The following is a 72,089-nucleotide window of genomic DNA, read 5'->3' as shown; positions in this document are numbered from 1 at the left end:
TTTGTACATCAAGCCTATGATAAAGCACAAGGAGTTGTGGATCAGATAAAGATCCTAGAGGAGAGAGTAGTGGATGAGCAAGGTTCATGTGAAGAGCCAAGAAAGCAAGCAGAGAAGCCTATGAAGGTGAATCAAGAGCAATCGGGGTATGAAGATGATAGGACAGTGAAGATGGTGATAGGTGGGCCACAAAAGGAAGAGGCTCAAAAAGATGAAAAGATAGGGATAGAGGTGAATATTTTAGAAGATGCTGAGGTAATGAGTGAATGTATGGGTGGAGATATCCAAGTTGGGACAGTCATGTGTCCCTTATATGCTGCTATGAAAAACATAGAAGACAGGGCTATTAAACAAGCCATAGATGATATGTTTGAGTGCCAAGAAGGATGGCATAGGGAAGATAAATTGAAGGACATCTCAAGGATGACAGGGACCTTAAGGGATGAAGAATTTAGACTCTTGGAAACAAAGATGGTGAAGAATGCCACAAGTTGGCACATGAAGATGACAAGAAAGATTGTTTGGCCCATTAAGAGGCTAACTAAGAAGAGGAAGTTGCTGAGGGAACCTACTGAGATAAAGGTTCTAGAGGATGATTATGAGGTAAAACATTGTGTTGAAGATGGTGGAGCAGCAAGTCTACAAGGACTTGATAAAGAGACAGATTTGTGGGATGAGATGAATGCCATAGTTGAGGAATGGCAAGAGAAAGGTGGAGTGATGAGAGAATGCCTACAACAGGGGCATGAAGAGGTAGAAGTATATGGTCATGAAGAGACCTTAGAGTCAGGGTTGTCTACAGGGACAAGGAACTCACAAGAAGTTTGGGAGAAGACAGGGGAAGTGCTGAAAGTAATAGATGAAGGAGCGCAACACCAAGCCTTTGATTGGGAGCATATGAAGGATTTGTTTGATTTTCTATCTAACATATTTCTGACAAGTTTGTAGGAGATCTATATTGTTCATCACACAAGTAATGATATTGTAGATATCTATGATATGAAGAATGAAAGAATGGGTCCTTGGCACATGATGATTATTTGCAGGTATAGTAGGTACATTTGTATGGTAGGTCCTCAAAAAGAAGTGGATAGAGATTGGAGGAAACAAAAGAAACTCCCAATCCAAGGGACTTGGATTGATTTGATCCTTGGGAGTATGGTGCAGGGCACCCTGACAAAGTCATGGAAAAACTTTGAAGTCCTAAAGTCTAGAAAGTTATTTAAATAAGTTTTAAAATTTAAATATTTGAAAAGTAATGGTCAAATGTGTTTTAGCAAGAAATTACCAAATAAGGCTTAGTTGCTTTGTTAGAGGATCCAACTACTTTGGATCAGTTAAGGGAGTTATTTTAAGTATATGTAAGCCTCAAAAGGCATGGGGGTACAGGGGTGGAACTTGGAGTTTTAGATTGTATAGACTGTGTCCATATTGGAATTAATAACAATTGCTTTCTTACAAATTTGAAGTCTTTTGATGTTGTATTGACCTATTGATTTGGAGATAGATGTGTAATGATTTTTTTTAATTCCATTAAATCTAGTTCCAAGCAATTTTTAATACTGATTCAATCATTAAGATTGACTGTTTTGTAGAAATCTCTAAATTTTGTTTTAGTGCCAATCTGGATTCATGAGATCCATCCCCTTTCTGTATACATTGTTTCTTGGGGATGGATCCACACTTGTAATACAATTTCCTAACAATGATTATGAAGGAATGAACTACATTTGCAGGAGAATAAGAGAAGTTGGTCATGTTGGAGGGTAGAAAAGTGACTGGACAGTCACAGGAGGAAGGAATGCTTGTCTCAATAAATTGCAGTTCAGTGCAGGGGTCATTTCTCAAAAGTTAACTGTTGGATCTTGCCAAATTTTGGATATGTTAGAGAGAGACAAATGGTGCCAAATATCAAAAGTTGGATTGAGAAAATAAGGTCTGGTTCAAAAGTTATGAATGATTGTTTTCAGGTCTATCTAAGGGGCAGTGACATGACGGTTTGTGATGAATTTTCCCATGAATGTGTTAAGGGAGTTTTATGAAAGGATTAGATGTTGTACAGGGATCTTTAGAGAGTCCTAATTTGTGATAAGGAATAGTGGGTCCATTGATATTGACCCTAGTGGATAGGTCTTTGGAAGAAGTTGAATCAATAGTATTCTGAGGACAGTCACAATACATACGATCAAATATGCATTATTGCATGAGAGGAAGATTTCCAACAGTATAGACATTAGTATGTGGAGTCTAGTGGAGTCTAAACTGTTCAGGGTTGACCTTTGATAGGTCTATAGAGCGGAGTGGGTCCAAGAGTGATCAGTGATTGGAGAAGGGGAAAGTTTCTATCAAACAAAGAAGGAAAGAAGTTATTAAACTAAGAAGGAATCATAACATTCCACTAGCCTCTGCATTAATATGTCAAACAAAACTCTCATATATTGATATCTAGGAATAGCTTGCAAATGTTCAGATATTATCACAGCCCATTGACATTCATGGTAAAACAAATAAAATTGACAAAGCACTAGTAGAAATAATTATAACACATAAACTATAAATATTATAAGATATTAATGAATAGAAGCCTGCTAACTTAGCCCATTCTCAAAACATCATTACCAGAAACATGCTTTGGTTCTACTACAAATCTAAATGACTTTCAAGAGGTGGATGGGCAGTTGTGACTTACACATGTCATTTCAGCAATAGGAGAACACATTGAACTGCAGAGAAGATATGATTAAAAGCTAGCAGTTAGAAATCAATATGGTCATACGAGCAACAATTAGAATACTCAGATAAAACAGTGAGAAAGGATGTACCTTAAAAAGATGCAAGCAAAGTGACCTAATAAGGCATGGCTATAAAAATTGATAGAGACTATAAGTTACAAAGGGCTTGCAAAACGTTATTTGTTAACACAGATAATTTTGTGATGATTTATTGAAATTCAATTATGTATTTTGGTGCAAAACCAAATCAATTTGAAAAATTAAAAATGAGACTAGAAAAAAATTGCCATGAAAACAATTTTGGGATAGAAGCAAGGTATATAAGTAGTCCTTTGTTGAGTTTGTAGGCATATCAACTCTCATGATTAGATCAAAGAGCAATCATTCAATATTGGCAATGATTCATTGCTTTCTCCTGAATTCTAGCTACTACTGCTATCATTCTCTATAATTTGAAAAGGACTGCAAATAAATTGACTAACTAGGGATTGAAAACATGGGAGTTCTGTATCTAGTATTAAGTACAAAGGGAGGTTTTTTCTTAAACCTCCACTTGTTCCTCCCCATACGAATGTCACAACACTCTCAAAGCATGTGCCCTTGTAAGTTGCTTAGTTCCAAATCTTTTAAGACATTTGTCATTTATATGATTTTCTTTAATTTCTCAGTAGAGAAAATAAAAATACCACTAGAAAAAAAGCACTTAGCCAATGAAAAAATACAAATAAAACAATGAAAATCCACTTTAATAGGAAAGTGTAGAAGAAACTTAGATTAAATGGTTGATGCTCAATTTCCAAAACCTAAACTAATACATAAGATGCAATCAAAAATTTAAGTATCATGCCTTACGGTAGGGACTAATAATATTTTATAAATTTTTATAATACTTATTTTTCAAAAATTTAATGATAATATCAAATATTTTATTGTGAATAAATAAGAATAAAAATATTTACATAGCATTAAAAAAATCTATCAAATAACGTATGACTTACTAAAAATAAAACTTAAGTAATATAATCATCACATCTAAGTTAATCAATCTCTATAAATAAATGAACCATTGCGAAATAATTCCTAGCTAACAGATAGTCACTATGGAAAGTTTAATTCAATATTCCTAGTTTATTCATACAAACTAATGGTGAAGTGTCACTTACTAATTCCATGTGTGATGTGCAAAAATCAAACCCTTGGAAGTTGTAAAAAAAATTCTACGAGTTGAAGGTGAATAGGCTACGTAGAAACAACTGTTTCGCAACGTGACACAAGTTTTGCCCATTGAAACAAGCAACGACAGTAAGTTGTCGCATTTTTTGGTAACATAGGCTCCAAGTTGGTAAAATCCATGACAAATGACTAAAGAACATGCTATAACATACAATATATGTTCAAGTATAAACGTGTATGAGATGGATTGTTTTGTGAAACAATGTAGAACTTCAAATGATGGAAAATAAGAAAGAAAATTTGGTAACTTCGATATTGTATTCAATGTCGAGGTGAACTTGTTATTATTATTATTATTATCAATGCATGAAGATGTTTAGTAATTAGATGAATTTAATTTATCTTTTTATTGAATGTTCTAATAAATTGTATAGAAAACAAATTTTTTAGTTAAAGAAGTTTGTATTAAGAAAGTATCAAGTAATTGATATGGGATCTAATAATTGTGATCTTTTTGTCATACTGTAACTAACCCCTCAATTACTAATATTAAAGGAGTCTCAAAATTATCAGACATGTCTTAATAGCCCATCACACATGCCTTTTAGGTTGGTACCCAGTTCATTTGTACATCATTATTGAGACATTTTGTAATGACTATGGGGACACGTGACCACAAGTACTCTCATTTTTTAACCAACACTATTTATGCAAGACCATAGTAATATGAAATAATAAGTATTTGTGTTCAAAAAATATTTCTGATTACGGATACATTAGAAACCTAGCTTGAAGTAGTTAGCCACCATAATTAATCACAAAAATAAATAAATGTAAAAGTAGAATGTGCATGTAATAGACATGTTTGAGATGACTTAAACATTTCACACTAAACTTCATTTTAAGACTAAAAATGTTAATAGTCAAAAGTTGACTTATTTTTTGAAAACTTAATTTCCCCCATGCGATGTGTAAAATAAGATAATGTGATATTCTCAGGATGTTTCACGATTTCCGATTAATGCTCAAGATTATGAAATTTACAACACCGAAGCTCCTTTCCCTAAACAGAGCGATGCGGAAAAGAGCAGATGTCAAGCGAGCGAGAGGTGTTCAAACTTTCGGGACGTTGGGACCTTCGTACATTTTCCTTCTCTAAGCGCCCTTGTTTTGTAAGGTCTGATCCAGGTCACAGGAGTAACCGCGCAGGAAAGGGAAAGACGAGGAGGCAGGAGGAACGGGGCGGAAGTGTGGTGGAGCTTCTTCAATTTCAAGCTTCTCCGCCCTCTCTTCGATCAAGTCGACGGCTCAATCTTCGGCGCCGTTTACAAATGGAGCAAAAGGGCGGCGCGCGTGCGGTTTCGGCCATCGGGAGTGCCGAGAATAGTAGTTGCCCTGCGAGGAACGCTAGTAAAAGCGGGGACTGTGGCGACAGATCTCCGGCTGGACCTCACCATTCTCACCAACGAACTCCATAGAAGCCACCGTTTTCACCACGCACTGGACGCCGTCAAAGTAAGCGTTCGCAAGCACGGAAGTGAGGGCGTGTGGATCGCCGGCCATTCTCTCGGCGCCGCCATGGGAATGTTAGCCGGCCAAAAAATGGCGGAGGAAAGGCAGCAGTTTTTAGAGGCCCATCTCTTCAATCCGCCCTTCGTTTCGCCACCGGTGGAAAGCATTCAGAATCAGAAAATAAAGCGGGGGTTTCACATTGCGCGAAGCCTGGTGACGGCCGGATTGTCAATGACGTTGCAGGACAAGAGTACCCGAGCTAAATCTCAAAGAACGTTCTCCGTGCTGAGATTTTGGGTTCCTTGTTTGTACGTAAATCGAAAGGACATCGTGAGCTCTGGTTATGTGGGCTATTTTTCGAACCAGCAGGTGATGCAGCAAATGGGGGCCGGCGGTATCGCTAAACTGGCGGCGCGGCATTCGATCAGTGACATTGTTTTATCGGCATTGGGAAGGAAGTCCAAGGCTGGGCATTTGATACCTTGTGCGAACCTTATTATTAACGTGAGCGCTTCAGCGAGTGTTATGACTGCACACGGTATCGATCAGTGGTGGGCAGCTGATATCAGAATTGAGTGCACACAGTACAGGCTTGTTTCGACACAAGCTGGGAAAACCGAAACCGCTCTTCGTTTGCGGGCACATATCTGACGGTGGTGGATTTCTTCGTGCACATCTTCACCGGTATTATTTTTTTTCCAATCTAATTGTGAATCGCCATTTGTTCTTCCAGATTCAGTGCATAGGATGGGCCCCGCCTGAAGGGTGGGCTGGGCAAATGTCAGTGTAGATAGTGGAAGACTGGAGTTATATAAATTATTTTTTGTGAGATTCAAGACTGTGGATTGAATTTTTTGCCATCACGCTCCATCCATCGTATAATAGAATTCTCTTCTTCTTTCGTTGCAAACGTTTTATTTAAAATTGTAGATGCCATTTGCAATCGTCCAAACAGTGGCACTAATTTTACTTTATTTTTAATCTGGCTCTCTAGGATTGAATTTTAGATTATATTGTTAGTATCATAACATCTAATAAATTAATCAATATTCTACATTTAGTGTTTTTTTATTAATTATAGTATTATTCTTCTTCTTATAAAATTGTAGCAAAAATCCATTTTCATATACTTGTATGAAAATCCACTTTCATAATCATGCGACCCTGTCTGCAAACTATGTTCCATATTGGGTGACGTGTAAAATAAAGCTGCCAAATCTCAGCTAAAGTTAATAGTCCTCACTTCCCAGATCAAGACCTTTGTTCTTTACGCAGGCATCGTGATGGGCGTCAAAATACAGCTACACCGGCACTTTCCGGTCTTTAAAACTCAGACGAATCGAATAGTGTTATTATATTTTCTACTTCGATTCACTGAATCTGCCAACGCCGAGTAGATAGCGACAGAACTCTGTCTCAACAAAAGTTCGCCGGATAACGACGGAAACACAGAGAGAGTCGTCTTCCTGAGAAACAGAGATAATGTTTTCCTCACTTTATGCACAATGATCAAAGAGCGAGCTTTATCCACGGCATCTAAAATATCCACTCTGTTACAGTTGGAGCATTTAAATCCATTTACATAAATATTAGCGCCAATGCTCTAAACTATCTACGCTCTTACAGCTGGAACTTGTTAGTTAAATCGTTTTGCAATGCGCCAATGGTCTCCGGGCCTTCTTGATTCCATTGCCCTCATAATGGATCCACCTTCTGAGATCAATATTAAACAAGACAAGAGCTCTGCTTGAGCTGGAGTCTCTGTCTCTCGAAGAATTGTAAGAAGATTGTGAAAGAAAAATAGATTTATAGATTGATCTAAATATGAACAGGTAAGTTGATTTGATTAAAAAAAAAAATTAAACCTTAATACAACTAATTAAATCAAATTTCTATATATATTTTTGATTAATATCATAAAAGGAGTTCATTTGAGATAAATATTGAAATATATATGGTATGATTTTTTATACAAAAATAATAATTTATAATACAATTTTTTTTTTCAAAGGGAAAATATGTAAGCACACAGACTTTATTTTATTAAATCATTTTAAATGTAAACTTATAGTTAAAATTATCATTTAGAAAGTAAAATATTAAAATACTTAAATTAAAAATATAATAGTCAAAAACCTATTTTTTTATTCGTTATTTTCTTTTACTATTAGTAAATTAGTTTCCCGCTAACAAATATCACTACCGTCTCCATAAAACAATCTTTGATTTGTAACTATTAAATCAAGTACATATTGATTTTGAATTCACTATTTTGTAATGTTTGTATATCGATGTTCCAGAAACATCTACAAAAACCAGATAATCTAATTTTTTTGGTATGCGTGAACCCCAATTTCCACATGGATGTTGTTGTTCCACATGGCCAATGTATCGTTGTTCTCTGTGTCTAGGCTATGGGCGCCTAGAATTTTGGGGGCAAAATCGCCCTAAAATTTTATGTTATGGGCTATCTAGAATAATTGTCCCTCAACATATTATTCAGATCCCATCATTTTATGGGCTATGGGCCTGCAGGGGTTTGACTTTAATGCAATGCAGTCCATCCCACTTGGCTTTAATGCAAAATTATATATAAGGGTGACGTAGTCCATACTACGTACGAAATGGAGTGGTTAATGTAGTGATGAAGAATTTTTTATGGCTCAATCCGATCCCTTAAAATAGTGGGAATGGGAAGGTTTGATCAGTTCTGACTAGAGCAGCAGGAGAGCTACCTTGAATTGATTCTCCTACTATTTTATGGGCTAGCTGACTGCCCATGTGTTTGATCCACAAATTCTTCAATGAGATTGGCTCAAAATATCATAATTTTGTTGTGCAAATTCTTCTCTAAGCAATGAATAGGTGGTGCCAAGAAGTAGTGTATATTGGGCTATGAAATCTCTGAAATGAGGGAGATATCATGTTGGTTGAGGCCCCATTAATTTGGTGGTATGAGGAAGAGGGGGAAGAATGTTGCAGCTAAATGCAAAATTGGGGATTATGAGGGTGGAGAGAATGGTGTCTTTTCCAAGATTGCTTTGGACTGAGGTCTGGTCTGCCAATAAGTAGAAGAATTGGTGGAGGCCATTTGCGTTACAAATTAGGGAAGAGAAGAGGATTGGGGCATAGGTCGAGGAGAGAAGCAGGTTCAAATATAAGGATTGGGTTCACTGTAGCCATGGGAGATGGTTTCCTGTGTCAAGGTCCATTTTTTTGGGGTCTATGGTGGGCTAAGCATATGGATATTTTCCATTAGATTTAGGTTTTATTGGATGGGAACTTCATGAGTAATATGGGTGGGAGAGAGGAAAGTGGGGTTGATTGGAGTGGTGGGGCAATGCCATTACTAGATTGGAGATGGTTGTTTTAAGGTTCAGAGGATTTGCATGGAGTGTGGGATGAATACAAAGGAGGAGAACAAAGTGAGATAGAGAATTGAAATTAGGTGAGGCATTGTTTGAGAGTGGAGAGAGTTGGAGGAGTGTAGAGTTGATTATTATGTATGGAAATGGAATCGTTATTGGTTGTAGCTTTTGCTTCTAGAATGTTTGTTTTTTGTTAAGATTTATAAGTAAATTTTGCTTAAGACTGGCATTTTTTTTATCATGCCTAGACATTGCTGCTGCAGAGCATGTGGATTTAAATAATTACTTTTTAAAAAAAATTCCTTCAGCAAGAATGCAATACTGAGTAGAGCCTCCATATCAATTTTCTGGGCAAATCACATATATAGTGGAAGGATGAATTGTAATTTTGTGATATGAAATGAAGATTTTGAACCAGCAATCCTATTACAACTGATACAACTACTACAACTGATCAGGCGACCCTTCCTTCCTATTGATTTTTGTTTGGAAACCTTGACTGAAGACCAATAATACATAACCAAATTCAGCAATGAAGGGACACTTAAGGATAAGTTTAACTTTGGTCAGGCACTTTGGTTTTGAGGCAGGCATTGTGGTTTTGAGGCAGTGATAATGAGGCAATCATTCTAAAGAAGCTTCTAGAATACAATTTCCGATAATTTTTGGAGTCAATAAATTAATATTACCTGAGAAAAATAGGGATGAACCAATAAAAAATTAAGAATTAATGTATAAAAATTAATTTAAAAATAAATATTTTTTGAAACATTAGCAATAAGGTGATTACGGCTATAAAAATTATTTATGGACCACATCTAGGAACATTAGTTCCCTGCTACCTTATAGATAAGTCAAGGACTAATAATTCAAGGCTAGTCAACTAATATAAGATGAAACATCTTATGGTATCCAGCTACCTAAAATTATTTAAACTAAATAAATGAATTGTAGACAACTATCCTGTCATTGTTCTTGACGCATTATTACTAAAAGTTGTAACCAGATGCATCTCTTCTAAAGTAGTTTTCGAAGACATCATTAGTAAAAGAAATTTTAATCAATTTGGGTTACAAAAGCTAGAATTAACATAAAATTCTCTATGCACCAATGTCCAATGGAGAATTAAAAAAACTTTAGTTCTTAGCATGAAACCCTAGATAGAAAAGCAAAGTAGAAGAGGAAAAATTGGGATGATAGTCATCGGTGTAAAAAATGTTGTGATGGCCATTACTCAAACCATTCTCACACAATGACATGAGGGAGAGTTCAATCTAGCACTAGTCAAGCACAATTTCCTCTTTTGATTTGATTATTACTTTTTTTCTTTGTTAGTTTGTGTTTTTTTCAAACTCCTGCATATGTACATGGTTTCACAATCCAAGCAGGATAGTTGTTGGACATTCAATAGAAGTTCCCATTGTTGGACATTTTGGTTGTAGCCCTTTTCTATTTTATTGATTTTGGCTATAAATTTTTGTGAGCAAACACAATAGAGCCATCATCTCCCCATGTGTTTCTTGAATACCACCAATACACTTCCTGCAACAAATCTCCACTCTAAAATAAGGATACAACATATACTAGGTTAACTGATAAAGAAGAATACAGATTTGAGCAAGAGAGGGAAAAAAATGATGAGCATTGTGGATTCACTGACCTTGATCATTCTGAGGCGTGGAAGGATTTACCCATGTTGAGCTATAGTACAACACCATGCATTTAATGCTTTATTATCTTTTCATGACTCTCCAACTAAGTATATTTAATCACTCCCTATCCTCATTAAATGTCTCTGCATCCATGTGTCCATTCATACAATTTTTTCCTTATTTTAATTACATCAAAAAAGTCCCAAAACCCTAGCAAAATTACTAGCAACCAATGAAAGAATAAGAAGAACACTAGCAAAATTACCAACAGCCAATGAAAAAATAAGATGAACAGTTCCAAAAATAATTTTAAAATAATCACATCTTAGACCTTAGGCTTTTAGCTTTATGTAATGCCCAAAATTAATGCAATTGTGCATCCGAGAACATTAGTTCTAATAATTATCATGGTGGAATATTTCACTTGTCAAATTTGGATAGTCCATTTTGGTCCACTAATTTGTCACGATTATCTGGTTAATGATGTATGGTCCATACAAATCTCTTATAAGATGCTCTTATGTCATAATTATCTATTTAATCCCATCGTGAGGAACAAAGTTTAATCTAACATTTTAGAACTTGTCTATTTAAAAGACGAGCCTGTTATGTCACAACCCAATTTCCACTTGATTGAGTAAACTAGTCTTCTCTTTATCATTTGGAATTTTAAATTTTAATAGCTGTAGACCACTTTGAAAAATTAATTTTTCATTGTGCTTATTAGTACTTGTCGGAAGGCTAAGTACTATTGTATCACTTTGGTTTTTACTCATTTTAACTAGTTATTGAATGAATCACAATTGACCAATTAAAATGAGTTATACTAGCAGTTGCACTTAATTTTTAAAATAGAAATCCTATAGGTTAATATATTCTTTATACTTTTAAAGTTATTTAAACAATATTTTGGTTCCATTCAAATCAATTTAAATTTATGGATTAATTATTTTTTCATTTTTTAGTTACTTTAATTATTGATTTTAATAGATCTTTTCTATACTTTTTTTACATATCTAAAAACATAAAATTGGAAAATAGAAAATAGAAATAGTAAGAGATTTATAAATAGATATATAGTATTTAAAAATGTATGTTTAAATAATAATTATCATCAAGCTTAAAAAATAAAATGTGTCACCATAAAAATTAAGATTATAATATGATCTTTCTTTACTTTTATACATATTAAAATCTTTCTATTTTTTTACAAATTTGAATATTTATATTTATATAATTTTTTAAAAAATTATTGACTTTAATTCTAATCTAGATTTTAATAGAATCTATACTTCTTTACATGTTTTTAGAAGCATCTGTATTCTTTTTGAATTTAAATTACTAAATAAAAAATAGAAAAATTAATAATTTACTAGACATCCACCAAAGCTAAAGTAAAAGTTATGCAAGGAAGAATAGTGTTATTATATTTTCTACTTCAATTCACTGAATCTGCCAATGCTAAGTAGATAGTGACAGAAATCTGTCTCAACAAAAGTTCACTGGATTTGTCTGTCTTGCTAATTTCTCCAAGCTCTAGGCCATTCTGACCATACTCAGGTCATGAATTTCAATTGAGGTCACTCACCTGGTTGGGTGTTGTCTCGTGTGATTCTTGCATTCCAATCAACGACTTTCACCTTCATGTGGCAGTTGCCCCTCCTATGTTTTTCCACCAGACCGACAGCCTTTGTTGGTGGGTTGGTTCTTCATCATAAAGTTAATTTTGATTTGTCTATGGCTTTTCCTAACTTCAAGCTAGTTGAGGAATTGGATGACTGCACTGTGGCTCCCATGGAATTTTTTAAATATTTATATTATTTCCCTAGAATTTCTAAATGTAATTCTATATAATTTATTTAAAAAAATATTTTTTTACCAAATAGAATTTTTTTTGAGGGTATGTGCAAGATCATGGTCAACCAAACTATGGCCTTAAGTGGTAGTGAAAAATCAACAAATTCGGGTTATGTTAACTTGACACATAATTTTTAAGCGGTTTTGGGCTTTATATCAAAAATTTATAAGAAAATAATCTATAAGAAATTGAATCTAGTTTCTAAACTACTAGGACTTATTTGGAGAAAGAATTATTTGATTGGCCAAAAGTTTGGATTTTAATGTAGTACTACAAAAATTTTAGGGCAAAAATAAAAAGTAGGTGTATGTCTGACCACCTTAACCAAAATCAAATGATAATATTTTTTAATATAATTATAGATATAAAAAGTAGACTCATGCGCGGATGTGACGCATATTTTTGAGAATTTTTATTCCAAATAATTAATTAATTATGAATTTTCTACTATACTATTTTCAGAATTAAAAAACTCTCGTGTCTAACCACCTTAACTAGTTCAAAAAAATTCAAATTTTTTTTTTCTTATACTAGTCAAAGCATAGAATGTTAAGAAGTCGTTAGCTACATCGTCAAAGTCAAAAACACACAACACACCAAAAACATGTTTTTGGGACATTTTTGGCATTGACCATGGAGGGTTGGCATTCAAAGAAAAACCAAGCCTAATCGAGTACCCGTTCCAAAAGTGGGTATGCATTCCCAAATTGGATACCTATTCTCAAATCAGATATGTGTTTTTTTTTTTTTTTTTTTTTTTTTTTTTAAATTTAATTTTTTTGAAATTCTTTTATAAGAGTATAACCCCTTTTTAGGATACTTAATATGTTTTTTAAAGGCTTTAGGACCCTTAACCATACATATAATAGTTCCATAGGATCAAAAGCGATCATAGGGTACCTTTTGACACATTCTAACCCATTCAATCACAATATGTGTGCTTATGGTTCCTAGGACCCCTAACCACATAAATGATGTGATCTAATGACTCAAAATGGCCTTCGAATATCCTAAGACCCTTTTTGACCCATTGGATGGCATGAAGTGTGATTAGGGATCATAAGATACTCTATTACCCCTTTTGACTCATTCGTACACATAATATATATTCCTTGGTCCCCTAGGAATGTATTTTCTTATTTAATAAGGGGTCATAGGGAACCTTATAATCCCATTTAACCCATTCAAACACATAATGTATGTCCCTAGGGGTCCTAGGACCATTAGGAAGATATGTGGTCCTATGCCTTTGGACCCATATAAATGATTATAATATGTCCCTAGGAGTCATAGGACACCTAGAGGCATATATTGTCATGAAATGTGTTGGAAGGGGTCATAGGTTATCCTATGACCCCTTTCAACTCATATAAATGATTATAATATGTTCTTAGGGGTCCTAGGATCCCTAAAGACATATGTTATGATGCAATATGTCAAAAGAGGTCATAAGTTATCCTGTGATCCCTTTTGACCCATATAAACAATTAGAATATGTCCCTAGGCATCCTAGGACCCCTAGAAACATATTAGTAATGAAATGTGTTGAAAAGGGTCATAGGTTATCATATGACCCCTTTCGACCCATATAAATAGTTATAGTATATCCCTAGGGGTCTTGGGAACCTTAGAGACATATTTTGTAATGAGAAGTGTAGAAAGGGTTCATAGGTTATCCTATGACCCCTTTCAATCTAGATAAATGATTATAATATGTCCCTAGAGGTTCTTTGACCCCTAGCGACATATCTTATAATGAAATGTGTCAAAAGGGGTCATTGGTTATCCTATGACCCCTTTTGACCAATATAAATGATTATAATATGTCACTAGGGGTCTTAGGACTACTAGAGACATATGTTGTCATGAGATGTGTCGAAGTAGGTCACCAGTTATTCTATGAACCCTTTAGACCCATATAAAATATTATAATATGTTCCTAAGGTCTTACGACCCTTAGAGACATATTTGTCATAAAATTTGTCGAAAGGGGTCATAGGTTATTCTATGACCCCTTTATATAAATGATTATAATATGTCCCTAGTAGTCCTAAGACCCCTAGAGACATATGTTGTAATGAAATATGTCAAAAGGGGTCATAAGTTTTCCTATGATACCTTTTGACCCATATAAATGATTATAATACGTTCCTAGGAGTCCTAGGACCCCTAGGGACATATGTTGTAATGAAACATGTTGAAAGGGGTCATAAGGTTATCCTATGACTCCTTTTGACCCATATAAATGATTATAATATGTCCCTAGGAGTCATAGGACCTCTAGAGACATATGTTGTAATGAAATGTGTTGAAAGAGGTCATAAGTTATCCTATGATCCCTTTTGACCCATATAAACAAATATAATATGTCCCTAGAGGTCCTCAGACCCCTAAAGATATATGTTGTAATGAAATGTGTCGAAAGGGGTCATAGGACATCCTATGGCCCATTTTGACCCATATAAATGATTATAATATGTCCCTAGGGGTCCTACAACACCTAGAGACATTTTATAATGAAATATGTCAAAAGAGGTCATAGGTTATCCTATGACCTCTTTCAACCCATATAATCAATTATAATATGTCCCTAAAGTTCGTGGGACCCCTAGAGACATGTTGTAATGAAATGTGTCGAAAGAGGTCATAAGTTATCCTATGACCCCTTTCGACCTATATAAATGATTATAATATGTCCCTAGGGGACTTAAAACCCCTAGAGACATTTGTTGTTATGAGATGTGTTGAAAGGGGTCATAGGTTATCCTATGACCCCTTTCCACCCATATAAATGATTACAATATGTTCTTAGGATCCTGGGACCCCTAAAAACATATGTCGTCATGAAATGTGTCAAAAGGGGTCATAGGTTACCTATAACCCCTTTTGACCATATAAATGATTATAATATGTTCTTAGGGGTCCTGGGACCCCTACAGACATATGTTTTAATGAAACGTGTTGAAAGTGATCATAGATTATTCTATGACCCCTTTTCAACCCATATGAACGATTATAATATGGCCCTAGGGGTCCTAGGACCCTTAGAGACACATATTGTAATGAAATGTGTCAAAAAGGGTCATTAGTCATTCTATGGCCCCTTTCGACTCATATAAATGATTATTATATATTCCTAGGGTCTTGGAAGCTCTAGAGACATATGTTGTCATGAAATCCTTCGAAAGAGGTTATCCTATGACGCCTTTTGACCCATATAAACAATTATAATATGTCTCTAGGGGTCCTGGGACCCTTAGAGACATATGTTGCAATGAAATGTGTTGAAAAGGGTCATAGGTTTTTCGATGACCCCTTTCGACCTATATATATGATTATAATATGTCCCTAGGGGTCCTAGGATCCCTAGAGACATATATTGTCATGAAATGTATCAAAAGGGGTTACAGGTTATCCTATGACCCCTTTTGACCCATATAAATGATTATAATATGTCTCTAGTTGTCTTGGGACACCTGAAAATATATGTTGTAATGAAATGTGTCGAAAGGGGTTAGAGGTTATCTTATCACCCCTTTCGACCTTTATAAATGGTTCTAATATGTCCCTAGGGGTCCTGTGACCCTTAGAGACATATGTTGTCATGAGATGTGTCGAAAGGGGTCATAAGTTATCCTATGACAACTTTCAACCCATATAAATGATTATAATCTGTTCTTAGGGTCCTAATAGCCCTGGAGACATGTGTTGTCTTGAAATATGTCGAAAGGGGTCATAGGTCATCCTATGAACCCTTTTGACCCATATAAGCGCTTATAATATGTCCTTAGGGGTCCTAGGACCCCTAGAGTCATATGTTGTGATGAAATATGTTGAAAGGGGTCATAGGTTTTCCTATGACCCCTTTTGACCCATATAAATAATTATAATATGTCTGTAGCGGTCCTAGGACCCCTAGAAGCATATGTTGTAAAGATATGTGTCGAAAGGGGTCATAGGTTATCCCATGACCCCTTTCAACCAATATAAATGGTTATAATATGTTCCTAGGAGTCCTAGGAACCCTTGGAACATTTGGTGTCGTGAAGCATTTTTAAAGGGGTCATAAGGTTATCCTATAACTCCTTTTGTCCCATATAAATGATTATAATATGTCCATAGGGGTCCTAAGACCCCTAGAGACATATGTTGTAATAAAATGTGTCAAAAGGGGTCATAGGTTATACTATGACCCATTTCAAACATAGAAATGATTATAATATGCCCCTACGGGTCCCATGACCCCTAGAGACATATGTTGTAATGAAATATGTTGAAAGGGCTCATAGGTTATCCTATGATCCCTTTTGACTCATATAAAAGATTCTAATACGTCGCTATGGGTCCTGAGACTGTTAGAGACATATGTTGTCATGAAATGTGTTGAAAGGTGTCATAGGATATCGTATGACCCCTTTCAACCCTTATAAATGGTTATAATATGTTCTTAAGAGTCATAGGACCCGTAGAGACATATGTTGTGATGAAATGTGTCAAAAGGGGTCATAAGTTATCTTATGACCCGTTTCAATCCATATAATCAATTATAATATGTCCCTAGGGGTCCTAGGACCCCTAGAGACATATGTTGTAATGAAAGGTGTTGAAAGGGGTCATAGGACGTCCTATGGCCCATTTCGATACATATAAATGATTATAATATGACTTTAGGTGTCCTATGACTCCTGAAGACATATGTTGTAATGAAATGTGTCAAAAGGGGTCATACGTTATACTGTGACCCCTTTGAACCCACATAAATGATTATAATATGTCCTTAGGGTCTTGGGACCCCTTGAGACATATGTTGTCATGAAATGTGTCAAGAGGGGTCATAGGTTATCTTATGACCCCTTTCCACTCAAATAAATGATTCTAATATGTCCCTAGGGATCCTGGGACCCCTTATGACATACGTTGTCATAAAATGTGTCGAGAGGGGTCATAGGTTATCCTATGAACCATTTTGACACATATAAATGATTATAATATGTTCTTAGGAGTCTTAGGACCCCCAGAGACATATGTTGTCATGAAACATGTCGAAAGGGGTCATAAGGTTATCCTATGACTCCTTTCAACCCATATAAATGATTATAATATGTCCCTATGGGTCTTAAGACCCCTACAGACATATGTTGTAATAAAATGTGTTGAAAGGGGTCATAGGTTATACTATGACCCCTCTCAAACATAAAAATGATTATAATATGTCCCTATGGGTCATATGACCCCTAGAGACATATGTTGTAATGAAATATGTTGAAAGGGTTCATAGGTTATGCTATGACCCCTTTCAACCCATATAAATTATTCTAATATGTCCCTAGGGGTACTAGGACCCCTAGAGACATATATTTTCATGAAATGTGATGAAAGAGGTCATAGGTTATCTTATGAGCACTTTCAACACATATAAATGATTATAATATTTCCCTCCCTAGAGACATATGTTGTGATGAAATGTGTTGAAATGGTTCATAGGTCATCATATGGCCCCGTTTGACTCATATAAATTATTATTATATGTTCCTAGGGTCTTAGGACCCCTTGAGACATATGTTGTCATGAAATGTGTCGAAAGGGGTCATAGGTTATCTTATGATCCTTTTTGACCTATATAAACAATTATAAAATATCTTTATGAGTTTTGAGACCCCTAAAGACATGTTTTAATGAAATGTGTCGAAAGGGGTCATAGCTTTTTTGATGACCCTTTTGGACCCATATAAATAATTATAATAAGTTTCTAGGGTTCCTAGGACCCCTTTAGATATATGTTGTCATGAAATGTGTCGAAGGGGGGTTATAGGTTATCTGATGACCCCTTTTGACCTTTTTAAACTATTATAATATGTCCCTAGGGGTCCTAGGACCCCTAGAGACATATATGATGTAATGAAATGTGTCAAAAGAAGTTATAGGTTATCCTATGATCCCTTTCAACCCATATAAATGATTATAATATGTCCCTAGGGATCTTAGGACCCTAGGGAAATATGTCCTCATGAAACATGTCGCAAGGGGTCATAAGTTTATACTATGACTCCTTTCAACCCATATAAATGATTATAATGTGTCCCTAAGGATTCTAAGACCCTTACAGACATATGTTGTAATGAAATGTGTCGAAAAGGGTCATAGGTTATACTATGACTTCTTTCAAACCATAGAAATGATTATAATATGTCCCTAGGGATCCTATGATCACTAAAGACATATGTTGTAATTAAAAATGTTGAAAGGGGTCATGGGTTATCTTATGATACCTTTTGACCCATATAAATGTTTCTAATATGTCCCTAGGGGTTTTAGGACCCCTAGAGACATATGTTGTAATGAAATGTGTTGAAAGGGGTCATAGGTTATCTTATGACCTCTTTCCACCCATATAAATGGTTATAATATGTCCCTAAGGGTCCTAGGACCCTTAGAGACATATGTTATAATAAAATGTGTCAAAAAGGGTCATAGGTCATCCTATGGCCTCTTTTGACCCATATAAATGATATCTTGGGACCCCTAGAGACATTTGTTATCATGAAATGTGTTGATATTGTTCATAGGTTATACTCTGACCCCCTTTGACCCATATAAACGATTATAATATGTCCCAAGGGGTCTTGGGACCCTTAGAGACATATGTTGCAATGAAATGTGTCAAAAGGGAAGATAGGTTTTTCGATGACCCCTTTCGACCCGTATAAATTATTATAATATGTCCCTAGGGGTCTTGGGACCCCTAGAGACACATGTTGTAATAAAATGTGTCAAAAGGTGTCATAGGTTACCCTATGATGCCTTTCAACCCATATAAATTATTATAATATGTCTCTAGGGGTCCTAATGTCCCTAGGGGTCTTAGGACCGCTAGAGACATATGTTGTCATGAGATGTGTCGAAAGGGGTCATAGGTTAGCCTATGACCCATTTCAACCCATATAAATGATTATAATATTGTCCAAGGGTCCTAGGACCCTTAGAGACATATGTTGTAATCAAATGTGTCGATAACCTATGACCCCTTTTGACCTATATAAACAATTATAATATGTCCCTAGGGGTCTTCAGACCCCTAGAGACATATTTTGTAATAAAATGTGTCGAAAGAGGTCATAGGTTTTCGTATGACCCATTTCAACTCATATAAATGATTATAATATATCCCTAGGGGTCGTGGGACTCCAAGAAACATATGTTGTAATGAAATGTATTGAAAAGGGGTCATATGTTATCTTATGACCCCTTTCAACCCATATAAATAATTATAATATTTTTCTAAGAGTCCTAGGACCCTTAGGGACATATATTATCATGAAAAATGTTGAAAGGGGTCATAAGGTTATCCTATGACTCCTTTCAACCCATATAAATGATTGTAATATGTCTATAGGGGTTCTAAGGCCCCTAGAGACATGTTGTAATGAAATGTGTTGATAGGGGTCATAGGTTATACTATGGCCCCTTTCAAACCATAGAAATGATTATAATATGTCCCTAGGTGTCCTGTGACCCCTAAAGACATATGTTGTAATGAAATATGTCGAAAGGGGCCTATGACCCCTTTCAACCCATATAAGTGATTATAATATGCCTCTAGGGGTCTTGGGACCACTAGAGACATATGTTGTAATGAAATGTGTCGAAAGGTGTTATAGGTTATGCTATGATCCCTTTCGACCCATATAAATGATTATAATATGTCCCTTTGGGTCCTAGGACCCCTAGAGACATTTTTTGTATGAAATTTGTCAAAAGGGGTCATAGGTCATCCTATGGCCCTTTTTTACCCATAGAATTGATTACATTATGTTCCTAGGGTGTTGGGACACCTAGAGACATGTTGTCATGAAATGTGTTGAAAGGGATCACAGGTTATCCTACGACCCCTTTTGACCCATATAAACAATTATAATATGTCCCTAGGGGTTCTGGGACCCTTAGAGACATATATTGAAATGAAATGTGTCGAAAGGGGTCATAGGTTTTCTAATGACCCTTTTCAACCCATAAAAATGATTATAATATGTCCCAATAGGACCCCTAGAGACATATGTTGTCATGAAATGTGTCAAAAGGGTCATAGGTTAGGGGTCCTATGACCCTTAGAGACATATGTTGTTATGAAATGTGTCGAAAGGGTCATAGAATAGACCTCTTTTGACCCATATAAACAATTATAATATGTCCCTAGGGGTCTTGGGACCCTTGGAGACATATGTTGTAATGAAATGTGTTGAAAGGGTTAATGGGTTATCCTATGTCCCCTTTCGACCCATATAAATGATTATAATATGTCCCTAGGGGTGCTAAGACCCCTAGAGACATGTTTTCATGAGATGTGGCAAAAGGGTCCATAGGTTATCTTATGACCCCTTTTGACCCATATAAATGATTATAATATGTTCTTAGGGTCCTGGGACCCCTAAAGACATATGTTTTCATGAAATGTGTCGAAAGGGGTCATAGGTTATCCTATGACCCCTTTTGACTCATATAAACGATTATAATATGTCCTTAGGGTTCCTGAGACCCCTAAAGACATATATTGTAATAAAATGTGTCAAAAGGGATCACAGGTTATCCTATGACCCCTTTGGACCCTATAACCAATTATAATATATCCCTAGGGGTTCTGGGACCCCTAAAGACATATGTTGTAATGAAATGTGTCAAAAGGGGTCATAGGTTATACAATGACCCCCTTCAAACCATATAAATGATTGTAATATGTCCGTAGGGGTCTTATGACCCCTAGAGACATTTTGCAATGAAATATGTTGAAAGGGGTCATAGGTTATCATATGACCCCTTTCGACCCATATACATGATTATAATATGTCCCCTAGAGACATGTTGTAATGAAATGTGTCAAAAGGGGTGATAAGTTATCCTATGACCCCTTTCGACCCATATAAATTATTATAATATGTTCCTAGGGGTCCTAGAACCCCTAGAGACATATTTTGTCTTTTAATTTGTTAAAATAGGTCATAGGTTACCCTATGACCCTTTTCAATCCATTTAAACACATGATTTGTGTCCCTAGGACCCTACAAACATATATTGTCATATAATGTATCAATAGGGGTCATGGGGTACTCTATGACCCCTTTTGAGTCATTTGAACACACGATATATTATAGGACCCCTATTAACATATGTTATCATTTAATGGGTCAAAAAGAGTCATAGGGAACCCTATGACCCCTTTCAGCCCATTCAAACACATGATGTATGTTCCTAGAGGACCTAGGACCCCTAGGGATATAGATGATGTGTTATAATGGGTAAAAAGAGGTCATAGGGCATGCCATGACATATTTCAACCTATTACATGACAAAATACATTCATATGGTTTGTAGGACTCCTAGGGACATACATGTTGTGTTCTAATGGGTTGAATTGGGTTAAATGATATCCTATGACCTGTTTCAACCCTTTACATGACAAAATTTATTCTTGTGGGTCCTAAGACCTCTACGAACAAGCATGTTATGTTGAAAAGGGTTAAAAGGGGTCAAAGGATAACGTATGACCTATTTCAATCAAATGCATGACAACTTATGTTTCTAGGGATCCTAGGGCCCCTAGGGACATATATGTTGTGTTCCAATGGATAGAAAGGGGTAATGGGGTATCTTATGACCCCTAGGGACATACCTCTTATATTCCAATGGGTTGAAAGGGGTCATAGGGTACTCTATGACCCCTTTTGACATATTACATGAGAACATATGTTGCTAGGGGTCTTAGGATCCTTATCATCATGTGTATTGTACTCCAATGGGTCAAATTCTAACCCATTACATGATAACATATGTTTCTAGGGGTCCTAATACCCTAGGGCCATACATGTTGTTTTCTAATGGGTCAAAAGGGGTCATCCGATATCTTATGACCCCTTTTGACCTATTACATGACAACATATGTTCCTCTTGAAAGGGTCATAGGATACTCTATGAACCCTTTCGATCCATTAGAACACAACATATATGTCTATAAGGGTCCTAGGACCCCTAGGAAGACATGTTATCATGTATTAGGTCGAAAGGGGTCATAGGATACTCCATAACCCCTCTCTATCCATTAAAACACAAGATATATGTCCCTAGGCATCCTTTGACCCTTAGGAAGATATGTTGTCATACAATGGGTCAAAAGGGGTCATAGGGTATCCCGTGAGCCATTTGGACTCATTGGAACACATCTATGTCCCTAGTGAGACTCGTAGAAACATATATCATCATTTAGTTTATTAACTTAGGTTAGTAATATAATAATAATATAATAATAATATATAATAAGTAATAACTATTTATAAAATAATTATATAATAAATAATATTTCTATTTATAATAAGTAATAACTATATATCAAATAATTATATAATAAATAATAATAATAATTTAATACTATATATATATATATATATTAAATTTTAGTAACTATATGTAATAATTGGTTCCCCCCCTCCCCAATTATGCTATAACTATATTATACTAGGACTTGATACAACATAAAAATTGGCCCCCCTTTGAGTTTGGTAAATAAAAATCAATATTTATCTTAAAATTTGGTCCCCATTCCCTTTATATTTGAATTTGGGAACATAAATCAGATACCCATTCTCAAAGCGGATATCCATTCTCAAATCGAATACCCGATTAAGCAAGGTATTACCTTTTTGGTTTGGTACCAGGATGGGAAGGAAAAATGTCAAAGCACATTTTGAAACGTTTTTAGGTGTTTCAAATCTACATGTTTTTCACATCTCCATTTTTTGGCACACCATGATCCTGCACATACTCGTGAGTAAATTATTTTAAAAAAGGTTAATACTTTTTAAATTTTTTTTTTAACTTTTTAAAAGATATATTTAAATAAATATATTTAAAACATGAGCTAGTTATTTAAATGTGATAATTAATTTTCTTTTTAAAGTTTATATTATATAAAAAACTAATTTTTAAAATTACACTATATGATTCACCATGTAATGTCTTGATGCACTAAAACTTATGTCTTAGAACTAGATGCCTTAGAATGGTATCGCTTGGTCCCTTCAATGGGATCAAATAGATTATGCTTGTAGGTATTTGGATCTGTTGGTGTAAATAAGTATTTAATTATTGCACTTACTTAAGTTTACTTAGGTTAATGCATTATTTATTTATTTTGCATTATTTTATTAGTGAGACACTTAGGAGTTTGTGCACTCTTTTGAGATGTCTTGATGACATCACAGGGGGTCTACACCTCTTTTAAGCACATGGTGTCTACAACACAAGAATCTTCTACACACTTTTGACACTTTGTCATTCTTATCCATTCATCTAAAATCTTGGATAAGGTGCTTAGTTGTCTTATCTTCTGGTTGTTTCTAGAGACATTCTAGGTGCTTCTTGAGAGGCCTTTATATACAGGCACTCCTAGTGTACTCTCAATAATGACATATTGAATACATTGTCATTCTGATCATACTCTCTCTCTCTCTGGTCTACTATGTGCTTGTGTTTGAGTTCTTAGTTCCTGGGTGAATCTTGCCTTTAGGCAAATTCTTACAGGATCTATTTGTGTTCATTAGAAATGATCTAGCTAAATGTGTTGTCTTGCTTGTTAATTCAAAAGAGCATCTTAATTTTTCATCAATAAGTGTAACAGTATGTTTAAAATTGTTCTATATGTAATAAATTTTAAAAATTAATAAAATAATTTGTATTTACATTTTTATTCTTAGAAACAATCTCTTATAAACCTCATGTATATTTTTCATGGAGACATATAAACAAGGGTGACAATAGATGGAAACATTGTTTATAAGTAATTTGTGCACTTCTATTGAATTTTTTAGATATATTATAATATAGTGTCTTTGATTTGAAAAGAAGTAAACATGTAATCCTTTTACTAAATTATTTTGTGTGCACTTGTCTTTATAATAATATTGTTGGTATATATTTTCCATAATGCGCATCCAAATTAATCCCCATAGCACTCTAGTTAGATACCATTAATGCCCTCAAACTCATTGCAAATTCTATAAATGAGATGTTATAATCTTAGCATGATCTTTATGGAAATTTAGATGTCATTAATAATTATTAAAAATAAAGGAACCATATTAATACATGTTCATGAAAGCTTTTAGATTTGATTGTGTGTATTAGATTCGGTTTGATTGTTTAAAAATAAAGAAATCATATTAATGTATGTTTATGAAAGTAAGTTTCTCTTTATTTTTGTGTTCTTGATGGATCATGTACTATAATTGAACTTAGAAGTTTTAATGAACACTCATATACATTGTGAAAATCTAATAGTTGTAACATTTGAACATTCATATGAATGCATATTAGATTTTTATAAAAAAATACTTTTAAATTTCAAGAAACATAACACCTTATAATATATTTCAAATAATTAATAATAAAAAATAGTCACCAATATTTAATTTACAGCTCATAATAAAAAAAAGTGGGAAAAAATCTTTTATGTATCATATTACTAGAATTATCATAATACTCATATTTTTTCTATTAAATAATCTTATTAAAAATATCATTAGGGTAGATGATCTAGCAACACCCGCGTTTTGATGACCACTACATCTACCATTATAGATCCCCAAATCACCGGTTATGAAAAACCCCAAAAAATGATAGCATATGTACTAATAGTTGATCACTTTTTAGCTTTCTTGGTTGGTGATTGGTCCACTTGTACCAAAACTACTATTTTTTTAGTGAGCAGCTATTGGAGGTGAACATACCAAGTTTTGGGAGAATGTTTTAAAATTGCACTTTTAGGCCACCTTGCACTCTACGAGTTCTATAGAGTGCTTTGTAAATGGGAAAACGTTGAAAAGTTAGCCTTAAGCTCTTCACTCACCGAAAGGTGAAAAAAATCCGCTGCATTAGAATTTCTAGATGCCCAAAATTAACCTAGACCCTACTAGGGTCTGTCCCTAATACATTGATCTAAGAAATATCTAAACACACTTTTTAAAAGATGTTGGAGGATTAAATTTTATACTTTCAAAAAAACAATGTGTGGGAGAGACGTTATTTCCAATATATCCTCATGCTCTAAAAATCTGGGTGATGTGTGAAATCAACTGCCAAATTCCAGCTGAAGTTACTTATGCCTTAGTCTACCTTCCCACGATTATGGTCTTTTAGACATGTCAAAACACTGAAACTCTCACGCTGTATACAAATAACCTGGACGTATTGATATATTTTCTACAGTTAATAGATGTCAGAACTGATATAACAATTAAAATACTTTAAACCTAAGAATTTACAAATATCGCTGGACGTGAATTAATAAAGCCAACAATAACCAGTCCCTCTTTTGGAAAAATTCATGGCGAATTGAACGATGTCATTGGGTTTATTTACTGCGCCCGACGGCCATGAGCAGATGACGACGGTAATACAGATGACAGAAACATCTCTGTCTCACTCGTCGTTGCAAGATAACGACGAAAACAGAGAGATGAACATGAACCTTTTCCTGCAAAGCAGAGAGATTTTTCCCACATCATGCACAACAACCAATAGTAGTAACCATGTCTTCTATTGATATTATTATTTATTTATAATATATAGAAGCATCAGGTTTTTAAATATTCGGACCGGTATTTGGACATACCTGTGATTTATCTTCTCTCTTAAAAATTATGAAACATATGCATTTTACTCGGGAAATGACGATAATCTAGACAAAACATCTGCAAGGCATTGACAACTTGACCTCCACTAGAACACAAACCAAACTACCACAAATTTATGTTTTTTACTCTTATCTAACTGGAAAACAAATATAACTCTTATCTAATTGGAAAACAATATAACTCTTATCTTACTGGAAAACAATATATATTGTTGTTTAGTACATAGCTCAAAATTTTGACACCGAACAACTATTCCAAGCTGGAATTTGATAGTCACCCCAGTCTGTCGTGAGTATTTTTTATGACGGTTTGGTCATGATAATACCTTTTGTTTTAATGTTTTATAATAAATATTGGTTGTCGTTTTATTTTTAAGAATTTAAAAATTCTTAGCCAAGCCTATAACATAGTGGTAAATTGTTAGCCTCTTATGTGGAAGGTCTTGTGTTCAAATCTATTGATTAAGAAATAATAATAATTAATCACAATACATAATAATCATAATGAATCTTGACTTCAGCCTCTTACCAATAAAAAAAATTAAAAATTAAAATCTTGAAAATTTAAATATTTAATCAATATAAATTATAAATTAGTCATATTTACAAAAATCTCGTATTTAGAAGTTTCTAAATTTTTATGTTTAATAAAATAATATAAGATTCTACAAAACAATTATAAATTAGCAATATATGTTAGCTTAAGAAAGTTTCCAAGCTTATATTTTTTCATACTAATATTTTAATTGTTATTGCCTATAACAATTTTTGATGGTTTATTAATTAAATTAAGTATCATATTGATGGTTTTACAAAAATTTACTCTGTCAATCAATATGGTCCAACAATTTTTCAGCCCATCATATACGCCTCAAAAGTGAAACAATGGCCAATACGGCCATCAAATTCCAAGGCCTGGTTCCATTCAATGTTATCACAAACTAGAACCGTAACTACGACGACAACATAATGAGAAATGAGAATTTGTAATGTTTGTGTACAAGATATATATATATATATATATATATATATATATATATATTTAAGAAGAGCTCTGTTTGAGCTTCAATCCCTATTTGAGTAGATTTTGAAAGAAGGAAATTATTGAAAATGTAGATTTGATTGTGGTTAAGTTTAAATACGAGTAAATAGATTTTATTTCATTAAAATTGTGAAGAGGATCATCCAAATAAAAGATTTAGATTACATGCTCGCCATTCTAGAAACAAAAATAGAAATAAAAATATATTTACAAATAAAAGAAAGTTCATGATTGAAAAGATACAAAAAGATCATGTTGCAGCATGTCCAATATTTTCCTACCAATAAAGCTATCTACTCTTCCAAAGAGTAATGCAAGAAGATTCATAACTTGATGAATGGTATGTTTTTGCTAGGAAAAATGTCTCATGGAATGAATATAAGATGCAATAGTAAAAAAAAATGTCAAAAACTTAATCTTGAGAATGGTGGATATTTTCAACCTAATTTTAATAGTTGTAAGAGAATTTTTTTGATGATGATGTTCCTTATCTAAGCATATAAATAGGAAGAAATTCATGCACATCATAATGAACTTGTAATGGAGAATAATATTAAAAACCAAGAAGAAATGTTAAAAGCTTCACCTAGCCTGGACCTTGATGTTTGCACTTTAAATTTTTATGAAGAGAGTGGAAAATTAGGACTACCTCAAGATACAAGTGAAAGGAAATAAAGTCTTAGTAAAGGTTTACCTGTGGTATTATTTAGTATTGGGAACACTACAGACTTCAATAAAATTGTGAAAAATTTATAAATTGTGCAACAACACAAAATTTAAATTGTTTTGTAATGTTTTCATGAGTAGGTAATTATAGTTTTGAATGTCCTTTGTATTGTATGAAAGGTTATCTTATTAGAAAAGTGTAGAGCATTAGAAATAGGTATAAAGCCAACATTTGAATTCCATGTAAGTTTTTGCATTACACATTTATTGCATAAGATGATCTTTAATTCCAATTAGACAACATGATACCTATTTCATATTGTTGGATTCTCTTATCAATGGAGTTCGACTTCAAACAAATGAAGGGGCGAGTGGAGTTGTGCATAGATGTCTCAAGAAAAGTATTTGAATTTCATGTTTATTCATATTATTGGCAGAAAAACCCAATATCATCTCTCTAAGTTTAAACCCAATATCATCTCTCTAATTTTTTATTTTTTTGACTTTGGATCAAACTTTATGATTTAGTTTACTTTTAAATTACATTTTTATTTTTAAATTTTGCACCATTTAAATAAAGCATGAAAATAAGTCATCGAGTTTGAATTATATTAAAAAAATATTACATACTAATATCAATAATTTATGAAACTCTATGTTTACAATTACATTAGTTTAGTGTTTAAGTTTTGTTTGAGTGTGTTTTATGTACTTACATAAGATAGTATATTGCATTAGATGTATACAATTAGATAGTTGAAAATGAAAAACAATTATAGAGTTAAAATTAGATTAAAAATATTACACACTAATATCAATTAAGTGTTAAAATTATATCTTTGATTACATATAGTACCTAAGTGGTGTTTAAAAGAATATTTTTGTTACACCTTATTGTACTTTTCATAAGCTAGTATATTACATGACATTGATATGTGCACAATTAATTCATAGTTTTGAAATATTTATTGAATAATTGTATATATTATGAAATTAATTTAATATAGTATTAAGTCCCTTTTCCATAATTCATTATTTTTTGTAAGATTTTTTTTATAAAACTTATATAAGAATTGTTTACAAATTAATTAATCTTCATTTATATGATTTAATTGAAATTTTGAATCTACAAGCTAACTTAATTTTTAGAAAATCTACATTTCAAATATGAAAACTAACAAAAATATAACAGAATATGTAGTTTAGAACTAAACAAAGATATTTTTTCTTCAAATTATAATATAAAACAACATCTTTGAAAGATTTAGCTATTAAAAAAAATAATATACACCTAATTAATTTTAGATTTCTTAAAAAAATTCCAAAGACAATCTAAAACTATTTTTGTTTCTCCCGAACCTCCTCAAGCTCTCTTTATGCTTAAGACCCTCCTATGACATCTTCAAATTGGTGTCTATAAACCATCCAATGGGAAATTTATATTCTCAGGAATTAATGGATGACGAGCCTCAAAAGATTTCCAGTTCCTCATCGACAATATGGATAATTTGCAAGTTAAGTGTTTGTATTTAAAATTGGGAGTCTTATATAAATAATATGTTTATAAAAAGGATAGAAAATGAGGAACTCTTATTTATCTAAACAAAAATGGACACTAAACCTTTCCAAGGAGGAGGCTGAATTTCAAGATTTGAATTGTAACAATCCAAGAAAGGACCTCAACAATGGAAGAAAACATTAATCAAGAAAAGTTGGAGAAGTAAACCAATCTAGAAGGCTCAGTTCCTAGGTACCCACAGACGAGTCAAAAAGATAAGAATTACAATAGATCAATTAGGGTCATTCATCCATTTATTTTTCATGCAGTCATCTGTGCTTTCCTTGATAAAACCAAATAATGAAATTTTCCATAGAATGCACTTTACAACATGTAAGTGTAAATCATGATTCAAAACAAACTTATCCACATTTATCTGAAACACTTCTAGGAGGTAAAATTATTGGTAAAAGAAGACTCTAAATTGGTATTTGATGATTGAAATGGCCACAAAAAGACAATTGATTCGTGTGCCTTCCTTGAGCTTGAATCTCTGCCCCAATACCCAAATCTGGAAAAAAGCCCTCTTCTTAATATTACAGAAAAATTTTTGGAAATCTGGACTCACTTGTTGTACTACGATTACCCTAGGGGCTAGAGACTCCACCCACTACAAAACCATTGCAAGGGAGATCCATATTATTTGCTCCCCATTCTCTTCAAAAGTTGGATCAATGCCATTCTGACTCTACCCTCATCTAGATGCTTCCTCCCTAGTTCATGGCAGAAAATAGTGCGAGGATTGCGTTGCACAAGACATGGAAAAATGTAGTAAGCGTGGTATATGTGCTTACATGGCCCTTGCTTCTCCTCCAATCTCAAAATGATCAGTATAAAAATAATAATGAGATTCAATGTTGAGGTGATTCTAAAAATGTGTAGTTTAATTTGAAATTAGCTCCCTATTGATGATTTCATTCTACAATATTATCTAGCATCAATTAATGTCCAAAAATATCGCTTGGTTTCCATTGTTCACCCCTATAAGTGATTAATATATATTATCAAATTATATTTTTTACCAATGGTTTGACGAGCTCCCTGAACCATTCATTACTTACCCATATGTCAAACAAAACTCTCATATATTAATATCTAGGAATAGCTTGCAAATGTTCAGATATTATCATAGCCCGTTGACATTCATGGTAAAAAAAATAAAATTGACAAAGCACTAGTAGAAATAAGTATAACACATAAACTATAAATATTATAAGATATTAATGAATAGAAGCCTGCTAACTTAACCCATTCTGAAAACATCATTACCAGAAACATGCTTTGGTTCTACTAAAAATCTAAATGACTTTCAGGAGGTGGATGGCCAGTTGTGACTTACACATGTCATTTCAGTAATAGGAGAACACATTGAACTATAGAGAATATATTATTATAAACCAGCAGTTAGAAATCAATATGGTCATACGAGCAACAATTAGAATACTTAGATAAAACAGTGAGAAAGGGTGTACCTTAAAAAGATGCAAGCAAAGTGACCTAATAAGGCATGGCTATAAAAATTGATAGAGACTATAAGTTAGAGAGGGCTTGCAAAACATTATTTGTTAACAAAAAGAATTTTGTGATGATTTATTGAAGTTCAATTGTGTATTTTGGTGCAAAACCAAATCAATTTGAAAAATTAAAAATGAGACTAGAAAAAAATTGCCATGACAACAATTTTGGGATAGAAGCAAGGCATATAAGCAGTCCTTTGTTGAGTTTGTAGGCATATTGACTCCTGTGATTAAATCAAAGAGCAGTCATTCGGTATTGGCAATGATTCATTGCTTTCTCTTGAATTCTAGCTACTACTACTATCATTCTCTATAATTTGAAAAGGACTGCAAATAAATTGACTAACTAGGGATTGAAAACATGGGAGTTCTATATCTAGTATTAAGTACAAAGGGATGTTTTTCTCTTAAACCTCCACTTGTTCCTCCCCATACGGATGTCACAACACTCTCAAAGCATGTGCCCTTGTAAGTTGCTTAGTGTCCAAATCTTTTAAGACATTTTTCGTTTCTATGATTTTCTTTAATTTCTTAGTAGAGAAAATAAAAATACCACTAGAAAAAATGCACTTAGCCAATGAAAAAATAGAAATAAAACAATGAAAATCCACTTTAATAGGAAAGTGTAGAAGAAACTTAGATTAAATGGTTGATGCGCAATTTCCAAAACCTAAACTAATACATAAGATGCAATAAAAAATATAAGTCTCGTGCCTTATGGTAGGGACTAATAATATTTTATAAATTTTTATAATACTTATTTTTCAAAATTTAATGATAATATCAAATATTTTATTGTAAATAAATAAGAATAAAAATATTTACATAGCATTAAAAAAATCTATCAAATAACGTATGACTTACTAAAAATAAAACTAAGTAGTATAATCATCACATCTAAGTTAATCAATCTCTATAAATAAATGAACCATTGCGAAATAATTCCTAGCTAACAAACAGTCAATATGGAAAGTTTAATTAAATACTCCTAGTTTATTCATACAAACTAATGGTGAAGTGTCACTTACTAATTCCAGGTGTGATGTGCAGAAATCAAACCCTTGGAAGTTGTAAAAAAAATTCTATGAGTTGAAGGTGAATAGGCTACATAGAAACAACTGTTTCGCAACGTGACACAAGTTTTGCCCGTTGAAACATGCAACGACAGTAAGTTGTCGCATTTTTTGGTAACATAGGCTCCAAGTTGGTAAAATCCATGACAAATGACTAAAGAACATGCTATAACATACAATATATGTTAGAGTATAAATGTGTACGAGATGGATTGTTTTGTGAAAAAATGTAGAACTTCAAATGATGGAAAACAAGAACGAAAATTTGGTAACTTCGATATTGTATTCAATGTCGAGGTGAACTTGTTATTATTATTATTATTATCGATGCACGAAGATGTTTAGTAATTAGATGAATTTAATTTATTTTTTATTGAATGTTCTAATAAATTGTATAGAAAATAAATTTTTTAGTTAAAGAAGTTTGTATTAAGAAAGTATCAAGTAATTGATATGGGATCTAATAATTGTGATCTTTTTGTCATACTGTAACTAACTCCTCAATTACTAATATTAAAGGAGTCCTAAAATTATCAGACATGTCTTAATAGTCCGTCACACATGCTTTTTAGGTTGGTAACCAGTTCTGTTGTACATCATTATTGAGACATTTTGTAGTGACTATTGGGACACGTGACCACAAGTAATCTCATTTTTTAACCAACACTATTTATGCAAGACCACAGTAATATGAAATGATAAGTATTTGTGTTCAAAAAATATTTCTGATTACGGATACATTAGAACCCTGGCTTGAAGTAGTTAGCCACCATAATAAATCACAAAAATAAATAAATGTAAAAGTAGAATGCGCATGTAATAGACATGTTTGGGATGACTTAAACATTCCACACTAGACTTCATTTTAAGACTAAAAATGTTAATAGTCAAAGTCAACTTATTCTTGGAAAACTTAATTTTCCCCATGCGATGTTTAAAATAAGATAATGTGATACTCTCACAATGTTTCACGATTTCCAATTAATGCTCAAGATTATGAAATTTACAACACCGAAGCTCCTTTCCCTAAACAGAGCGATGAGGAAAAGAGCAGATGTCAAGCGAGCGAGAGGTGTTCAAACTTTCGGGACCTTGCTATCTCACACACGTCGACTGGTAAGTGCTCAAGACCTCCCTTACATTACAGTTACCTTCGTACATTTTCCTTCTCTAAGCGCCCTTGTTTTGTAAGGTCCGATCCAGGTCACAGGCGATGCATAGCCGCCAGTTTGGTACAGGGAGTAAACGCGCAGGAAAGGGAAAGACAAGGAGGTAGGAGAAACGGGGCGGAAGTGTGGTGGAGCTTCTTCAATTTCAAGCTTCTCCGCCCTCTCTTCGATCAAGTCGACGGCTCAATCTTCGGCGCCGTTTACAAATGGAGCAAAAGAGCGGCGCGCGTGCGGTTTCGGCCGTCGGGAGTGCCGAGAATAGTAGTTGCCCTGCGAGGAACGCTCGTAAAAGCGGGGACTGTGGCGACAGACCTCCGGCTGGACCTCACCATTCTCACCAACGAACTCCATAGAAGCCACCGTTTTCACCACGCACTGGACGCCGTCAAAGTAAGCGTTCGCAAGCACGGAAGTGACGGCGTGTGGATCGCCGGCCATTCTCTCGGCGCCGCCATGGGAATGTTAGCCGGCCGAAAAATGGCGGAGGAAAGGCACCAGTTTTTAGAGGCCCATCTCTTCAATCCACCCTTCGTTTCGCCACCGGTGGAAAGCATTCAGAATGAGAAAATAAAGCGGGGGTTTCACATTGCGCGAAGCCTGGTGACGGCCGGATTGTCAATGACGTTGCAGGACAAGCGTACCCGAGCTAAATCTCAAAGAACGTTCTCCGTGCTGAGATTTTGGGTTCCTTGTTTGTACGTAAATCGAAAGGACATTGTGAGCTCTGGTTATGTGGGCTATTTTTCGAACCAGCAGGTGATGCAGCAAATGGGGGCCGGCGGTATCGCTAAACTGGCGGCGCGGCATTCGATTAGTGACATTGTTTTATCGGCATTGGGAAGGAAGTCCAAGGCTGGGCATTTGATACCTTGTGCGAACGTTATTATTAACGTGAGCGCTTCAGCGAGTGTTATGACTGCACACGGTATCGATCAGTGGTGGGCAGCTGATATCAGAATTGAGTGCACACAGTACAGGCTTGTTTCGACACAAGCTGGCCAAACCGAAACCGCTCTTCGTTTGCGGGCACATATCTGACGGTGGTGGATTTCTTCGTGCTCATCTTTACCGGTATTATTTTTTTTCCAATCTAATTGTGAATCGCCATTTGTTATTCCAGATTCAGTGCATAGGATGGGCCCCGCCTGAAGGGTGGGCTGGGCAAATGTCAGTGTAGATAGTGGAAGACTGGAGTTATATAAATTATTTTTTGTGAGATTCAAGATTGTGGATTGAATTTTTTGCCATCACGCTCCATCCATCGTATAATAGAATTCTCTTCTTCTTTCGTTGCAAACGGTTTTTTTTAAAAATTGTAGATGCCATTTAAAACTCAGACGAATCGAATAGTGTTATTATATTTTCTACTTCGATTCAGTGAATCTGCCAACGCCGAGTAGATAGCGACAGAACTCTGTCTCAACAAAAGTTCGCCGGATAACGACGGAAACACAGAGAGAGTCGTCTTCCTGAGAAACAGAGATAATGTTTTCCTCACTTTATGCACAACGATCAAAGAGCGAGCTTTATCCACGGCATCTAAAATATCTACTCTGTTACAGTTGGAGCATTTAAATCCATTTACATAAATATTAGCGCCAATGCTCTAAACTATCTACGCTCTTACAGCTGTAACTTGTTAGTTAAATCGTTTTGCAATGTGCCAATGGTCTCCGTTCCTTCTTGTTTCCATTGCCCTCAAAGGGGAGAGGGCCCGTACACCCTAACTTCGACACTCTTAAAACATATCGTAACGATGAAAAAAATGGTTGATTTTTTTTCAACATCTTCATTAACTAGTTAACTACTTATAACTAAGGTTTCGGCTCATTTCCATGAAAAATGATATCATTTGTATGCCTCATACTAAAAAGTTTACAAAATCTCATTTTTCGAACCCCCTACCTATCCTAGTCAATTCCGACACTCGACATTTGAATTGCTCTGCCCCAATACTTGTACATTTTATGATGTGACATTTTTCATATATAACTTTAATATGAACATATAATTATCATTAAAAGTATATTAGATAATTACTATTTAAATGGTTATATCCATTGTTTAATCACAATTTTTGTAATTATTAAACAAATAATATAATAAATTACCCTTCTTTAAACTAACCTAATGTATGCGTAACCTAAAGTATATATAACCAAATGTTATATGTCGGTGGCCCTAACCCTAAAAACATATTACAATACCACCACCAACACTCGTCATAAGATAGCGATACCTCCTGTAATGCGACCGCCACAAATCTTCCCATCTGAGCCCTTCTGCAACGTCGCTGCCATGATTAAGTCATTTCATGCGACTGGTGTAAGTCTTTATCATTAAATTTGAAGTGGAACAGTCTTATTTTGGTGCAACCCACTTGCTAATGATTATCAACCAAGTTTGGAAGAAATTTGCAATAGTTCTTTAATGTCTACGGCTGTTCCAGTTCTCTCATTCTTTCCCATGCTTTTGATCAATACCCTTTTCGCAGATGATATTATTGAAAGAATTAATAAATTTGAAGGTTATGTAGCAAAGGGATGTCGATTACTTGATGACTCCAAAGATTTTCAGGTGACTGATGTTCATTCCTTGTTTTGCGGTGTTTTTATGAATCAATTCAGTTGTTTTTTTATAAAGCTCGCTTGCTGTGGATTTTTTTTTAGCTTCTGCTGCCTCTTTCTTCCTCTATTATTTACCCTTGTTCATTTGCAAAATGTGGCAACGGTTTAAATCTTCCTAATAGTTTGCTCGCCCATTATTTGTAGGGCCTCCTCACCGTCGCTTGCATTGTGGAAAGTGGAGTGGAGGGGCACACAAAAGGGTTTGGGAGATTGGAACGAGTCCCACCAAAATTGTCTACGGGTGACTGGAACGACACGGAAATGGAGGAGAGGGATGGAGAGTTTTACAAATGTGTCTATGGACACACAAAATTCTGAGGGATTTTGTATATTTCGAGCAGGTAAGGTCTTTATCAGACCTTACTGGGAAAATGACCCAGCCATTCCTTTCTACAATTAATACTAGGTTTCATAGTTAATGGGTATTCATAGATTTATTTACTTTTCTATGATTTGCTCTGTTTGTGTGGATTTGGGCTTATTGTGTTTGGCTTTTAGGCTGAATCTTGTTTGGCTGTCAGCCATTCCTTTCTACTTTTAGGATGTATTCTGTCTGGTTTGTTGTACATCTGATTAATGGCGAGGTCATATGCCATGTCTATTTTCGTTGTTGTCTTAGATAAGGGGTTTCTGAATCTCTTGTCCAGGCCCTTTGTAAGACATGTACAAGATGCAAATATTGGAAGTGGTATGACGGAATTGTTTTTGTTCCATTGAGAAAATTTTCCACATGTTTATTAAAAACTCTGGATATGCTTCTTTCCGTTCAAATTTGAGCTTGATTTTTGTTGAAGACTCCATCTGTAATGTGAATTTTGTTGCAGATTTTCCACTGAGCAGATTTTCTGGATAAAAATTCTCCATTTAGATTTGATTTTGAATGTTGTTCAAATTGCATTTATAATGGGGGTTTTGCTGAAGATTTCACCAGAGTTGAAATCTCACTAACTGTAAGAGTCCGATAGTGTAAGTTAACATACTCAATAGAAAAAGGCACACATTCCAAATCAAATTTGACAAGGTAGTATCCAATATATGTATGATTTAGTAGATAAATGCATCCAAGAGTATATCAGCAGCATTGGCCTTTCAATCCCCAAATAGCACTATTCTAAAATTTCTCAAATACTATTTTACCTGCAATAGAATCACTGGAATTTCTCCAATACCATTACTTGCAACTGATATTTCTCAAATACTATTGCCTGCAATAGAATCACTGGTTTAAACATAAGGTTGATTAGTTAAATAGTGTAAGTTCAATGTTGATCATAACCATGTTGTCATCAATTAATTAAATTAATCGAATCATTTTTTAATTCTTTGAACAAAGACCTGACTTTTTATTATTGTATCTATATCAAGGGCTAAAACTATTGAAAGATTAGATTTCTCAATGTCATATAACCTTGACAATTAATTTTTTTTTTTTTAGGATTTTGTATCAATTTTTTTTTGCACCATGAATTATGTTATATTTATGATACTTTGTTCACTTGTTTTGGTTTACAAATATGTTTGAAGTTTTATTATCACTTCATTATTTTAAGAGAACTTACATGTATAAACTTAGTTGCAACCACTATTTTAAGGTATGAGCAATCTTTCTCAATTATCTATGTGTCAATATGCTCTTTATTGTTTCCTTTACATTCAATTTTGTTACATTTTCTATTTTGTATGAATTTCATTTTGCACTCTGAATATTAGCCATTTGTGTTGATTTGTAAAAATTTTACTACTTTACAAATACCTTTAGAAATCGGCAGTATTTGCAATAAAAGAAGCTTCTATCATGACTATAATCTCATTTTTTGAAGTATTGAGATGAGAATTTTTTGAAGCTTCCACAGATGTTATCATTTATTTTATAGAATTGTTGGGACATTTGAATCTTGATGGATTTCATGTTGATTGAATCAAAGTTAAAAGGAATAAGCTAAGTTTTAAGTAAGATTGTACTTTGTTGTTGTTTAAGGAAGCAACTGTATTCTGCTTCTTTAAACAATAGTAAACTAAAATGTTACTTAAAAATCAGCTTTAGCCTCATGTTTGGGTGGTCTTTAGTGGGCAAATTGCTTGACAATTCTATAGAAGACCAATGCATTATACCATATTCTATAACAGGTATCTATTTGTCCTTGACATACCATATCACATAACATGAAGAAAATAATATAGGAGACAAAACATGATGAGGTTTTCATTAATTCTTCATATGTAAGGTTACAAAATATATAATAGCTTTCAGATTATACATATAGGCACTACAATATTTTTCAGCTTCTACAAGTTGAAACATAAGCATGACAAGAAATTACATAGTTGGAAACAGTAGAGGTAGGAGAGAAGGACCAGTCTATGGAACATTACAAAATACCAAACTTGTCATTGGAAAATAAGATTGGACTACTGTTGTAGAAGAGGACCTATCTGTAATATATAACAAAATGATTAGCTTATGGAATTAGAAATTCTTCTACTGCAAAAAAAATGACTAGCTTGTGAATATAGAGGTACTCCATATGAAAATGTCTATAGGATCATTAGTTCATCATAAAGCCAGGGAAGGGTTTAGGTTCCCCTTCAGTACAATCTACAGTAGGATTTTCTGGACTAGCTGAATCAACTTGTGGGGTGATGGGAGTCATGCACTCAAACATATTTTCATCCAATAACCTACCAATTGGGAATTGCTTGGTTGGAAAATGAGGGGGGCTTTGGCTAACAATAGCTTGGATGTTGTGGAGGGCAACATAGGTAGGGGATAGAATGTTGTACATATCCCTCAAAATTTGATGATGCTCCGGTAAGGGGGTTGTTGGAGTATTGTTGTGATGGCCCACTCTATTTGCATCTGGTTCTGAAATACTGATGTTATAATCAAGTTGCATAGGGCATATATTTTCAATTCCTTTTTTGTCTTTCTGTTTTGCCAGCCTACCTTTGCTACAATCTACCTTTTCTTTCTTCTTCAACTCCCTCTCTTTTTGTTGCTGCAACTTTTCCTCTTTCTTCTGTTGCTTTATTGTCTCTCTTTCAAGTTTCTGCGCATCTTTCCTTTTTCTTAGCTAAATTTGTAGTATTTTTTTTCCCTCCAACTGTTGTTTCTTCCTTTCTTTCAGCTCCTGAAGTTCAACTTTCCTTGCTTCTTGTTGCTCTTGCAACATTATGTACTCATTAGATGTAAGTATTTGAGATTTTCTTCCCAATTGGAGAGTAGCTTTATCAGATGGCACAGATCTCTTTGTGACCCTTTCAATTGGTAGCTTCAAAAAACTTCTTAGTGACCCCTGACTACATAAAATCTCTTCATCTTCTGTCTCCAAAGCTACAGATCCCTTCAATGCATCTAGATTATGTTCAGCTAGTCCACCTTCATCTTCAGTATTATCTAAATTTGAAGCTTCCAGATTATGTTCACCATATCCAACTTCATCCTCATTATGATCTATAGTTTCCCAAATTTTTGCTTCAGCATAATAATGAACCACCTCTTCTCTTGGCATTGAAGGTGGAGAAGGAATGGATAATGAAATGTCTTCATTTTGAAACTCAATCTGCACTCCCAATTCCTTTGCTCCTTCTTTAATCCAATCAGGTGGATCAAATTGTGTTGGCAAACTCATATCTTCATGCATGCCAGTTTCAAATGGAGTTGAGGGCACAAGATCTGCTGGTGGAGTTGAGGGCACAACATTTGGTGGTGGATTTTGGCTTTGAAATGAATCATCTCATTGCTGTTTTGCCATTTGTGCCACATAATCTTTAATGACATCTTCATTATCATAACTAGCTAGCCTTAAAATGCTTGCAATTCCTTCAGCAAAATTTTCATCTTACACATTGAATGCATCACTTGGCTTCATTCCATTACAAAGAGCATCACTATTCAATGGTCAAATTCCAATCCTTCAAAAGCCAACTATAATATTATCAGGTACAAGGGCAAGTTTGAAAGCTTTGCTTGCTAGTTTTGCTAATTCCATTTTCCTTATTTCAATGTGTGGATGTTTAGACATCCATTTTGACCTCTCACATTTGAAATATGACTTGAATGGAGAAAATACACTTACATCCAAAGGTTGTAGTCGATGACTAGTGTGAGCAGGCAATGTAAGAAGATCTATGCCTAAGGATCTTGCCTCTTGGATTGTAGCAAAGGCAACATGGCTTCCATGTCCATCAAAAATAAGGAGATGCCTATTTTTGGGTGAAGCACCCCCTGAAACAGATCTAGCAAAATGATGGAGCCAATTTAAGAATAATTTTTTTGTCATCCAAGCATGTTGTTGTGCTACCATACAAGCTCCAACTTCACAATTAGCAATGTAATTTTTAAGTCTTCTCTTTGCTTTAAAAAGATAAAATCTTGGTATGCTGTGACCTGCAGCATTGATACAACATAGTACTGTAATCCATTCTCTACTTTTGGCTAAGATTTGAGGCACACTTCTACTTCCCAACTTTGCAATCACTTTCATCCCACAGTTTCTGCCTGCTTGCACTCCTGTTTCATCACAATTCCAAATGTGTGTTGGTTCATAATGGTTAGTAGCATACAATGTTGCCAAATTATTATAAAAATTTGCCACAATACATGGTTGTAGCATCACTGCTCTATCTCTATCTAGACCCTCTGCAGTCCTTATTGTCAAATCTAGATGGCGTTTGCGAAATCCAACCCACCATGATCTACCAGGTAATCCATTTTTGAATGGATTTGGCCTTGTTTGGCAAATGTGAGCCACATGTGACTTTAGTTGAATCACCTTCAATCCACGACCAAGTTGAGCTAAATCCTTACACCACTCAACAACTTCTAGTTCTTCTTCCAAGGAGAGAATCGTCGGTGGTCCTTTTGTTTTTGTTGTTGTGAGTCCTACTAGCCAATAAGATAAGCTACTAAGAGGGATTCCCCACTTCTTAGCTGCTCCTCTTACTGAAAAATATTTGTCTTCAACATCTTCAATTGCATGTTCCATAGCCTCTTCTATCCATTTCTTTCCTTGCAACCTTTTCTTATTATTTTGGCATTCAGAGTTTTGAGTTGTGTTATCAGGAGTTGGCTTGGCTGCACTATCCCCATATTCAGAGTCAATAACATTTAATTTAACACCTCGTGCATAACGAGGTCTAAATTTTTGGGCAATTCTTTTGCTTCTTCTCTTCCCTGTTGCCATAATGCCTAAATAGAACAACAACATGTATTAGATGATGGAAACATTGGGAAAGAATAGTAAGCATAAAGAATAGTAGCATACATTGTATGATGGACTGTGACAGATTATATGAAACTGACTTTGATCTTGTTTCTGTTATAGAATGCTATTATAATATTGTTATTGATGGATTGTGACAGATTATATGAAACTGACTTTGATCTTGTTTCTATTATAGAATGTTGTTATAGAATGCTATTATAATACTGTTATAGTATGTTGTAATAGTATGCTATTATGGTATGCTATAATAGTATGTTATTATGGTATGTTGTAATAGTATACTGTTATGGTATGTTGTTATAGTATACTGTTATGTTATGTTGTAATGGTATGCTGTTATGGTATGTTGTAATAGTATGTTGTTATGGTATGCTATTATAGTATGATGTTATAGTATGATGTTATAGTATGCTATTTTAGTATGCTATTATAATACTATGAAGCAAACATTTTTTGAATAACAACATGCTATTACATAGTAGATTATGACAAAAATAGTATAGTATGCTATTATTTTTTTCAAATGTTGTAAGCTATTATGATAGAAATAGTATAAATAACAACATACTGTAATATGAATAACATTGGAAAAGTGTTGTAAGCTATTATGACAGAAATAGCATAAATAACAACATACTATAATATGAATAACATTGGAAAAGAAGAACAACATACGTTATATGATGTTACACTATGATGGATTGTAAGAGCATACCTTAAAAAAATGGCAGAATTAAAATACCTGGATGGTTAATTGAGCCCTCTGATATTGTGATAAACTGATGCTACTGGGCCCTCTGATATTGTGAAAAATTTATGCTACTGATATTATGATAAATTGATGCTATTGTGCCCTCTGATATCCTCAACAACTAAGTTCAATGTGACCCTCTGATATCCTTAGCAACTAAGTTCAACGTGACAATGCAGTCATAGAGAATGCATACAAATTTGTAAAGGAATAATTTCAATACATGTCATATTAATACCTATAAATAGAACTTTTTCCCTCCCAACACTTAGAATTTGAAATTTGAATCTAGTTGATCTATGGCATACAAACTTTGTGGCCTTTTCTAAGACTTTTGAAATGGTCGATCCATGGCTTTCAAACTCTGTAATTTGATTGGCTTGCATTTAACTTTGTGGTGTTCAAGAACAAATTTTGAATAATGGTGCATTAATTGTTTGATTTGAATGGATTGGGGAGCTCAAAAAAATCTATCTTTACCATTGCAGGTACTCCAATTTATTGCATCTACTCTAGCTTTGCTTGTAAAATACTCCAAACTTTGCTTGCAAAATGCTCCAGCTTTGTTGATCGATCACTCTAATTCCAGCATTTTGGTTTCAAATCTTGTCAGAGATGATTTTACTTTTGTCAGAGATGGGATGACTGTTAAACAAAAGTTTATTTATGTAGATTTGTATAGGTATTGGTAGTTGAATAGCAATGCAGTAGTCATCAATCAGACATTAAGCAAGGATTTGACATCTTGTCCATGAGTTGAGACAGCTATTTTGTACCACTTTAAATATAACATTTATTGCATGTATCTTGATATTGTGTATATAGTAGTTTGACTTATTCTAAGTAACATTTAAATGGGTAATATATGTAACACACAATGAATGTTTTTGTCTAGAAGTGGTATCAAATATAGTAAATCAATGCTCTAGCCAAGAATATTTTATAGTGATTTAGTTTGAAGTAAATATTGATAAATTTCATTCAACAAAGTTACTATCTTATTGTTCAATTAATAAACTACATTGATACTATAGTTGGCCCAGATAATCTTAATGGCATTCACAACTATTAGTACCTGTTCAAGTACCAGGTCCTCTCCCCTAATGGATCCACCTTTTGAGATCAATATTAAACAAGACAAGAGCTCTGCTTGAGCTGGAGTCTCTGTCTCTCGAAGAATTGTAAGAAGATTGTGAAAGAAAAATAGATTTCAAATGCATAGATTGATCTAAATATGAACAGGTAAGTTGATTTGATTAAAAAATAAAATTAAACCTTAATACAACTAATTAAATCAAATTTCTATATATATATATATATATATATATATATATATATATATATATATATATATATATATATATATATATATATATATATATATATATATATATATATATATATATATATATATATATATATATATATATATATATTGATTAATATCATAAAAGGAGTTCATTTGAGATAAATATTGAAATATATATGGTATGACTTTTTTAACAAAAATAATAAATTATAATACAATTTTTTTTTCAAATGGAAAATATGTAAGCACACATACTTTAATTTATTAAATCATTTTAAATGTAAACTTATAGTTAAAATTATCATTTAGAAAGTAAAATATTAAAATACTTAAATTAAAAATATAATAGTCAAAAACATATTTTTTTATTCGTTATTTTTTTTTACTATTAGTAAATTAGTCTCCCGCTAACAAATATCACTATCATCTCCATAAAACAATCTTTGATTTGTAACTATTAAATCAAGTACATATTGATTTTGAATTCACTATTTTGTAATGTTTGTATATTGATGTTACAGAAACATCTACAAAAACCAGATAATCTAATTTTTTTGGTATGCGTGAAACCCCAATATCCACATGGATGTTGTTGTTCCACATGGCCAATGTATCATTGTTCTCTATGGCTAGGCTATGGGCACCTAGAATTTTGGGGGCAGATCGCCCTAAAATTTTATGTTATGGGCTATCTAGAATAATTGTCCCTCAACATATTATTCAAATCCCTATCATTTTATGGGCTATGGGCCTGTAGTGGCTTGACTTTAATGCAATGCAGTCCGTCCCACTTGGCTTTAATGCAGAATTATATATAGGGGTGATGCAGTCCATACTATGTATGGTGTGGAGTGGTTAATGTAGTGATGAAGAATTTTTTATGGCTCAATCCGATCCCTTAAAATAGTGGGAATGGGAAGGTTTGATCAGTTCCGGCTAGAGGAGTAGGAGAGCTACCTTGAATCGATTCTCCTACTATTTTATGGGCAAGCTGACTGCCCATGTGTTTGATCCACAAATTCTTCAATGAGACTGGCTCAAAATATCATAATTTTGTTGTGCAAATTCTTCCCTAAGGGTTCGTTTGGTTGCAAGGAAGATGACAGGAATTAGCTTTTACATGACCCAATTTTTTAAAAAATAGTGTTTGTTTCAAAATTAGCAAAATGGAAGTAGAATATCCGGCTTCCAATTTTGCTTCAAAACTAGAGTATGTGACTTCCTCTCAAAACTTGGAATTGAGTTTCAAAACCCGATTTCACTTTTTGGGGAGTCAAACAAAATGAATTTGGAATTTTTTTGGTGTCTGCATTTTTTTTTGGCACCCACGGGTGAATATATTTTCTATATCTTGACCTAATATTCCTTACTCTGCTGCTTCACTCTGCATTTTTATACTGATTTGGCTACTTCATGGCGTTTACACTGGTTTGGCTCTTGGATTTCTTGCTTGGAGCTCTGCATCTGCATAACAAGGTGTGTCTGCATTAGATTAATAGAGGGTTTTTTCGATTTCCTGGGTGAATAGAGGGTTTTGCCGTCGTCTCTTACAAAGTGCTTTCTCCTATTTTTTTTTGCTGTTTATTATGCCCATTTTTAAACATGGGTAACTACGTGTGAGAAAATGCAGCTTGGAAAAACATGATCAAGGATTTCTAGAAGACGAGACATCAAAGAGGGAGCTATTGGCTGCTTTTGCTTAAATTCTCGACTTTGTTTCTGGTGACCTCAAACTTGGGCAAATACCATGGTACATACTCTACACAGTTTTGTTTTCCCATGCGCTGAAATTTCACCTGGGTGAAAAGATTGAGCTCTGAGAGTGTTCTCTTTGGTAGGCACTTGGCCTTTTACCCCTCTTTTAATTAAAAAAATAAATGCAATCAAATATGCTGAATAGAATGTGGTCAATCGATTTACATGGGCATCTGGTGCAGAAAGCCCACAAATTTTGTGCCTTCTTCTTCCCCTGCCGCACTCTTGTTTTCCAATAATTGTATATTTCTGTAAGTTTGCCCTCCCCTCAATCTCCCTGTTTTGGCAATTTTTTTTTCTTATCCCTAGCTATCTCGACCCATGTTCAACAATTAACAGAATCTGGTACAATTTTAGCCATGTTCTGATTTCATTCAAAATAGTTCTTCTGGGAGAGTGCATGGACTTAACGAAACTCAAGGTGGATATTTTGTAAATGTCTTCTATTGCCATCAACCATAACGGTCTGAGGCCTGCTTAGAGTATGGTTTAGATATAATTATTTGAAACTTCCATTCTACCAATGTCTTCATCAGGGTACCTATTTTAGGCATGCCATTAGTGTCGCATCAGTCTTTGTTGAATCTAAAGAAGGGACTGAACAATTTTTTTTTTAAAAGCTTCGTCATTGTAGCAAACACATAGTTTCCATTATCTGACCATCTTGAAATTTTGAGCATTATTATCACAGTACATGTTGTAGGATGTAAAGCCACAATTTTGCCATTGTTTAGATTTCTTGAATTTTCTATCTGCAAATAAAACTAGCCGTGGACTCGAATCTGAAGGAGCTACCTTATGACAGGAGAACAAACATTTTTTTTGTAAATGAGTGTTTCAGAGGCTAAACATATATTTTCTATCTGACTGGGCTTTTTAATGGCCTCAATTGGAAGAACTAGTTTATGAGGACTAGTTCCCAATATTTTTATCGATTTTTGATTTTGTGGGTCTGTCTGGCATTTCTTTAGAGGAATTCTATACTCGAAAAGGTGGGTGTATTTTTGTTGTTTTCATTTTGTGGGTATATATTTGTTGTTTTCTTTTTTTCCCCTATAAATGTTACACTTGATTTTGGTTTGTTTGGGTATCTAGTGTAAATTTGAATGTGTGGACATAGATGTCACAAAAAAGAAAAACTCGAAATGACGTTTGCACAGAAAATTTATTGGTCTTTTAAAAAAAGTTCGACAAATTTATTTGTGGTAAAAGTTTCCAATATCTAAAATTGTTCTTGCCTTTCCTTTTGCTATTTTTAATCTTAAATGTTAAATCTGGATTGCAATCAATGTAACATAGGTATCATATTATATGAATATGAAGGGACAAATATATGATTCTACTCAGTTGTCAATGTACAAGCCACTTTACACCTCACTCACACCCTCTTAGAGTGGATAGTTTCTTCATTCAAAAAATTATTTCAACCAACGTTTCAAGATAATTTATTAAGAAATAAAAATTTATTTACATTTTCCTACTATCATAGCAGCGTACATTTGATTTGGACATCAAATTGGGAAATTCTAATTTTAGATAAGGAAAGCAAACATTTTTTTTCAATTATATGAATAATATAAGTAGCATTGGTTCGCCATTAAATAGGCTCTGTACAACTTTTCTAGGTGGTAGATAGCTCTGTGCTTTGCAGAATGGCTAAAGTTAGTGTAAGGATAAAATGTGGTCCATTTTCGCATTTCTTTATTTGACAGTTATGATAAATGACGTTAAGAAATGAATGCTACTGTAATTAGTGTGGGGGTTACATTCTATCTTATTTGATGATTCTATAAAAAGAGTTGATCAGCTAAAATGAAAAAAATTTGAATAAAGAGAGTAGTAGTAAGTACCAAGTAAGCTATATAAGTATAGATATAGTCCATAAAAGCTCCAGGATTGGAAAGAGGCGTTGCATAACGTTTCATCTAATTCCGACCAAATTCTCAAGTAGTAAATATCTTTAATATACTAAGCTCTTGAATCATAAGAATCTTTAATAAACTTAGGAATTTTGATATTAATGACTAAATACAATTAAGTTCAACTGAAAGTAAACAGCAAAGAGTACCTAACTTAAGCAATTACTTCAATAGCTAGACCCAACAGTAGTATACATTTGATTACATATCAGAAAAGTAATCCATATAGCCAAAATGTGGTTAATAAAGTATTTCAAAAATAATATCACAAGATAACAAACTCAAAAAGATCCAGATGTTTGCTAATTATCTCCATTCGGGCCCCATCCATCATTAGAGTCTAGTGATCATAAAAAATCTATATCAGAAAAGTTCATCGTTCCAGCCTGCAACCACATATACTTTAGGAACATTGTCACTAGAAGATGCCAGGCAACAAGAAGTTTGGAAGCAGTGGGCCAGTAGGACTTCTTTCTCGCCCCTTGTATAGAAAAGAGGATATACATAGCTCATATTTGAAGATATTATGAGGAACTATGTATTTTACTTTGATGTTCTAAATTATCTCAAACATGTTTAAAATTAAATTCATTTTATTCTGTGCTTCATTCATTGTTTCTGCATGTTTTTAATGAGCAGAATATATGTGGTAAATAGTGTCAGCAAATCAAAATGATGAGTCAGACTACCTACAGTATGTTTCTTAGAAGGCAACAAATGATGTCACAAAGAATGACAGTGGTGAGTATACGATAGTTCCCATGCTTTTTATACACAAGACCTTTCATCTAAAGAAAAATAAGTTTGAGTACGTATGGCAGTGCTAGCATATGATAATCATCAGTTGTAGAAACCAAACAAAGAGATCTAGTGTATAATTCGTACACTCACAATTGAGATTGGTTGTACGTTAAGCTCTTACACTTTCTTTTTTTCTTCTAAGTATTATGGCTTAAGCTGACAACCATCTTATTTAGTTATGTTTGACTATATATAAACTTTAATGATGATCACAACATCCTCCACCAGATTTGGGGCATAGAAATCAAGCCTTAATAAATTAATCTTTTGATACAACAGTAAACATGTTTCAACACTTGCTTAATATTTTTGAGTTTAAGCATGCAATCTCTTCTTTCTTGTCAAAATGAAGTAGAAAAACCTATTTCCTCTATTTCCCATATTTGATTTATTATCCTGCCACAATCTGTGAGTCAAGAATTAAATGAATTAGTTAATCAATATGATGCATAATTTCATGTCTTCAGAGAGAAAATTGATTGATATGTTACATGTTTAAACCTTAGAAATTGATATGTTACATGTTTAAAACTTCGATTTTATGAAATCATAGAAGAAGAATCATGATGGGCTATTTTTCCAAATCCATGATATTATACATAACAGAAATAGGACTTCCTTCTTCCCCCTTGTATCAGGTAGTCATATAGAACATCAAAGCAAAATACATAGTTCCTCATTGTAAGAAATGATAATGTTGAGCAAGGAACGAGAAACAATCTAAGTAAGTTAAGTGTGAAACAATGTTACCATAAGATAAGCAACTCCAAGAGCATACACCAAGATGGTTCAACAATGGAGACAAGGATTTATAAGGGGAAAGCAAAGAAAACCCCTTGTGAGTTATTATGAATGAAGGCAAATGCCTAAAGAAGAGAGAGAGAGAGTGTTGGAGCAAAAGTAGCTCAATACAATAACATCAAGTGCTTAGAGTGGTATGTAGTTATGAAGAAAGAAGGAGGAGCATCTCTTATATAGAGATGAGAGAGGAGTTGCATTTGTAACTCCCATTTCTATGAATGCCACATTCATAATAGGTGTGTGCAAAGTGTCACAATCCTCTTAAGGAGGATAAACTAAATAAAGAAATAAACAAGAGTTGTCCTTACATGTGGAATAAAGGACAAACAATGACATGTCCTCCACATGTGTACAAGTGGACAAAATACATGTAGGGACCCTTGGAATATCCCAATTAAAATATATCCAAGGAAAGATTAACCTTTCTAACACCCCCCCTTAATCTTTACTTGGGGAGTTTACTTCAACGGGTTGTAAACCCAAATTTTTACAATGGAACTGAAATCTCTCTTTAGAAAGTGGTTTGGTTAAAATATCAGCCACTTGATCTTCTCCTTTACAATAAAGAAGAATAATTTGATTGTCTTCAACTTGTTCTCGAATGAAGTGATGTTGAAGTGAAATATGTTTGGTGCGGGCATGATACACTGGATTCTTTGCCAAGGCAATAGCACTTTGATTGTCACAATGTATAGGTGTAGGTAATTGTTGAAGTAGACCGAAATCATCAAGAAGTCTTCGAATCCACAAGGCTTCCTTAGCTGCATTGGTACAACATTTGTATTCAGCTTCAGTTGAGCATAGGGAAATAGAGTGTTCCTTTTTTCTTTTCCAAGAAATTGGACTTGAACCAACAAAGAAAAAGTAACCACAAGTGGATTTCCCATCATTGGGATCTCCACCTAGATCGGAATCAGTATAGCCATGTAAAATGAATTCAGAGTTTGGATCATAAAATAAGCCTATATTAATAGTTCCTTTGATATACCTTAAGATGCGTTTAGCAACTTTAAAATGAGTTTGTTGAGGTTTAGACATAAAGCGAGACACTAAACCAACACTATAAGCAATATCAGGTCTAGTAAGAGTTAAATAATTTAAACTTCCTACTAACTGTCTATACAAAGTTTCATCAACAAAAGGAGTATTCATATCATTCATTAATTTAGTTCCTAATTCACATGGAATTGAAACATGGTTAGAGTCATTCATCTTAAATTTTTCTAAAAGATCATAAGCATACTTGCTTTGAGAAACAAAGATACCATTAGGAGTTTGAAAAATTTGCATACCTAAGAAGTAATGTAAGATACCTAAGTCGGTCATTTGAAATTTTTGTTTAAGTTGGAATTTAATATCAGAAATCAAAATGTCTAAACTAGAAGTGAGAATTAAATCATCTACATAAACAATAACAATGATAATATCATCGTTAGTATGTTTAATATACAAATTAGGATCATTTTTGCTTCTAGTAAAACCTTGAGAAATGAAGAAAGAATTAATTTGAGAATACCATTCTCTAGGTGATTGTTTAAGACCATAAATAGATTTGTTCAATTTGCAAACTAGATTTTCACTACCTTCCTTAACAAATCCAGGAGGTTGGGCCATATAGATTTCTTCATGTAACTCACCATTTAAGAAGGCACTTTTAACATCCATTTGATGATTGGGCCAATTCATTTTAGATGCTAAAGCAAGAACTAATTTGATAGTAGGCATTTTAGCAACAGGTGCAAAGGTTTCATTATAGTCTAAGCCTTCAATTTGGGAAAAACCTCTAGCAACTAGTCTAGCTTTAAACTTACTAATTTCATTATTGGTATTCAATTTTGTTTTATATAACCATTTACATGAAACTAGATTTTTGCCAGGAGGTAATGTGACTAAGTCCCAAGTGTGATTAGCAAGTAACGAATCATATTCCTCTTGCATGGCTTTTTGCCAATGAGGTTGAGAGTTAGCTTGATCAAAAGACTTAGGATCGTTAGAATTCATAATAGTAGTCATCAAAGCATAATTACAATAATTAATCCTTCTATGTTTAATTCCACCAGATTTGGAAATATAATCATCAGCTTCATTGATGAGATTTTGAGCCCATTTAGGTTTACGTTTAGTTGTAATGGAATTATCACTAGAGGAAGAATCATGAGTAAGAAAAGTATCATTAGTATCTATTTGAGTATCATGAGATGTAGGAGCAAAAATAACCGGTGGTACTTGATTAAGAGAAAGAGTAGGGTTAAGAGAAGGAGGTTGGTCCTCCACTAGCACAATTTTAGTGCCACTAAATTCTTCATCCGTTGTAGTAGAGCAATCATGAACTCCATTTTCTGCAATACAAACATCTCTAGCAACTTGAACTTTGTTAGTAGTGGAATCATAAACACGATAACCCTTAGTGTTTTCATCATAGCCAACAAACATATAAGGAGATGACTTAGCATCTAATTTATGCCTTTTCTGTCTAGGCGTATGAACATAAGCAATAGAACCAAATATCCGTAAATGATGTAAATTCGGTTTCCTACCAGACCAAGCCTCTTCTGGAGTGATAGCCTTGAGAGCTTTGGTAGGAGTCCGATTAAGAATATAAGTTGCACAAAACATGGCTTCAGCCCAAAATTTATAATGCAAATTCTTAGCATGCAACATGCTTCGAGCCATTTCAACAATGGTCCGATGCTTTCTTTCCGCTACACCATTTTGTTGTGGTGTATAAGGAATAGTAAGCTCGTGCTTAATTCCACACGATTTCAAATAAGAATGAAAAGCATTATTCACATATTCCTTCCCATTATCAGTTCTAAGAATTTTAAGTTTATACCCAGATTGCCTTTCAACATATAACTGAAATTCAATAAATATATCAAGAACTTGATCCTTGCTATGCAAAAAATAGATCCAAGTTCGTCTAGAAAAATCATCAACAAAGGTAAGTGCATACCGAGAACCTTGGATGGAGGTATTCTCCATGGGACCCAAAAGATCACTATGGACAAGATGCAACTTATGAGTTGCTCGCCATGATTTTCCACTTGGAAAGGGCTCCCTATGCATCTTACCACTCATACAACCTGTACAGGAAATCTTGGAAGGAATAATGTTAGGTAAGCCATCAACCATATTATGCTTTTGCATGAAAGTAATATAATCAGAATTTAAATGACCAAGTCTTTCATGCCATATATTGAAATCAATAGAAGTATGTAAAGAATATCGTGAACTAGCAAATTCATGGAATTTAAACAAATTTTCGTTATCCATTTTAGCATAAGCAATCACTTTGAGAGTTTGAGGATCTATAATATAACATGTATCTTTGTAGAATTCAACTTTATAGTTCTGACATAGCTATGAAACAGAAAGTAGATTAGTTTTCAAGTCAGGTACATATAAAACATCATGCAATTTACCATTAGGAATAGTAACATCACCTAGTCCTTCAACTTTACAAGTCTGATTATTAGCTAACTGAATAGGAATGTTAGCAATATCAGGTTGTAAGGAATCAAAAATTTCTTTATGAGAAGTGACATGTTGTGATGCACCGCTATCAACAATCCATTCTAAAGGTTTACAAAGATTAAAGCTACAAGTAAAAGCATGACGAGGATTAGAACTAGTCGAATTACCTTTTTTATGGTTTGTGGTTTGATGATTGGTACTATGATTCATAGGTTTTTTATCAATTTGTTTTTTAAAACAGTTATTGATAAGGTGACCATCTTTGCCACAATAAGAACAATGAGGTTTGGAATTGGAATGGTTCCTTTGATTATTAGTATTACGAGTATTATTAGGATGATGGGTATTATTATATTTGGGATGAAATTTATTGTTGGTGTTATTTGAATTAGAATTAGATTGTTTGTAATTATTATTATTATTGGAACGAAAATTATTAGTTGAATTTCTAGAGACAAAGGCATGTTCAGTTGATTTGAGAGTACCAAACTGAATTAGCTTAGCTTCTTCCTGTCTTAATAAAGTTTGAAAAATAACATAAGTTAACTGAGAAGTTAAAGTAGGAATAGCAAGCTGTGCATGAATATTGGTTATAAACTGTTGAAACTGTCTAGGAAGACATTTTTTAAGAATAAGATGGATTAAACGAATGTCCTCTAATTGAACACCTAAGGCCAAAATTTGACTTTTAAGAGAATCAAATTTTAAGAGGAATTCATCCATACCTTTAAAATCTGCATACCTGAGATCTTCAAGTTGATCTTGCAATTGTATTTTGCGGTATTCATCGCCACTGTCATACTTGGTTTTCAAGATGGACCATGCATCATGAGCTTTAGAACAGTGACCAATTAAAACATATAAATCGGGAATAATAGAAATACCAATTAACCCTAAAGCTTCTTCGTTTTTAGCTTTCCAAGTATCTTTCTCGTCTTGAGTAGCTGCTGAACTGGGCTCAAGAGAAGGGTCAGTAGCTATTTCGAAGAGATGTTTAAAGCGAAAAATAAATGAGATATGAGTTTTCCAAGAATGATAATTAGAATAATTAAGTTTGATTTCTGGAATTAATGTTGACATGATTAGGAAAAAAAATTCTTCGCTTTTTTTGAAAAAAATAAAAAATAAATGCCCTTAATTTGAAAATCAGATGGATTGAAAACAAAAAAATGTTGGTAAATGAGAGAAAAAAAAATTTAAATTTTATTATTTGAAAAAACAATTAGTTTTTTTTGTTTTTTTTTTAAGATTAAGAATATTTTTAATTTTAACTAATTGTGATAGAGAAAATTAAAAATTAATTTATTAAACAATTAAAAAATTAATATAATACAAGTTGGATTAGTTTGAGTTAAAACAAAATTTTAAAACATAAAAGGTTTAAAATTATGAAAGAGGGGGAAGGATTTTTTTTTTAAAATGTGAAAGTGGAGCGGAGCTGTCGGTGGCTGCCGCGTGGCGAAAGGAGGGCGGAGGTCGGTGGTTGCCGCGTGGCGAACGGAGGGCCGAGGTCGGTGGTCACCGCGTAATGGGAGCGGCCAAGGTCGGTGGTCACCACGTGGCGAACGGAGGGCCGAGGTAGCGGCAGAAGCGGTGGTTGGGGTTTAAAATGTGAGTAGAGTGGGGAGCGGCGCAAGAGTGCGCGGCGGTTGCGCGCGGCAGGGGTCGCAGAGGTGCAGAGCTGTACCAGCGGCGGCGGTGTTTGCGCGCGGTGGCGCAAGTCGGGATCGGCGGCGATGTTTGCGCGTGGCGGCGTGAGTCTGCAACAGCGGCGCTTGCGCGTAGAGAAATGGGGACAGTGCCGTCGGCGGCGGTTACGCGCTGAGGCACGGGGTGGCGCGCGGGTGGCGCGGCCGCCCAATTGAATTAAAAAAAAAATTAATTTTATATATAAAAAAAAGCTTTGCACTATGTTTTTAAAAAAAAAAACAATATAGTAAAATATATTATTTTTTTCTAAAGAAAAAAAAAGTTTTTTTTATAAATGAAGTAAGAAAAAGTAGAGAGATAGAAAGCTTTACTATTGAGTTTTTATAAAAAGCTTTACCAATGTAATATGTTTTGTTTTGGCGGCATGCCGTCCAAAAAAAACCAAAAAAAAAAAATTAAAATTTACTAAAAAAAATTAAAATTTACTAAGAAAACCCTTTGGCGGCAAGCCTTCCAAAGAGGGTTAGTGAAAAATATGAAGCTTTACAAGAAAACCCTTTGGCGGCAAGCCTTCCAAAGAGGGTTAGTAAAAATATGAAGCTTTGCAAGAAAACCCTTTGGCGGCAAGCCTTCCAAAGAGGGTTAGTAAAAAATAAAGCTTGCATGCACAAGATTAGTTAAAAAGAGCTAAAATCACAACACAAACTTCTTCTCTCAATAACGTCTCCAAATAAGGTGTGCTCCAATGAATGGCAACCTTCACCACAAAATTTAAAACAAGGATTAGATAACCAAGCTCTGATACCATGTAAGAAATGATAATGTTGAGCAAGGAACGAGAAACAATCCAAGTAAGTTAAGTGTGAAACAATGTTACCATAAGATTAGCAACTCCAAGAGCATACACCAAGATGGTTCAACAATGGAGACAAGGATTTATAAGGGGAAAGCAAAGAAAACCCTTTGTGAGTTATTATGAATGAAGGCAAATGCCTAAAGAAGAGAGAGAGAGAGTGTTGGAGCAAAAGTAGCTCAATACAATAACATCAAGTGCTTAGAGTGGTATGTAGTTATGAAGAAAGAAGGAGGAGCATCTCTTATATAGAGATGAGAGAGGAGTTTCATTTGTAACTCCCATTTCTATGAATGCCACATTCATAATAGGTGTGTGCAAAGTGTCACAATCCTCTTAAGGAGGATAAACTAAATAAAGAAATAAACAAGAGTTGTCCTTACATGTGGAATAAAGGACAAACAATGACATGTCCTCCACATGTGTACAAGTGGACAAAATACATGCAGAGACCCTTGGAATATCCCAATTAAAATATATCCAAGGAAAGATTAACCTTTCTAACACTCATAATATCTTCATAACATGATAGAAATAGGACTTCTTTCTCGCCCCTTGTGTGAGTTTGTCAAGGCCGTTGAGATTGAGAGGCAGCCTTCCTTCCATAGAAAAGATGGAGAGTCAATCCTTCTACATATACGTTGGGATATTTAAGTGCCTAATTGGAGTTTATTTGTTAGATCTATCCTTCAGTTTTGGCTGTTTTCAGGTTCTTCAGAATTGTATAACTTTGATATTTGATAGATTTTCTTAAATCCTCAAATTATATAGTTTAATTAAGAAATCTTAAATCTTTGAGATGGATATATATCCTTCTAGCTCATCTCATTTCATCATCTAGCTCACATATATTGTCTAGATAAGATGATTATATATTGGAAAGAACTCATATATTGTTTATGTTTGGATGATAGTTTGCAAACTTTCTAAAAATTCCTCATATTGGCGAATACTATATTCTCATGTATAATTGCAACTTTTTTTTTAAGGTTACCGATGACTCCTATTAGAGATAAAAGAATCTTGGCTATCATTGTTAGGAAGACCAGAGTAATTTGTGTTCTTGCTGCTATTCTTGCTTTCCTTGCGGCATCTATAGCAATATCTGCTCAACAAGATAGGAGAGAAAGACGTAAGCGCCAAAGAGATGAAATTCCATTTTATAAGCAAATTGTCCATTCTAATGAGACAAATTGTCATGACCAAATTTGCATGACTAGATGGTCTTTCTTTCATCTAGCTGATATTCTAAGGCAAAAAGGAAACATTGAAGATACAGTAAACATAGGGTTGGAAGAGCAACTAGTGATGTTCCTCCATACACTTGGCCATAATCTGAGGAATCGTAAAATTGGTCACAACTTTGGTCACTCAGGGGAGACAGTTAGCTGATACTTTTATAAGGTCCTAAAGGCTATCTTATCTCTCCATGTTGATTATTTTGTACTTGCTGGTCCAAACACTCCTATTGAGATTATTGGGAAGGATTGTTTTGATCTGTACTTCAAGGTATATCTCATAGCTCTACATACTTGACATTTAATCATATTAGTTGACATTTACTCATATTGCTACACATTTGAATCTCATAGGATTGTATTGGAGCAATTGATGGATCCCATATACCAGTTACTGTGGATGTCAAGATACAAGCTAAATATCGTGACAGAAAAGGCCACTTGTCATAGAATGTTATGGGTGTTTGCTCATTTGATCATAAGTTTCAATACGTTCTTGATGGTTGCGAATGGTCTACTGCGGATAGTCGTGTTCTTACTTCGGCTCTCTCCAGAGCAAATTTGTAATGTCCCCCACTTAGCCAGTTTGGAGGTATGTTATCATTAGTCCATTCTTGTATGGTCCCAAGGGCTAACCAGGACTTCAAAAGGGATCCCGAGGTTATTTGACCTAGTCAAATTTAATTAAAGGCCAAACAGAGTTCGTTTGTTGGGTTTTCAGAAAGACTTACTATTTTTAGTAAGCCAATAGGGGGATGCAGTGCCTTCAATTTTCAGTGATAGGATGAGATGCGTTTTGTTGGGCTCTTTTTGATGAGCTATTATATGTGGGATTTCGAGTTTATTTGGTATATTATTTTAATGTTTGAAGTTACAACAGTAAAGTGACTATTTAAATTAAATTTTATAATGTTTCATAAAGTCACTTTATAAAAATCAAGAGTCCCCCTTTTGAGTACATACATGGACTTTGTAAAAAGACAAAAAAAGAAGTAATATTAAAAGTCATGTATTATCCCACATTGGCAAGACGGAAGCGTGGAGCAAGTGAGGAAGGGATTTAAAGAAAGAGGATAGCTCTCATTTATTCATGCTTGGAAATATCAAAGAAATTGGGAAATTTTCTGGAGATTATGTCTCTATAGTTTGAAGGACGAAATCCCTTCAAGCTGGAAATCTTGACACCATTGAAAGATATGGTCTTGAGATTCAACATAGTAGCAATCTGAAAAAGTAGATACGAAAAAGCAGTCCGAAAAAGAAGAACTGAAAAAGAAGGCTGAAAAAGTAGGTACGAAAAAAGCAGCCGAAAAAAGCAGAACCGAAAAAGCAGGCCGAAAAAGTAGTTCAAAAAAAGCAAAGCAGAACAGGAAACATTGAAGAAAATTATTACAGCCATCTACAACCAAGTTCTTTGTTCGTATTGCTTTTTAGGGTGTTATAAGCTTTCAGCTGTAAGTGTGCATTATACTAGCGTTATCATTTTGTAATCCATGTAAATGCCAAAGTCTTGGCCATATTTCATGAGCATTGTAATTTTCATTGCAATTAAGAAGATAATAGTTGCTGGTGTCATTTAAGCAATTTAATATCATTATTTATCAGCTAGTTAGTTTGCATACCAACTATTTGTAAAAATGTCAGTTGGCTGTAGGTGTTCATTTCTCATGCTTAAACCATATATATGCACTAAATATTGTCAAAGTTAGTAGCACACTCATGTTAGGTCATTGTGTAGTCCATTGTAGTCTTCTAGCACAAGATTCTCATTGATGCAAATTGAAGAAAAAGTCATTTGAAGCTAGCTGAAATACTATATCAGTCATACGTCCCTTGCATGTGAATTGTTTGATGAAATTCCTTGAGCTTTCATCAAATTTTTTTTTTAGGGCAGATTTGAGGAGGGTTATTACAGTGGTACCAGAGCTATAAGTCCTGCCATCCTATGGAGGTCTTATAGGTATTTTGGAACAGCCAAATAGAGGGGAAAGTGTTTGACGAAATGTCAAAACACTAAAATCAGAGCATTTATATTTGAACATGAGATAGGGGCCTTATAATTTCCACAATACCAGAGCAAGACAAAATAGGATTTCAGACCTGCAGAACAAACAGTCTAGTTCATCCGTGCAGGTGGACATAGAATCCAGTCATACAAACATAGAGGAGATATTCTTTGATCAAGGCAGAAATATGGGAGACAGGAATGCTCGGGATCCTGGAGAGGAAAGATTCTTACAGTTATTAGAGACCTTGGCATAGGGACAATGATTAGCAGAACAGAGGGCACAGGAACAAAATTAGAGAATGGAGCTTATGATGCAGATGATGGCTCATCAAATGGGGTTGAATGCTAACATGGGTGGAGGAAATAATCAGAATGGTAATAATCAAAATGGTAACAATCAGAATGGGAACAATTAGGATGGGACACATAATGGAGGTGAACAAGTTGGGAACAATTTTGGTCATGCACCCCAGCAAGTTAGGACAGTGAGTTCAAGGCCCATGATTCCCACATTTCCTCCTAGAGCCCTAGAGCAGCCCGTACCAGAGCCCTAGATCACTGATATAAAGGACTAGTTGAGAAGAGATTGGGAAGCCGGAGGTCTAGATTTTACTGTTGCAATTACCTTTAGGGATTATATGGATGTGCAGATGAAACATATGCCACGTGGACATGACAAGAACCAGAGCTATGAGCTATGGAAGAAAGTAGGGAAACTTCAGTTACCATATTATGATGGCTCGGGGAAGTCTACAGCAAGAGCTTGGGTTTAAAAGCTTGATACATACTTTCAATTGAACCCTATGCCTGAGGAAGAAGCTATTAAGTATGCAGCAATTCATCTAGATGGGTTAGCACACGAGTGGTGGCATCATGGTATGGTCACTATGGGTCATGCACACATTACCTCATATGTGGAGTTTACAAAGAGACTGATTGAAACATTTTGATAGGAAGGATCCAGAACTCCATTTCAAGGAGTTAGCTCAGCTTAAACAATGGGGATCATTGGAAACATACATTTCAGAATTTCAAAAACTTGCAGTGTTAGTAACAGATGTATCCGAACGAAGGACACTGGTTCTATTTATGGATGGGTTATCTGATCCTTTGAGAGGGTGGATTAAAGCTCTCAACCCTCCCACTTTGCAGGAAGCCATTAAGAAAACTCATGACATGGATTCCTCTTTAGCTTCTAAAAATAAATTCCAGGCAAAGAGTTTCCCTTCGAGGAAAGATAAGGATAGTAAACCTTTTCATAAAGAGGGTCAGCCACATAAGGAGGAAAGTAAGAGGTTGGAAAATGAGACACTTAATGATCTCAGGAAGAAGAAGCTTTGTTTTCATTGCAGGGAGCCTTGGGATTTGTCACATAAGTGTCCATTGAAAGAAAAAGCCAAGCAGATGGAGTACTTTTCAGCCGCAGAGTCAGTGGATGGAGATTCAGAGCAGTCATCAAAATTAGATGGAGATCATAATTCTTCACATGAGGAAGCACACAGTGATAGCACGATAGCTCAGTTGTCTAGTATGCAAGAGGCCATCACTTTTAGAGTTAGGGGCACTTTGGATGGACAAAGATTTGTGGCACTCATTGATACAGGGGCAACACATAACTTCATTAATGAAAATTTTGTGACACGCAGAGGGCTACATACAGAAGAGCATAGGGGATTTAAGGTGATGGTTGCCGACGGCTTCAAAATCGATTGTACCAAGAAAATCTCCAACTTGCAGCTTTGTTTGGGAGATTATGACATGGTGGGAGATTTCTTTGTTGTCAACATTGGTGATCAGGATATGGTGCTTGGGATGAATTGGATGAAATCTCTGGAAGAGTTTACATTTAACCTCCAGAAAATGGAAATGAGGTTTGAGATAAATGGTAAGAAGATAGTACTTAGAGGTTTGTTAGATGGGAGACTACGAGTGGTGTCACTCAAGCGGATGCAGAGTTTCTTCAGACATGACCAAGTGTAGTGGACAACAAAATTCAGAGTAATTCCTGAGGTGACAGAGCAACATAAATAGGAGTATCCACCTGATGTATGTAAAAATAATAACCAAACATACTAAGGTGTTTGGTGAGATACCTCTAGGGAGACCCTCGGATAGGGGAATCGAGCATGTTATTGAGTTAGAGGAAGGGGCTAAGCCAGTCATCATCACACCCTACCGCCATCCAAAGAGATATAAAGATGAAATAGAAAAGGCAATCAAGGAGTTGATTGACATGGGGCACATACGACCAAGCAAGAGTCCTTTTGCTTCTTTAGTAGTATTGGTGAAGAAGAAGGATGGTACAATGAGGATGTGCATTGATTATAGGGAACTAAACAAGAAGACAATCAAGAATCGATACCCTATTCCGCGCATTGATGAGCTTATTGATGAATTGCACGATGCCTGCTACTTCTCTAAGATTGATTTGAGATTCGGCTACCACCAAATACGGGTTAGAGAGGTGGATGTGGAGAAGACGGTTTTTAGATGCCACTATGGACATTTTGAGTTCTTAGTCATGCCCTTTGGGTTGACTAATGCCCCTGCCACTTTTTAGTCCTATATGAATAGAGTATTCAAAGATCAGTTGAGGAAGTTTGTGTTGATTTTTTTTGATGATATACTGATATACAGCCGTACTTGGGAGGAACATTTGAAGCATATTGATGCAATGCTCAACATTCTAGAGAGGGAGTCATTATATGCCAAGATGAGTAAGTTCGGGATGATAGAGTTGCTCTATCTAGGGCATATTATTAGTGTAGGAAGTGTTTGGGTTGACCCGGACAAGATTAGGGCCATTTTGGATTGGCCACCGCTGAGGAACACTTCACAACTCAAGGGATTTCTTGGGCTTTGTGGGTTCTACCACATATTTGTCAAGGGATTTTCACAGATAGCAGCACCACTTACAGATTTGACACGGAGAGATAGTTTCAAGTGGTCAGAGAAGGCTCAGGCTTATTTTGACAGGTTCGAGGAGCTGATGAGTACATGCCCTATTTTAGCCATTCTAGATTTCACTAGGCCTTTTGAGCTACAGTGTGATGCCTCAGGAGAGGGCGTAGGAGTTGTCCTCATGCAGGACAAACATCCCATCACATATGAGAGTAGGAAATTACGAGGTGTTGAGAGAACTTACAACATCTATGACAAAGAAAAGCTAGCAATCATGCACGCGCTAGCTAAGTTCAAGCAATACTTAGCAGGGAGCACATTTAGAGTAAAAATAGATCATAACAGCTTGAAACATTTCCTTGGACAGAAGGATCTCAATGACAGGCAACAAAAATGGGTGAGTAAGTTACATGCTTATGATTTTGACATAGTCTATGTCAAAGGGAGGAAAAATATCGTTGCAGATGCTTTATCCAGAAGGCCTCATTTTCTTGTTTTTGGGATAGTCATGGACGATTGGAGAGAGTTGATCTTGGTAGAGTATGCCAAGGATAGTTGGGCATCTAGTGTTATTGAAGGAACTATTCAGGATAGTCGATATACTGTTATAAATGATTTGATCATCTACAAGGAAAGGATTTATTTAGTACTCGGGTCAGTTATGAAGCAGAAGATTTTGAGGGCATTTCATGATTCACCATTGGTAGGACATCCAGGATTCTTTAAGACATATTGACAGGTGAGAGAGTGCTTCACTTGGAAAGGACTCAAAACAGAGGTGCTTCAGTTTGTTAGGGAGTGCCTAGTATGTCAGCAGAACAAATAGGAGCATTCCTTTCTAGGTGGTTTACTACAGCCCCTACCCATACCAGAGAAGAAGTGGGATAGCATTTCCATGGATTTCATTATAGGCCTCCCCAAGGTACAGGGTCGGGATTGTATTTTTGTTATGGTAGACAGATTGACGAAATTTGCACATTTCTTTGTGATTTCATCCACATATTCAGCAGTATAGACAGTAGAGCTATTCTTTCGAGAGGTATTTAGATTACATGGGATGCCACAAAACATAGTCAGCGACAGGGATAGTAGGTTTATGAGCCACTTTTGGCAGGAGTTGTTCAGGTTGTGTGGAACAGAGCTAACTCTGAGTACCAATTACCACCCCCAAATTGATGGGCAGACAAAGATAGTGAATAAATGGGTTGAGGGGTACCTTCGAAACTACATTGCAGGAGAGCAGAAGGCTTGGGTGAAGTGGCTGCATCTAGAGGAGTACTGCTATAACACCTCTTTCCATATGTCTATTCAAATGTCCCCTTTCATGGCACTGTACGGGTATGATGCTCCTAATTTTTTGGATTTGTTATTTGGGGATAGTAGGGTGCCTAAGGCCAAGGATATATTGCAGGAGTGTCAGGACATTATGCTATCCTTGAAGGAAAATTTGCAAAGGGCACAAAATCAACAGAATCAATATGTTGATTATCACAGGGTTGAGAGATCTTTCGAGGTAGGAGACATGGTGTACCTCATGTTACAGCCATATAGACAGTCCTCTCTCAAGAGGAGTAGAGCAAAGAAATTGAAACCACGCTACTATGGACCATTCAAAGTAATCAGGAGAGTGGGTGGGGTAGCTTATGAGTTGGAGCTACCTGCAGACAGTAAAGTGCATAACGTGTTCCATGTGTCACGCCTTAAGAAGGAATTGGGGCATAATGTGGTGCCTTCAGTAGTATTGCCACCTCTCAATGATGAGGGAAAGCTTATCTTGATTCCTGAGGCTATACTTGACTCTAGGGAGAGGGTTCTTCGCAAGCGGACTATCAAGGAGTACCTAGTAAAGTGGAGGAACCTACCAGTTGAGGATGCGACATGGGAGGCAGAGGAGATTATTCAACATGCTGAGTTGAGATTACTTGGGGACAAGAAATTTCAAGAGGGGCGGACTGTAATGTCCCCCACTTAGCCAGTTTGGAGGTATGTTGTCGTTAGCCCATTCTTGTATGGTCCCGAGGGCTAACCAGGACTTCAAAAGGGATCCTGAGGTTATTTGGCCTAGTCAAATTTAATTACAGACCAAACAGAGTTCATTTTTTGGGTTTTCAGAAAGACTTACTATTTTTAGTAAGCCAATAGGGGGATGTAGTGCCTTCAATTTTCAGTGACAGGATGAGATGCGTTTTGTTGGGCTCTTTCTGATGAGCTATTATATGTGGGATTTCGAGTTTATTTGGTATATTATTTTAATGTTTGAAGTTACAATGGTAAAGTGACTATTTAAATTTAATATTATAATGTTTCATAAAGTCACTTCATAAAACTCAAGAGTCCCCCTTTTGAGTACATACATGGACTTTGTAAAAAGAAAAAAAGGAAGTAATATTAAAAGTCATGTATTATCCCACATTGACAAGATGGAAGCGTGGAGCAAGTGAGGAAGGGATTTAAAGAAAGAGGATAGCTCTCATTTATTCATGCTTGGAAATATCAAAGAAATTGGGAAATTTTCTAGAGATTATGTCTCTATAATTTGAAGGATGAAATCCCTTCAAGCTGGAAATCTTGACGCCATTGAAAGATATGGTCTTAAGATTCAACATAGTAGCAATTCAAAAAAACAGATATAAAAAAGCAGTCCGAAAAAGCGGAACCGAAAAAGCTGGCTGAAAAAGCGAGTACGAAAAAAGCAACCCAAAAAAGTAGAGCCAAAAAAGCAGTTCGAAAAAAGCAAAGCAGAAGGGGCAGCATTGAAGGAAATTATTACAGCCATCTACAACCAGGTCCTTTGTTCGTATTTCTTTTTAGGGTGTTATAAGCTTTCAGCTATAAGTGTGCATTATACCAGCATTATCATTTTGTAATCCATGTAAATGCCAAAGTCTTGGCCATATTTCATGAGCATTGTAATTTTCATTGCAATTAAGAAGATAATAGTTGCTGGTGTCATTTAAGCAATTTAATATCATTATTTATCAGCTAGTTAGTTTGCATACCAACTGTTTGTAAAAATGTCAGTTGGTTGTAGGTGTTCATTTCTCATGCTTAGATCATATATATGCACTGAATATTGTCAAAGTTAGTAGCACACTCATGTTAGGTCATTGTGTAGTCCATTGTAGTCTTCTAGCACAAGATTCTCATTGATGCAAATTGAAGAAAAAGTCATTTGAAGCTAGTTGAAATACTATATTAGTCATACGTCCCTTGCATGTGAATTGTTTGATGAAATTCCTTGAGCTTTCATTAGTTTTTTTTTTAGGGCAGATTTGAGGAGAGTTATTACAAGATCCATTAGTAGTTCCCCAAGGTATGTCAAATCTACTTGTAAATGATTTTATAGTGAAGTTTATCAAAAATGAGGCAACATTCTGACAATATTCATTTCTATACATTTTTTGCAAGAATTTTTTTTTAGTAGATGCTGGGTATCCAAATATTCCTAGATTTCTTGCCCCTTATCGATGCACACGTTATCACCTAAAGGAGTTTTCAAGAGAAAACCCAATAAATAGTGCACGTGAGTTATATAAGCACCAACACTCCTTGCTTAGGAATATAATAGAGCGCACATTTGGGATTTTGAAGCAACATTTTCCTATCTTGAGGCATGCAATGTCTTATCTAATAATGACACAAACAAAAATTGTTCTAGCATGTTGCATATTACACAATTTTATAACTATAGAGAATGGTGTTCCATTAGAAATAGTAGCAGAGGATGATGATCATGATGGGATAAATGTACCATTACTTGAGACATATGGGATGAGTCAACGAGATAGGGATGATTGCGGAATGTTTTGAGATAAGATAGCTAGGAGGATGTGGGAAGACTATAGATCTCATGCATAGTTTTAATAAATCAACATGAACAATATATTTGTAGCTTTGTAGTGATATGATATTTTGTGACATTGATATGTCCTTATTATAACTTTATTTGATTGTATAAACTGAAAAAGTTATGCTTAAGTTCTATTTATGTTTGATCCTTGCAATCCCACAAAATGTTTGACTTCACTTTTCAAGTAGATGCTTAAAATGTGTTTTCTCTATTGTTCTACATGTAATTGATTAAAGTTCTTGCAATTATTCACTTCATTTCTACACTATGCAGTGATGATTTTCAGTTATTTTCACATAGTTTATACTTTTTAAAACTAAATATGTTATCTATTTGCACTCACTGGCTTCCATATTGGCTAATGGTGGTGCATTCATCTTACCTCTGATGTTCTCTACCATGTACATATGTTTTTTTTGAGTGAATCTTTATTTACCTGGCTGTATTTTCCTATTTTGTTTGGTGTGAACATTTTGTGGATGATTGAAATGAAATGAGCATTTTATGATGTTATGAATGGTACTGTGGATAGCTGTGAATAGTTTCTGATTTCAATTGGAATCATTACATGCAATCTCTATATCAAATAAATCTATAATCTCTCTAGCTTCATCTTATAATATCATTTCAATATTAAAAAATACTACATGTTGTTGTAATACTGGCTACTGTGTGAAAAAATAGTAGCTATTGTTGTAATACTGGTTGCTATTGTAATACTGGCAGCTGTTTCAAAAGGAGGAATACTGTTATAATGTGAAATATTGGCTGTTGTTGTATGTGAAATACTGGCTGCCGTTGTATGTGAAATACTAGAATGTTGTTATAATGTGAAATAATGGCTGCTGTTGTATGTGAAATACTGGAATGTTATAATGTGAAATACTTCCATATCTATCATTTCATATTGAAACATTCTATTCATAAATGCATGATGTTTCAGTTTGATAGCTTGAATTTAAGACTGTCATGAGAGGTTGTAGTATCTACTCAAAATCATTGTTATTAGGCTTCGTTAGTAGTGTATGCTCAAATGGCTGATAGGTTTTAAATATAGTGTTGAAAAAGGTTTACAACTCTATTACTAACTGGTTGATATATAACATATTTGATTTTTATTGTGTTTGTTTTGGTCATATATAGGCTGAAAGTATTTGAAGTTGTTAATTGACTGTGACGAGTTTCAAATTTGTTGAATAATGGATAGTGGAATTCAAACAAACCAATCAGCTTCTTCTTCAAAGAAGGTAGTTTGGACTAGAGAAATGGAACATAGGTTCCTTGACCTTCTTGCAGAGCAGGTCCAGATGGGTTGAAAAAGAGAGGGCGGGTTTCGAAAAGAGGCATGGATAGCAATTGAAAATAAGTTCAATTTTGATTTGAAACTAAATCTGTCTAGGGATAATTTTAAAAACAAGCTCAAAACATGGAAGATTGGTTATAGGATTATGAAAGAATTGAAAAATATGAGTGGGTTCGCATGGAATGAGACCACTCAATGTATGGATGCTGATGAGAGAGTGTGGGATGAACTGATGAAGGTAATATGATCTTTAAATTATTTTGATTAAGTATAATCTATCTTATTAAGTCATAACTAAAAGATAATAAACTAATTCATTCATGATGCCCACATACAACAAAAAGATTTCAAAGGTGCCAACGTGTATAAGAGGCAACCCTTCCAATACTTCAATGAGCTAGCCTTCATTGTGGGAAATGACGTAGCTGAAGGTACAATAGTTGCAACAACGCATGAGACTAAAGAAGTGAACCTTGTGTTTGATGTCGTTGATCTAGATGATGGAGATTTTTCTACGCCGGTTGAAACTCCTAATTTGGATGAGGACATGAACACTTCCAATCAATCTAGTGCAACTAGCAAAGAGAGAGTGTCACCATCATGTTCAACAAAGCCAAAAAGGAAGAAGGCTAGCATGGCTGGTTCGATGGATGTCATATGTGAAGCCATCAATAAGTTACATGAGGGTCTTAAAAGCACTCAACATATAGCCATGGATGAAGGACATATTGATTCAGTTAATGATAAAGTGTATGATGCTCTCAAAGCCATTCCTAACCTCAATGAAGATACAATGCTACAAGCATTTGATAGTTTTTTTCTTGAGAGCGCAAGAGCCAAAGGGTTCTTGAGAATGACTGAAGTGGAAAGAGTGAACTATATACAATTGAGGTTTGAAGATGATCTCTAGATAGAGCATATCATAAAACTCTTGAGATTTAGTTTTACCATTAGAACTTGATTATTTTGACATGATAGCTCAATGTTGACTATCACACTACCAGGTTTTTTTGAGTTTTAACATTCATAGTTTGACTGTCAAACTCCAGTATTATCATTGTTTTGGAGTACATTTCATATTTTTTGTCGAGTTGGTGTTTGCAAGTCTACCAATTTTTGTTAAGCTTATATAGACGAAGGAATCCATTTGGGACTATTTGAATATCGCTGTTTGAATGCTATTTATTTTGTGACTAGAATATCTTTCAAATTCATAGCAGCACTTTTTTAATTTGTGGCAACACTTTTCTATTTATTTTTGTGACTAGAATATCCTTCAAATTCATAGCAGCACTTTTTTGTTTATTTTGTGACTAGAATATCCTTTAAATTCATAGAAGCACTTTTCTAATTCATAGCAGCACTATTCTAATTCATAGCAGCACTTTTCTAATTCATGGCAACACTTTTTTGCATCAATTGTTCCCTTCATAAGTTATGCTCTTTAGTTTTCTATATTTTTGGGTTATCATTTTATTCCTCATCTTTTGACTACAAAAGATAGAGTCTTGTGGGTTATCTCTTCTATAACCATCTGCGTTTATCATTTGTCATTTGTCATGGAAGATGAAATAGGGGAGCTTTTTTTTATCGTGCAGTGAAAAATGCTATAAAATTCATGGGAAATTCTATGATGAACAGTGCTCTAATGGGTCTATCCCTTTCTTCAAACTTATTCTTGGATATTTTTCAGATAGAATGGTAAGTTTTATACATATTCTATTATCAATTTACTACTCATTTTATGAAGGCTTATGTACTTATATCTATAACTATTATGAAAACAAACTGTATTGTGTTTTGTGCAGTGCATTCCTCTTGTGTTTGTTTCACAGCTCATGAATAAGAAAGACAACCATGTGGTCATGTTGCAAGGCCCAACTGGGCATATGTGGGAGGTGGAATTATCACCCAATACACACAAAACACTAGAAATTCGACATGGCTGGAAAGAATTTGCTAATTTTAGAGCTTGGAAATGGGAGATTTTCTTGTGTTTAACTATGTAGGAGTTGCATCTTCATTTGAGCTTGTTTCATCTGTAGTTCTACGGATCATATACAAGCTCAATGTGCAGATCCTGACCACAATACATAGCTCATGTCAATATTTATAAGAGCTTCAAATGACACCTGATCGAATAGTCAATGTGAACTTCAGTTTGATTTCGATGTTTTATGTTAATGCAAATTTTACCTATTTGACATGGTTTCATTATACTTTGTCTAACTAGAGGACATTTAATATTTATCTCAATAAGCATATGACTGAGGATTTTTTTGATGTAATTGGAGTGGGAGCCCAATTAGGAAATCCCATATCAACAACCAAGTCCATAAATAAAATTTAATCTGATAAAGTCTCTACTTATCATTGTGTGATCTAAAATGCTGATGCTAACTAAAAACTTACAATATCGAGTCCGAAAATATAATTTATCTTCTTACTATTTCAAGAATGTAATCCCTCTATTTTTGGTACTGGTTGTTGAATTTTTTGTTGAATGGTGGGTCTTAGCATTTGAATAATACTTTCTTTGTGCTGGTATGTTTTTTCTTGTGATTGATTTGATATATTTGTATTTGACATCCCCCATACTTGTTCTTAATGCCACATTCTAGCCAACTGAGGTATATCCCATCGAGATTAGGGACATTTGAAATAGAAGAGGATGCATGTGAAATTTATTAATTTAATTTCAATTATATAGTTTATTGTAATATTCATCTTACTAATGTAATATTTGATGATGCATTATTTATAATAGGTTGATGGCTTTGCTTGATGTGCCAATGTGGTGTTCCATGCTTGTTAAAGACATCGCACACGTCGAATAATCCATGGTGCCAATTTTGGTGTTGCTCTAATAGCAAGAAGGTTGTTGAAGAATACAAATATATTTATGTTATAAATTACTATGGATTGAACATTATAGTATGAACTAAAGATTTTTTTTTTTGTAGGGGAATAATGGATGAAGATACTTTGATTGGTTCAAAGGTGCTCCATCTAAAAGTATAGTATGTGATGAAGGAACTGAGTGCAAATTTTGTAAGGCTCAAGAGGTGGAGAGAGCCGAGCTTTGTAAGGCTCGTGAGGTGGATTTAGCAATGGCAAAGGCAGAAATTACTTTTCTACGATGCCTTCTTTGTGTTATGTTTGGACTTCTTTTTTGGGACCATACGCAAAAAAATGGATAAAAATTTGAATTTGTGTAAAGATTGACCATATTGATGGATTTGTATTTATAAGACAATTTTTTTGTAGTGAATGTTTTGGAGTTTGTAACATATTTTTGTATGATAAAATATTAATAAATGTTTGACATATGTACACAATTTTTTATGATTTGGCAAAATTTATAGTAATATCATTATTAATTTGTTATTTTTGACTAGTATTTGTAATTTGGAAAAAATAGCATTATTTACAAATAAATAAAAAATCAATATTAATGAAAATAAATAAATTAATCAATATTCAATAAATTAATTAAAAATGAGAATTTTTGTACGTTAAAAAAAATTAATAAATAAATAAATAAAAATAATTATTTTAAAAATAAAAAATTATTTTCAAAAATCAAATTCCAATTCCATTTTGAAGAACCAAAAGCATAATAATGTATCTTCCTACTCATCTTTCGCATGAAACAAATGGATCAAGTAAAATTTGAAAAAAAGGAATTAAGATTTGCAAAACCTTGATTTGGCTAAATCGAGGTTTGTAGAAATCCAGGTTTCTACACTTCCTGCAACCAAACAGACCCTAAGCGGTGAATAGGTGGTGCCAAGAAGTAGTGTATATTGGGCTATGAAATCTCTGAAATGAGGGAGAGATCATGTCAACTGAGACCCCATTAATTTGGTGGTATGAGGAAGAGGGGGAAGAATGTTGTAGCTAAATGCAAAATTGGGGATTATGAGGGTGGAGAGAATGGTGTCTTTTCCAAGATTGCTTTGGACTGAGGTTTGGTTTGCCAATAAGTAGAAGAATTGGTGGAGGCCTTTTGTGTTGCAAATTAGGGAAGAGAAGAGGACTGGGGCATAGGTGGAGGGCAGAAGCAGGTTCAAATTTAAGAATTGTGTTCATTGTAGCCATGGGAGATGGTTTCCCATGTCAAAGTCCATTTTTTTTGGCTCTATGGTGGGCTAACCATATGGATATTTGCCATTAGATTTAGTTTTTATTGGACAGGAACTTGGTAAGTAATATGGGTGGGAGAGAGGAAAGTGGGGTTAATTGGAGTGGTAGGGCGATGCCATTATTGGATTGGAGATGGTCATTTTTTGGTTCAGAGGATTTGCATGGAGTGTGGGATGAATACAAAGGAGGAGAGCAAAGTGAGATAGAGAATTGAAATTAGGTGAGACATTGTTTGAGAGTGGAGAGAGATTGGAGGAGTGTAGAGTTGATTATTATGTATGGAAATAGAATCATTATTGGTTGTAGCTTTTGCTTCTAGAATGTTTGTTTGTTGTTAAGTTTTATAAGGTAAATTTTTCTTAAGATTGGCATTTTTTGTTTATCATGCCTAGACACTGCTGCTGTAGAGCATGTGGATTTAAATAATTACTTTTTTAAAAAATTCCTTCAACAAGAATGCAATATTGAGTAGAGCCTCCATATCAATTTTCTAAGCAAAGCACAGATATGGTAAAGGGATGAATTGTAATTTTGTGATATGAAATGAAGATTTTGAACTACCCATCCTATTACACCTAATACAACTGCTACAACTGATTAGGTGACCCCTCCTTCCTATTGATTTTTGTTTGGAAGCCTTGATTGAAGACCAATACTACATAACCAAATTCAACAATGAAGGGACACTTAAGGACAAGTTTAACTCTGGCAGGCACTTTGGTTTTGAGGCAGGCTCTATGGTTTTGAGGTAGTGATAATGAGGTGATCATTCTAAAGAAGCTTCTAGAATACAATTTCTGATAATTTTTGGAGTCAATAAATTAATATTACCCGAGAAAAATAGGGATGAACCAATCAAAAATTAAGAATTAATGTATAAATATTTTTTGAAACATTAGCAATAAGGTGATTACAGCTATAAAAATTATTTATGGACCACATCTGGGAACATTAGTTCCCTGCTGCCTTATAGATAAGTCAAGGACTAATAATTCAAGGCTAGTCAACTAATATAAGATGAAACATCTTATTGTAGCCAACTGCCTAAAATTATTTAAACTAAATAAATGAATTGTAGATGGCTATTCTGTCATTGTTCTTGATGCATTATTACTAAAAGTTGTAACTAGATGCATCTCTTCTAAAGTAGTTTTCAAAGACGTCATTAATAAAAGCAATTTTAATCAATTTGGGTTAGAAAAGCTAGAATTAGCATAAAATTCTCTATGCACCAATGTCCAATGGAGAATTTAAAAAAATTCAGTTCTTAGCATGAAACCCTAGATAGAAAGGCAAAGTAGAAGAGGGAAAATTGGGATGATAGTCATTGGTGTCAAAAATGTAGGGATGGCCATCACTCAAACCATTCTCACACAACAACATGAGGGAGAGTTCAATCTAGCACTAGTCAAGCACAATCTCCTCTTTTGATTTAATTATTACCTTTTTGCTTTGTTAGTTTGTGTTTTTTTCAAACTCGTGCATATGTACATGGTTTCACAATCCAAGCAGGATAGTTGTTGGACATTCAACAAAAGTTCCTTTTGTTGGACATTTTCATTGTAGCCCTTTTCTGTTTTATTGATTTTGGCTATAAATTTTTGTGAGCAAACACAATAGAGCCATCATCTCCGCATGTATTTCTTGAATACCACCAATACACTTCCTGCAATGAATCTCCACCCTAAAATAAGGAATCCAAATATAGATTCATCCTTATCTCCAAAATATCAAAACATAATCTTAAGTAAGATAAAAAGTGATTTACATAGTTGTTTGTGCCATTACAAACAAATATGTCAAAAACTCTGTCACTCAGCATATGAAGTCTCTAATGCTCGGCATGCATTGTTCTGTATACTGTGACTTGACACATGAATTACTTGGCATCCATTGTTATCTGAGCTTCTAAATCATTCGGCATGGTCTAATATTTACATGTTGTCCTCAACATGAATTACTAGTTCAATATGAACTAAGTAAATGGCTTAAGTGTGTTAACATTCACTTGTCAAAACCAATCCGAGATTTAAAAAAAAAAATCCTTCCAAACTGAATTAATACTTGAGAATTGATGAATAAGGTGTGTAATTATAGTGAGGCATTCAATTTTCTCCCAGAGAAAACATGTAATGACCATTTTTTTCATCTTTATGCCATGGTGGGGAAGTATAGCAAGAATTTACTCTTTTGAATATAGAGATAATGGTGAACAATTATGGTGAGCCCAATGGTGCCCACTTCCAATTTCATTTCCAACATCTTCACTAAAATAAACTAGTTTTTGGGCCTACACATAGCCATATATGGATATTTTGAACTGTCAAATATAATAAATTGTTTAACCCTCAAAGCTTTATTCAATACTAATATTCCTAAAAATGAATCTAATGCCCTTGTTACAAAATAATATCCACAAATCCTTATTCAAAATCATAAAATCACCTACTCAAACAAGAAATCTTCAGATTGCTCAATAA

At 34.4% G+C, this 72,089-nt stretch overlaps 1 protein-coding gene, 2 long non-coding RNA genes and 1 pseudogene across 4 annotated transcripts; all 4 read left to right on the top strand.

The window, feature by feature from the left end:
- The first annotated feature begins 4,996 nt into the window (after positions 1-4,996).
- On the top strand, positions 4,997-6,068 carry LOC149546848 (GDSL esterase/lipase At4g10955-like; annotated as a pseudogene).
- A 26,815-nt stretch (positions 6,069-32,883) lies between these two features.
- Positions 32,884-34,290, top strand: LOC149546847 (GDSL esterase/lipase At4g10955-like). The gene is made up of 2 exons (XM_089794679.1): positions 32,884-32,945; positions 33,022-34,290. The coding sequence occupies exons 1-2, from the start codon at positions 32,884-32,886 to the stop codon at positions 34,034-34,036; spliced, it is 1,077 nt and encodes a 358-aa protein (XP_089650805.1). The 3' UTR covers positions 34,037-34,290.
- Positions 34,291-44,240: 9,950 nt separating this feature from the next.
- On the top strand, positions 44,241-68,790 carry LOC149546845 (uncharacterized). Of its 2 annotated transcripts, none has more exons than XR_016353787.1 (4): positions 44,241-44,386; positions 44,541-44,660; positions 68,231-68,340; positions 68,427-68,790. It is a non-coding gene; the product is annotated as an uncharacterized LOC149546845 (long non-coding RNA). The 2 variants fall into 2 exon arrangements; XR_016353786.1 differs by having other exon boundaries at positions 44,541-44,744.
- On the top strand, positions 64,982-66,553 carry LOC149546846 (uncharacterized). Its single transcript, XR_016353788.1, has 2 exons — positions 64,982-65,701; positions 65,808-66,553. It is a non-coding gene; the product is annotated as an uncharacterized LOC149546846 (long non-coding RNA).
- Positions 68,791-72,089: the final 3,299 nt, after the last annotated feature.

Source organism: Cupressus sempervirens, chromosome 7 (assembly GCF_028749045.1).
Source record: "Cupressus sempervirens isolate cs-2001-9-10 chromosome 7, ASM2874904v1, whole genome shotgun sequence".
NCBI lineage: Eukaryota > Viridiplantae > Streptophyta > Pinopsida > Cupressales > Cupressaceae > Cupressus > Cupressus sempervirens.
This window is presented reverse-complemented; position numbering and strand designations above follow the sequence as displayed.

Coding starts and splice junctions, on each gene's coding strand:
- LOC149546847 (XM_089794679.1), top strand. CDS start 32,884: ATGTCAAGCGAGCGAGAGGTGTTCAAACTTTCGGGACCTTGCTATCTC. Junction 32,946..33,021: donor TATCTCACACACGTCGACTG/GTAAGTGCTCAA, acceptor TTGTTTTGTAAG/GTCCGATCCAGGTCACAGGC.